The 60,948-nt window shown below is 37.8% G+C and overlaps 2 protein-coding genes and 2 long non-coding RNA genes across 6 annotated transcripts; 1 reads left to right on the top strand and 3 right to left on the bottom strand.

Annotated features, from left to right (window-relative positions):
- Positions 1-3,251: 3,251 nt before the first annotated feature.
- Positions 3,252-12,401, bottom strand: LOC121903287 (natterin-3-like). 3 transcript variants are annotated; one of them, XM_042420164.1, is made up of 3 exons: positions 12,284-12,401; positions 4,784-4,877; positions 3,252-4,491 (listed from the first exon to the last, which is right to left on the bottom strand). In XM_042420164.1, the coding sequence occupies exons 2-3, from the start codon at positions 4,875-4,877 to the stop codon at positions 3,404-3,406; spliced, it is 1,182 nt and encodes a 393-aa protein (XP_042276098.1). In that variant the 5' UTR covers positions 12,284-12,401; the 3' UTR covers positions 3,252-3,403. The 3 variants fall into 3 exon arrangements, 2 of the variants coding, with proteins under 2 accessions (XP_042276098.1, XP_042276097.1); XM_042420163.1 differs by lacking the exon at positions 12,284-12,401 and adding an exon at positions 6,379-7,741; XR_006098012.1 differs by lacking the exons at positions 3,252-4,491; positions 4,784-4,877 and adding an exon at positions 9,451-10,409.
- Positions 12,402-12,498: 97 nt separating this feature from the next.
- LOC121903288 lies at positions 12,499-14,237 on the bottom strand. The gene is made up of 3 exons (XR_006098013.1): positions 13,323-14,237; positions 13,035-13,189; positions 12,499-12,937 (listed from the first exon to the last, which is right to left on the bottom strand). It is a non-coding gene; the product is annotated as an uncharacterized LOC121903288 (long non-coding RNA).
- An 820-nt stretch (positions 14,238-15,057) lies between these two features.
- Positions 15,058-22,597, top strand: LOC121904105 (natterin-3-like). The gene is made up of 4 exons (XM_042421641.1): positions 15,058-15,470; positions 17,873-18,044; positions 18,326-18,416; positions 20,918-22,597. The coding sequence occupies exons 2-4, from the start codon at positions 18,030-18,032 to the stop codon at positions 22,009-22,011; spliced, it is 1,200 nt and encodes a 399-aa protein (XP_042277575.1). The 5' UTR covers positions 15,058-15,470; positions 17,873-18,029; the 3' UTR covers positions 22,012-22,597.
- Positions 22,598-33,460: 10,863 nt separating this feature from the next.
- Positions 33,461-36,900, bottom strand: LOC121904274. The gene is made up of 4 exons (XR_006098199.1): positions 36,879-36,900; positions 36,519-36,542; positions 35,035-35,055; positions 33,461-33,508 (listed from the first exon to the last, which is right to left on the bottom strand). It is a non-coding gene; the product is annotated as an uncharacterized LOC121904274 (long non-coding RNA).
- Between the last annotated feature and the right edge of the window lie 24,048 nt (positions 36,901-60,948).

The raw sequence follows: 60,948 nt of genomic DNA, 5'->3' as shown, positions 1-60,948 counted from the left end.
TTTCACTTATTTTTCTCGTTCTTTACGGGAAATGGAAACCTCTCAAATACACCCGTATATGTTTGAGCCTGAATCCGATCTGAAATATGCGAATGGACATCGTGAACAACACATGGAACAACCTTAGCAAAAAGCAGCAACCTCCGGGGCTAAAAAATGAAGCCAATGTGGAAGTGCCAAAAACTGCAGTTCTTTGAATGGCCACTTGAGGCTCCAAAAGCTTTTACAAAGTGGTACTAAAACAGTTTTGGTCTCAATAGCTAATTTCCTTTTTCATGACAAATGTACGAGGGATGAATATTTTTATAACACACCTGTTTAAATATTTATTAAGCTGTATAGTAATGCATAATTAAGGATGTGGCTTATTTCAGCAACCAGGCTTCATTCGGCTGCCTCAGCTCCACCTCTTTGCCCATTTTGGATTAGCCGGAAGTTAGGTGGTCAGGTACTGCCAAGACTTTCAGCTTCAAAACTGCTCTTTAGAAACCAGTGGGTGACATTATGGTGGCTACGTCCATATTTTATACAGCCTATGATACTAACAGAAAATCACAAAAAGCATGTTGTGTCCCCTTTAAGTATCCTGAGAACATGTTCTTTTGTAATATGTGAATGTGAACTATTATTGTACTAAAGACTATTAAGGAATAAGATAATATGTGTTTAGATGTTAATGTTTCAGGTCTTTGTTGTGATAACCTTTTGTCTTTTTCATGCCAAACCAGAAGCCGCGACAGTTTTGTTCAGTTTTGCTGGTAAGTGGCTGCTAAGCATTCTGGTCAATCTGAAATCAATGAATTAACGGTCATCCTGCTGTTTCAACATGAGATATACTTTGTCCTTGACCAGAAAACCTCTACCAGCAGCTCTTGAGGATGTTAAAAGAGTATTCATGCTGATAATGATAACAAGATCTTTATTGATCCTTGTTCAGGAAAAAAACACTCCTCCCTCTGCCTCTTGCTGTGAAATAACTCTTTGATGAGACTGTTAAAAGTGCTTCAAAAATAAAGTTGCCTGGTTTTAATGTCCCATATCTATCAAGCGATGGGATTGCATGATGTCCAAAGTGCTGTGATGTTCTTTCTCCATCGATGACAAGATACTGTATGTTTAGATAAGCTCAGGCTGGGAACAAAGTGATTAGATCTCCTGTAATAGTGGGTCATTGATTAAGACGGTCCTTATTGCGTAATGTTGCTGGCTGCCAAGATTAAACCAGGGGAGAAGGCGTTCAACACAGACATTGTTCTGCACGCACAGCCCTATCATTGAAAATCGCTGATGTCATGGCCATCTGTGTTTGTCCTTGAGACAGAAAGTTATTATCAATTTATTTATTTGAGTCTGAATGAGGTCTCTGTATTGAAGCAACGCTGCGTAAAGGTCATTTACATTGACAGACGCCTGCAGAACTGCACTGTCACTGCCTTCAGCTGCTCCTGCATTCAGCAGAGTGTGAATGCTTGTAATGAACTTGTCATTCAAGCAGAGCGAGAACTTTGTTATTCAGATTCAGTATATTATTCAGATGTATATAGTCAGTGTTTTTGCACAATATCTCAATGTGAACAAGCAGTGATTCATTCTGATTCGCAGTCGATGTGGTTTTATTCTCTCTGATCATCTTATTTTCACATAATAGAATTTTCTGTTGTGGCCCTGAGAGACACACTGCAACTTAGAAAACATACAAATAGACAAAACAAAAGAAAATGAGAAAAACAACCTCGACATCTTTACAACCTATGGACAACATTCACACACAACCAAATACAGAAAACACAACCAAATACAGATAATATGTTTAAGTATTTGGTTGTTTTCTCACTTTTTAAAAAAAATGCTGTGATTCTTCTTCTTCTGCTTGTGTTTTTGCATATGTTTTCTTAAGTTGCAGTGCATTGAGCCATTTCTCATTTTCTCATAGAGTTGAAGTCTGAATTAACTGTCTTATATATGATTTGCTGTGTCAGGGGAAATACGTTTGATTTGTAAATTCAGTACTATTATCCAAAGCACTTTGCATTCTCCCTCAAACACACTTAACACACAAATGGCAGAAACCTATCATACACTCGCCAAAGCATTAATGTCTTGCTCAAGGACACTTCAACATATGGGCAGCAGGAGGAGCCTGGGATGGAACTGCCAACCTTGTGATTAGTGGAGCAGCTGTACCTGCTGAGCCACAGCCGGCCCGCCGAATACGATATAAATATTAAAGTAAATATTTCCTTATGTATTCATTCTGTTGTCCTCTATGAAGTGAAACACCACAAAGTGAAGAAAACGCCTGAATAAATGGGAATTTCTGCTTTGAGAATGTGCTGTGAATGAAACATGAAATATAGCAATGTTCATAGCATCACTCATTTGAACACCAATAGAAATCTATAAATACTGTATTTTACAGCCCCAAATATATAAATAAGACTGGAACTAACATGGAGGAGCATGCTGGAGGAGGGAAAACGCATAAATGGACATATTTTAATGAGGATGATACTGATGAGACTGAAATTATACAATATTTTCAAAAAAAAAAATGGCTACCACTTATTACAAATATTTCTGAATCCCATTAAATAAAGTTAAACTAAATAATTAATGTTTTTGTTACAGTAAGTAATTACAACTTGAATCTGCTGTGAATCAGTTCCTTTTTTTTTTTAATCTGAAATTTTCCTTATTGTTTCTTATTTTAGTTATATAGTTTAGTTATTTTCCTGCACATACAAACTCCAGTGGGTTATTAAAACACAGAGTGTTTGACCGTCCTTGTTTTAATTTTAATATTATCTCATCTTTCTATTATATATGTTTGGTTTGTCAGTGGTGAAAGTAATAAATATTATATATTTTATTATATTATAATAATATTATATAAGTAATTAAATCAAATGTACCTATGTATCAAAAAGTATTTTTCAGGACATCAAATTGCTGATAATTTAGCATGCATTGTTTGTTTTGTATATAAAATGTTTATCTGCAGAGTAACCAGTGACTCCAGCTGTCAGATAAATGACGTGAAGGGAAGAATCACAGTGGAGGAAAAGTTGAAAGTCTCTCAAAATGGAAAAAAATGTACTTAAATGCCGTGCTGAGTAAATGTACTTAACTATTTTGGTGTTTGTATATGCAAACTGAAGATATTACAATATCATAAATCATAACCTTTCATCAATTTTATGTGCTGGAAAAGAGGAAAAGATATTTTTAACAGAAGTGAAGCAAAGAAAAAGTTAAAATGCCAAATGTTTTTATTATTACAAGTTTTGTTTCAGACACCAGCTGACACACGTTCATGGCATTATTTTAATCGTGATGTTTCAATATCACAAACAGAAGATGTTTTAAAAATATATTTTGGTGGGTTTTTCGGTCTGTCAGTCTTTCAGGGGCATGGCTCGGCATCAGGTACAGGTTCACAGCGGTCCACCACGGCCCGGACTTCTCCGATCTGGACGCCGTCGTACATCCCTGAGATGGACGTCCACTGGGTCTCGCCGTTGCGGTAGGTGCGGCTGAGGCGTGCCGTGTAGGGGATGTCGGCTTTGATCTTGCGTCCCTCCATGCGGACTCTGCAGGAGTGGTTTGGTGGGACTTTGAGCTCCACAGACACAGAGTGGCTGAGCGCCTCCACCATGGTGGTTCCCCTGGAGAACTGCAGCGTCTTCTCGCCACTCAGCTCAATGCCCCCAGAGCCGATGAGTGGGATTTTGGCTGTGATGCTGCCTGTGATACCCAGCATGGTGGCTCTGCCGATGTTCCAGGTGGTCTCTACCTCTGTTGTCTTTGAGATGGTGACTGTCTTCACCACCGTCTGGCACTCGTTGTTGGTGACCCCTGAGATGCGCATGGTCTCAGGAGGATACTGAAAGATGGCGACCTCATCAATGGCGTACTTGACGTCAGAGATGTGCTGTGTGTAGGCGTCTCTGTTGATGGTCAGGACCTGGTACTTCTTGTACCAATACTCATCGCCTTCCCACGGCAGGAAGAAGGCTTCAAACTGAGGAACAACCTTCCCAAGACCGTATTTGTTCTTCCCAACGTAGATGCCAACACCTGGGCAGGTCCTAACTGAATACTGGGGCACTGAACCGTAGGAACCTTCCTTCCACTCCAGGAACTCAAAGTTGTCTTTGTTGGCCAGGATCTCAAACTCAGGAGCGTAGTACTCTTGGTCTCCATAGGGGTAGCGGCAGTATGGGCCCAGGCTTGGGTTGTAGAAGCCAGCTTCGCACTTGTACTTGCAGACGTAGTCGGTGCGCTCAGTGTAGCCGTTGTAGATTGCAACGGCTCCATTGGGCAGAGAGCCACCCCATGTCAACCACTCCAGGTTGACGTTATCACCGAATATGAGGGAGGAAGGCAGATCCTCCTGCTGCTCCAGCTCAGCAGGAGTCAAAGGAACCGACACCACGTTGTTACCAGTCGAGTCAGGGACCCGGCCCTCCAGCTCTGGGTTCAGTAAGGAAGCTGGATGAAAGAGATGGACAGTTTAAAAACTAAACCAAACTGCATTTTTCATTCATTATGTATATCTTAGACATTGGTAAAGTGAACTTTGGGAAGCGTGATCCAGTAAAGGAGAGAGCTGTCAGTCATGAATTGTACAGCCTCGTTAACATTATGTCTTTTTCTCAAGAGGGAAAAGAAATCGTGTGCTGGCTTTGTGAGAGTACAATCATGAGAAAGAATAGTCTTCACTTATCTTTGTTCTGATGAAGAAAAAATATAAATTATTAAAAAAAAATGTTAAAATGTTTACCTTTTCTGTGCTCTGAGCTCTTCTTCATGATGTCCTGCAGACTGGCTGAGGACAGAGCCAGCAGGGCCGGCAGCAGCAACACTGACAGCTTCATCTGGAGATTCAACACAAAATGTTTGAACTCATTTACACATTAATGTGACATCATGTAGTCAGATATCATTTCAGGTGGAACGCCCCGGTAGCCGAATGTCTCTTCACTAATAACTGTCAAATAAAGGCAAAAATTAATGAAAAAAACCTTTCACCCTCTTAAAGACATCTGACAATTGACAGGCAGCATCCACACTTTAAGACATTAAAGTGGGTTTGTCCTTAATTTTCTTTGGGCCAAAACTCTAAGCTGGAGAAAAACACAATACTGTTCAAACTAAATCAACATTTAAGGGGCCCGAATCGTTGGGACACAATTATATATTTTTTCAATTACTATTATTATCTCTGTCTTTCTATATTTCTACATGTTACATGTATCTCCAACCAATTATCTGTGTGGTACATTACAATGTACATCAGTACACATCACTCTGAAAGTGTGGGTAAATACAAAAAATAAAAGTCATACTCTCTGTACCCATTTGGAATTTAAAGGACCAGTGTGTGGGATTTAGTGGCATCTAGTGGTGAGGTTGTAGATTGCAATCAACTGAACATTCCTCCCCTCCCCTGCGTGTAGGAGAACCCACGGTAGCTGCAAAAGTCGTGAAAAATGCAAAAGGTCCTCTCTAGAGCCAGTGTTTGTCCGTTCTGGGCTACTGTAGAAGCATGAAGGTGCAACATGATGGGCTCTGCAGAAGAGGTCCCACTCCCTATCTAGATATAAAGGGCTAATTTAAGGTAACAAAAACACAATGATTCGTATTTTCATGGGATTATACACTACTTAAAACATATTTATGAATATTATATTACATTTCTGCCATGTTCGTTGTGCTAAATGCCACTAAATCCTACACACCGCACCTTTAAGGGAAAACAATCTAACATGGATTCATCTATCAGAATGAAATTGATGGTATTTTGTGAGAAAAAGGTGTCAAGATTACTTCAGTGATTACCTCAGTGAGAGAATAAAACTGTTGTTATAATAATATTATAAAACACAGGATGCTGTCATATCTGGAGGACCTGCATAACTCAGATCCTAGATATATAGAACATTTAATGACAATAATGTCAGTAAGTATACAGTATTTTTTTCCTCAAACAAATTACTCCTCATTTTACCTAACAAAAATAAATAAATAGATAAAATAAAATAGATAATTTTTACGTAGTTTTTATTGTCATTCAACATTACATATTGTCTGTTTAGTTGTTTATGTTGATTTAGGATAATTTAATTTATCATTGATTATTATTAATCTGAATAGATTATTAGATGATATACATTTTTCAAATAACCACATTAATAGAGACAATTACATACTACATTTTCCCCACATTTGATATGGCCAGATCTTTACTTTACACATACAACATATATATTATTAAACTATATAGGAATAGCCCCGTAACAATTAATACAATTTGATTATTATAGATTATGGCCTGTTTATCAAGTTTATCAATGATTTTCCTGAACATGCACTCACCGTTACGGTCGCTCCCCACTGAATCCACATCCAGTCACCTCCAGGTTTATATATACTGGTTTATGACTGAATCATAAAACAGGCTGTACACTTTCACTCAGATCTGACATTGACCAATGAACAGAAACTGGTGCAGTGGGTTTGTTAACAGCTGAGGAGGACTCGTGCTTTTCTTGTCAGTGTCACTCTCAGACTACAGACTTTTCAATTCAGGAAGAGAATTTTCCCTTAAAACATACTTTTTAGTTTAGTCAGGTTGTCTATTTCTCTCTGTCACCAAGACACTTCCAAAAATGTATTAATGGATTTCCATTAAATTTACTGCATGGATTGATCTTAAGCCAACATTTGAAAATGAGACTTAGACAGTAATTGTGTATTGATAGAAATCATAGATCCAGATCCAGATCTTTTTTTTTTAACCAAAACTATTAAATTTAAAGACATGATTCTATTCCATTACAGTAATTTAGCAGATGCTTTTCTCCAAATAGACTTACAATAAGTACATTCAACCTTAGTAGGTGCATCCCTTCCAAACAAACAACTAAGAGTGGCAGCTTTAATCAATATTATTATATTAACAATGGATCACATGATATGTGAAAGGTGTTGCTGGTGGTGATGAACCCAGAGAGAATGATCACCTGACTCTCACCCTTCACCTCTGCAGAGTATTATAATGTTTCTCAACTCATTGTTTTGGATTTCTGGTCCGCAACTTTATTGTTTTGGTCCACTCTCACTGCTCTAATTGCATAATTATTGGCTGCAGCAAGCAGCTGTTTTTTGGCAAAAAGCTCTAAAAATCAACTGCACTGTAACTGCTCAGCACCAAATGGTAGTAAGACAAAGTTAGAGACGTGCTGGTGAACATGGTGGTGCATCTAAGCTAAAGAGTAAAATATTTTTCTTGGGAGATAGTAGAGACCAGAAGAGCTAAAAAAAGGAGTGAATATTGGACTTCTATTCATCAGGTGATCACAAACATCACTCTTAATGAATGATAATGTTGCTCCATAACTGCTGGATATGGAAATAAGTCACAGTTTGTCATGTCAACTTTATAAGATGCTGATATGTAAGTATTATGTTCACAGCTAGTTGCCACTGCCCCCAAGAGGCAGAAACAGTTAATGCTGGTTTAAGTTAATGAGATGTTAATATGCATTGGGGTGTAGTTTGAAAAGGTAGGCGTGCAGTGACTCTGATGTCCAGGCCTCAGCGGTGTGTTCACCAAAAAGAGCCCTGATCCAGATAAGCGACCACAGGGTTCTGGTGGTGACTGGGTGGTCAATCTCCCAGAGCCAGAGAAGCACAACGGTGTGTAGGGTTTAACTGTGGCTGAGAGGTGGGATGGAGCATTCTGTGCCCTGTAACCTAGCACCAGAGTCTTGAATTGGAGTTGCAGTCGTCTAGAAGATAACAAGCACCTGGATGAACACCTGGGCCGCCTCACCAGTGAAGAAGGTTAGGATCCTCCTGATGTTGTACAGGAGGAATCTACAGGAGCTACTGCTGCCAAGTTTGGCAAAAATAACAGTGTATCATCCAGGTTCACACCCAGGTCACCACAATACATTTTTCCTTGAAAGATCACAAGCTCAGTCTTCTCCATGTTGAGCTTTAGGAGTTTCATTGACATAAACTCCAAGATATCTGCCAAGAAAACAGAGATGCGTGCCTTGACCTGAATGTCAGATGGGGGGAATTACATGAATAGTTGGGTATCGTCAGCATAGTGGTGGTAGGAGAAACCATGCAAGTATATATAATATTTAGAAATGCATGTTTATGTATGCAAGAAATCATTTTATATGCAATTTTAGAAGCAAGGAACTATTTTTCATGATGTTTTTAATAACTTTAAAGGCCAGATTGCTCTTGTGTACAATGCAGTTCATTTTTAAGGCAAATTGATGCTTTCCATGTCCGCGTGACTGCGAGGGCCTATGTGACGTAAATGTCGTCATCTGCCCATGTCTGCGGAGGTCCGTCTGGACCCCTCTGTGGATGTCTGCATGTAGCCCAAAATTTGTGACTGTGTGGACTGTATGTATTGCAAGTGCACCAACTGCGCATGTGCCAGAGAGCAAACAGGACTGCCTGTCTTATCCACTGTATGTTGCCTGATATCACACAGAATTGTCAACTCGTTACACCGTTTCCATCTTAGGTCTGACATTGCCTCCACGGTAACCGATTCCCATGGGGGAGGGGGATTCAATTCGATCACCACTATTTATTTTATCACCACTAAAAGCTCTGGCTGGTGGTGACGTGGTGGGTGACGTACTGCAACTTGGACAGTGCTTGGTTTTGGCTAGTCAGTTTTCAACATAGGGGCCAGGTCACAATTTTTACAGCTAAACAGTACACTAAAATATATTTCTGAAAACATTTGAGGCAAGAAATAGATAATGCAGTAACAGAATCTTGAATCATATTTGATCAGCACTACTTAGCTTTAATCCTCTTTGGTTCTGGCACATAGCTTGACAATACTTGACAACAGCCTAACAACAGTACTAGTCCTGCCTGTGGCGCTGATTGGTTAATCATTAATCCCACTGCTGCGCTCACTAGATCGATCACTTTTTTGGCTGAGAAACCACTGTTTCATGTCATGATGCCAGACCAACATCATGGCAGTCGGTCAAATCGACTCTGTGGAGTGGGCGGATTCAAACGTCTGGACCCAGGCAAGTATGTATGTACTGTATTCCTATTGTCATTAAGCTGGCACTTTCTTTTTTGACTTTTTTCTTGTTATTCAGCAATGTACAGGAACTCCTCAGCTGCATTCAGACTGAAAATATCTTTAATATACAGTTATGCGACAATATTTATTTCATTGTATTTTCATGTGAAGACTGCATTTTCTTTCTTCCTGAGTAGCTGTGTATCTTAACTGTTGATTCACCACTCCAACATATTGAAAGCTGCTTTTCTCTTTGAAATAACAAACAATCTGCTGGTTTACACATGTAAATGATCTACCAACCCAACATCCTGTCAAGAAATATTTGGATTTCATTTGATGTCAGTCAGCAACGGAAAGAGTAAATCACATTGGTTGCTGGTTTGGTTTATTGACAGCAGTAATACATTTATAAAAATACAACATAATTGAAAAGTCCCAGGCTTATTTACATTTTTTTCTGTTGTGTATTTAATCACATAAGGTGCAAAACTGATGCTGCACTGCTCTCTTGAAGCCAACTGCTGCTGTTGAGCTGCCAGCAGTTTAGAGCTGTGGATTGCAGTAAAGAAGTTTGGTTTTATTGATCAACAACAATGTGGGGATGTGTGTCAGTTTTATGAATGTGGAGTTTGAATGGACTTAACAAAATACAGGTGAAGAAAAAGAAAGAGTTGAAGAAGCTCTGTTGTAATTTACAACAACCTTGCTGTTGTGTTCATACTGTTCTCACAACCCATTATGAAACGACTCCAGATAATTCCAGGATAAGATTCTGGATTATTAACGTGTAAAGAAAACAGACTGATAAGGCAGCGACTGAGGCAAAGTGCACCATCATGTTAATGACCTGCAGTGTTTCCAGTTCTCATTGTTGTGCTTGTCAAATATCATCTTCCAATCAACAACTAACACCACAAAAAATAATTTTGCAGAACAAACTATTTGGTTCATGCTGCAAAGTTTTGTTTTTCATCATCATCATCATGCTTCACATTTAATAATACAAGCTTGTACCTTAACAACTCTAACCTTATGCTCTTTCTTTATCTCTTGATCCTTCTCTAGCTTGCTCTCTCAAAAAACTATCTGCTATGCTCTTATATGTTACTTAATGTACCTGCAAGCTTTGTGGCCTTGAGTCAGATGGAGCGTGGAAGTGTTAAGGCACTTATTCTCGAAGGCTTCTCCTTGTCACTTTGAACAAAAGCGTCAGCCAAATGAATGACAGTAAATGTAACCTTGAAGGAATACTCCACCGACAACCTTTGAGTATCAAATCCTCCCCATCTGAAGGCTTGAAAGATGACCTCTTCAGAGAAGATGGCAGCTGTGGTGATTCACAAAAGTTAGTTGATTTCAAATCAAAACAAAAATATCAAAATGTCCATTGAAACTCAAATTATTCTTGCAGCATAATGATGAAGACCCACTGGAAGCAAACAAATTTTGCAACATCACGTCTGCCATTTCTTGTTCATCGAAAGCTAGCAAGTAGCTTGCTTGTTAGCAAACACTGTAAATAAGCCAACTAACACTTTACATGATGCATCTCGCGTTTTCTGGCAAATCACTACACATCTTCCCAGCAAAACATTTGCATAAAATTTAGGAGCCAACTTTGTTTTGTATTGCACCACAGTCAGGTTTTGGACCATAATCCAATTCTCCACTGTCTGTACATATAATAATGATGTTCCAGACATATTTTTGCCAAACTATGGCTACACACACACCATGCTAGTGTCAAACAGGAAATGTATTGCTAACTTTTAGCTGTTTACCTTCATCGCACCCAACTGTGTTAGCTTATGCTGCTCAAGAACAAGACCTGCAAATAGCTAACTGTGCTATACGGACTTAAGGAAGATGTTTATTTAGTCATATTTTGATAACAACAACAAAGAAGAAAAGAATGTTAAGAATGTACTGAGTGAACACGGAAAAGCGAGGTGCTGGTAGGTGTAATTTTACACTGTGGATAGTGGCAGGAGCCAGCTGACTGAGGGAATCCCAGAAATAGCAGCTCTGATTTCAGGAACTAGAAGTCAGAATCTCAAACAGGGAGAAACGATACTCTTGTCTTGCTGAGGGGTAGCAGCAGTAATGATCCATGTTTGGTGTGTAGAAGATCAAACACATATTTGCAGACATATTCATTGTACATGTAAGAGGACTAACTTGTTGTAGCGACCTCAGTGAAAAATATATAGTCCCCCATGTTTCATGAAGTTTATAGATTTATAAACAAAGTTCGGGAACAGAGAACACGCCAAGTCTTCTCCCCTCGTCTCAGTTGCAAGTCCCTCCCACCCTAACCCCTCTATTTTCATCAACCATTCTCTCTCCTCCGTTTTAACAAAGGAACAGGAGGCTCTATCCAGGCGATGGACAAACAATAATGCCAGATATTTTATGGTAGCCTGTGGTCTTTCAGCAGTAAAATAATAAGCTGACATTTAGAGACAACACAGTGGCAATTTGAGAAAAAAAATCCCCCTGGAAGCAGACTGATGGCCAGTAAAGTCATTATGCTCTTTTACAACTCCATGGTAGAGTCAGACATCACATTCTCTATTATTACTTGGTTTGGTAATCTCTAAACAGGTGCCAAGAACAGGTTGCAATACTCAAAGTGGACTGCAAGATCACTTAACTGTCCCACATTTTCCGTAAGAGAACAGTTTTTCAAAAGTCATTTTGTAGTGACGTGCAGTGTTATGGATAAACATACTCTGTTTCCTCTCTATTATTATTACAATAACATTAAAGTTGGAGTCGTAGTTGAAAATGAAAAAGTTTCTTTTTTTTTTTTTGGGCGCTGTTAAAGGTTTCTTTTCAGCAGTGATGACTGCAAACACAGCAGCAAAAAAGGCCCATATTTAGTGTTAAGATTACATTATTAATTATGAAATACTCCTCCACTTATATATTGAAGATACGTTTAATTTATATCATCAAAAAATGACATCCTTGGCCTTAAAATCTTAACATATTACGCTCACTACTGTGCTGCTGTGTAATGACTTGGGGTCTATTCATATTGTTTTCCCATTCTGCCACAATGTGTAGTGCTTTTAGTGCCATCTACTGGATTCATTTGATATTTCTGTTCAGGATTATTTCATTGGACATTTATTGGGGCTTACTGGAGCTGTCTCTCTGTTATTTTTTCCCCCGAGTCTATCACTAAGTAATACTCACATGCCCACACTGTAACAGTTTTTGATCCCTGTAATCATCTTCCTATCCATACTGGCAGAGAGGAGATCCCTTCTTAATGGTGCAGCAGCACCACCTTGTGGTGAAATCCTGGGAGAACACCTGAATGAACAGGATAAATTACTATAGTTTCATTGTGCAATCAATGGGGAGGAGGTAAATAGAACAGCATAGAATTAATAACATAGGTAGTTTGATGATTTATTTGAGTAAATGAAATTACTGTACCACACACTTACTTTACATCAAAAGAGGTTCACACTCACATTTATAGATAAAACAAGTCTGATAAGCCTTGTACAATGAATCAAGTAAAGTTCATTTGTTTAGCCCATTACATGTCTCAAACACCCCATGATCTTAAACTTCATGGAGATAAGGAAAAACATTGGTAGGAGAAAAAAAAGGAAGAAATCTCAGAAGGGCAATTCAAAGAAGGTCTGTCTGTCTGCCTCTACTGGATTGCATGTGGCACCTCATACAGAGTGACAGCAGACATCTTCGCCATACTGAGAGGCACAAAATTATTCATTTCCGGAGGAGGTGGGGGCAGCTTTACTCGCCTGGCTGGCCATGAGGCTTTCCGCTGTGCGGCTGGTGCCATAGATGGGTGCCACATCAGAATACTCCCACCTGCTGAACCACAAAAAAGTGCTACATAAACTGCAAGCTCTTCCATTCAGTGGTAGTCCAGGGTGTGTGTGACAGCAAAGGGAAATTTCTGGACACTTACATTGGCAACCAGGGTCAGTCCATGATGCCCTTCTCCTCCAGAGATCTCTGATGTACAAGGAGTCCCTCTATCCACCAGCTGGCTTCTTTCTACTTGGAGAGAGGGGTACCCATGCCTGCAGCATCCTGCCTCCCTTGTGATACCATACTGCCAGCCTGTAGCCGGTAAGAATACACAGAGTAAATTGTTTATTACATTTGTTACTTTGCATTTGCATTCCTGAATTTCCCTTGGGATCAATAAAGTTTCTTTCGATCTATTTGAAACACTACATAGATTTTATGTTACCTATATTTTAATCATCAGGCCAAGTTGAAGCACACTTTAAAAAGCACCATGCCAAGGACAGGAACGTCATTGAGCCATCTTCTTGAGGGCTTTGGAGATTTGGCCTCTATTTGCCCCCCCAGTAATATCAGCATGCTGCATCCTCCACAACCTCTGTCTGTCAACATCCCGGAGGAGGAGGAGGAACATCACGAGGAGGATGAAGAAGATTGGGAGAACATTCCTGATGATGATCAGGAGCTCTCAGGAAATAATCTCCATGCCAGACTTGCTGCACATGTGTCTGCCCCTGGAGAGCTGTCTGCATGTCTGAGGGAGCATGATAATAACTAAGGGGGTAAACCCCGAGGTTACATGTCCGGTGAACACTGTGACATGAAAATGTTATTGTTACAATTGTTATTATAATCATCATTAGATTAGTTAAATTGTTATTGTTATTGTTTTATTGGTGAATAATTAAAAGTGATTGTGCATATGGTTATTAACTATTTTGTTTTTTAAATACGCACCTCATAGAATGGCAATGACAACGGAAAAAAACCGCCTCTGTTAATCATAGTTAGAAAGAAGCATGAAAAATTTGATGGCTGTCTACAAGTAGTACAAGTATTCTAACTATGTAACAGATGTCATTTTGAGAAGGTGACATTGTTCTGATCACCATTATAAGCTTTGGTGTCTCACCTTAAGTCTCAATAACCTGCATGTTACCACTTTATGTATAACTGTTTATTTATCTTCCATACAGACTGAAACTCAACTTCTAAAATTATTATTATATTCATGTAAGAAAAGTACAACAAACAAACAATAATCAGGAGTTGAAACATTAAATCTAAATTATATATATGTTATAATTTATTTACAAGCCTCTCAAAGAGAGACAAGTATCTCTCAGCCCTTTCAGAGGCTGCTTCTTCCCTTTCTGCCTGCTCCTTCAAGAACTCCAGGAGCTCCTCACTGACCCTGGCCCTCTTTCTTCTTCTTTGGGAGATGCAGAGGACAGGTAGTTGACAACACCACCTGTAATAGCAATCCTGTTTGCTGCAACTACCAGAATTGGACTTATTGAGTGCAGCATCCATCAGACTATACCAGTGCCAGGTGGCAGCAGTCACCCCACCCGCTTCCACCCCTTTCCCTGTCAGAAGATCCCTAAGTTCCTAAAAAATAACATATTAATGAATGAATGCTGTGAAAACTTTTGTTGAACATATTTACAGTCCCAAAATGTTTGCACAGTTTGAATGGCCTCAGAAATGTCTATTATGTGTTTATTCCAACGCTATCCTGCGGAAATTCACCTCATGTCAAATTATTATATAACAGTTATTTAAAGACGTCTTGCAAAAATGAGGGAAGCTGAAACACTGATGTGTACTACCAATATTTGTGTCCAGCCTGACGTTTTTGTACTGATGAATTCCACATTTATGAAATAACAAAAGTTACACTTAGTGTTTAATGAGTTATTTGTCCTTGTCCATTGCATCTGTGTAATAAGTTTTCTCCATTAGTCAATAGTTGCATATTAACTTGGCAAACCTTGCTTAAATCATGTCTCAGGCATGTCCTACCACGTCATTGCTGAGAAGCAGATACAATAGTAGGTTAATTTGTATTTTCCCTTCAGGTTGTTTCACTTTCTTTATGGCCTATTTGGCTGTAATAGCCAGGTCAGACTTTTTTCCAGGAGGACTCTGGACAAAGCAAAAAAAAAAAAAGTTGTTTTCCGTGCCATGCTTGACTACCAAAATGAATGCTGGGATATTTGTGTTGACAAGTTCACACAAGTTACTAACCAATGCATCAGTAGTAAAATGAGCATGTCAAGAACACTTCTGGGAATTTTAACCGTTCTTGGTGAAATGTGAGCTTTTGTATTAGAACAGTACTTGGGCTGCGACTGATGACGTTTCACAAGGACACAAGTACAGACAAGATGCAGATTGAGAACCATAGTCTCACTCAATCCTCACCTCCAAAATCATTTGCGATTGCTCCTGGTTCTGTTGCTTTACTTCATGTCCTGCACCACATGTCACATGACTATGAATGAAAGGCTCACTGAGCATGAATTTTAGACCTTCCTTGTTTAGTTGTTAAAGGGTTTGATGTGAAGAATGTTTGTTTGCTATGATCAGGGTAAGTCAACCAGAGTAGCGTAAGGTGGTGACTTTGCCATCCTGGGAAAAATGTCACTTACAGGACCACGTTGGTTAGCCCTGGGCAGCTAACTTAGCATGGCATGTGTGCAGGGCAGCTAGCTACAGTATGATTTGCTTAGCTAACGTTTGCCTCTGAATGGGACCTCTCAAGTCATCGGTTTAGTGCAACGTAACATTCCCAATCATTCGGCTAAAACTGCTCAACCTACCGCTTTCTCCACTATCCATAAAATTCTGCAGCGGTGAACAGAGTAGGCTGTAGTGCCAAGCAAGCTGCTGAATATCTGTCCAGGTAAAGTTACCCAAACAGACCAGACAGACACATTACAGCACAAAGCATCAAGGGAAAAGTTTTAATGTCACCTCTGGTCAACAAAAAGATATAAAAGGAGTCCTTTGTACGAAATACTATGAATATAGTGAACAAACAGCACTAGAATATGCCCAAGTTGGGGCATCCCATTAAACTGTATACTTTATCTGTTGCATATACAGTATATTGCTGTTCTGCTCATGTTTGACCTTGTGTGTGTCTTTGTTGTTATTAATTATTATCATCATTGTTGATTATTGTTGTTGTTGTGATTAAAAACCAAAGACAAATTTCTTGCCATATTGGGACATTCAAGTTCTGTTCTATTATATATTTTTTATGATTTTATGTAATCACTTGAAAATCAAGAGCAATTCTGACAATCCGAGGCAAGAAGAACATTTTGAGGGCATTCTCTCTAAACAAGACTGAGTATGCTAACATACATGTGAAATTTTGACCTGGTTATGGCACTAGATGAAAAGTCAGAGGATCACCAACTTTATATTTCATCCTGAAGGAGACATGAATGTGTGTACCAAATTTCATGTTAATTCATCAAATAGACCTTTTACTCAAAACTACAAATGTCATCATCATGTTGACCATAGAGGGTAGGATAAATTGTTTGGGAGCCATTTGTTCACTCCATTTTGTAAATGTTGAGATATTACTGTAGACCAGAAAGCATCAAAATGCAAGTGACACCATATTATATCATATCACAATAATTTCTTTGATAGGGCTGTACTAGAAGGTGTTACTGATCTCTGTATCTTTGTCCTAATGGTAACAGCTCTTTTTCACCACAGAGAGGACGTGATGCATCATTGATCAGTGCCGGCCCTTTGCTCTGTCAGTGAGATCACCAATGTCAGTATGATTCATCCTCAGGAGATCATTTATGTCTGAACAAAATTTCATGGCAATCCATCTAATAGTTGCTGACAGTGGTGAATCACCTGACTGACCAACAATGCCATCTCTCAAGCCATGCTGCAAGCATTGCTGATATTATTAATGTACATAACTTTGGTGATCTCCTGAATTTTCATCTGGTGCTATCATCAGGGAGGAAATTAAGCAATATTACACGAGAGGGTGTGCTTTACCGTCATTGTTGGCATGACAGTGATGAGGTCCGAAAAAAAGGCAGAAGTTCCGTAAGCATCACTGACCTTTGTTGATCTTTGTTGATGTTCAACCATTCTCTGCCTCACGTTCAAGTGATTAAACACACAGAGCTCAGCACAGACAGATTATCTTCATCTTTTTTTTTATTCATCCGTTACTTAACCAGGAAGTCTGGGATGTATAATTTCCTTCTCAAGGGAGACCTGTCACACAGTTACATAAAAACACATATTTTTACTTTTAATTAATTAATTCATTTTAATTCCAACAATCATCTAACACAACAAAACAGAACCGGAGAAGCATGAAAAAGATTACATTTGATTGTTTACATTCCTTGTGAAGCATTTTTTAATGTGCTTGAAGAGCTTGAAGGGCAGTGTTTCAAGATTAAATTTATCTTGAAAGTCCCTCCAAGTCCAGGCTTCATAGAAAGAAACTGCAGTTATACCAAGTTCAGAGCAGACTGTAGGGACACTGAAAATCACCCATTTAGATGATCTGGTCTGATAGCCATTAGAAATGGGGGAAAACATTTCTGCTTGACTAACACTTGTAAATGTTTTACTTCTGTTTGATTAATAAGTCATTCTTCTTCTTTTTTTTGTTCCCTACTCTCCTTCCTCCTTTCAAGTGTCTTCTGAAACTTGCCAGGCTGTCATTGTAAAGGCAAAGTCTTGCCTGGTAAAATGAAGGTTAAATTAAAAATAATAATAATAATAAATGTAAAACAATGACTTGCAAGTCTCCAAAACTCCAGAGCATTTGGTTTTCTGCATCATCCTCTATAATTTTTTTCACTTTATATATATATATATATATATATACTGGTTTTAACTGACTGGTTTCTGAAAGCATGTAAGTAAGAAATATGGTTTCCTTTATTAAGTTATTAAGTTATATATATATAATAATTTCCCTTTACTCACCAGACCACATCCATCTTATGATATCTACTCTCACACCAGTGGACCAGTTAATGTTTACTGGTCAATTGCAGTGCCAAAAAGTGAAACTGTTTGTCCAATGACTCAACCATGAAGCAGCTACAGTATATAAACCTGGAGGTGACTGGAGGTGGATCAGCTGATGGACACTATGATGGTGAATACTTTTTATTGTATTTTGTGTTGTTATTAGTCAAATTGTGAATCTGTATCACTGAAAATTATGAATGCTGCTCTGAGTTTTCTTTCTGATATCAACTTATAATTTCCCTAAATTTTAATCATTATTTTAGTTCTTCTTTCTCCTCCAAAAATAAATTTACCATGTTCAGAGAGTCCAGGTTTGAGATAATGAATTATTCACCAAGCTTGTATTTAAAGGTTGTTTAACACTGTATCATAACCTACCAGTGATTAAGTTCTATGTTTAACCTCCAGATGAAGCTGTCAGTGTTGTTCCTGCTGGCTCTGCAGACTCCGTCTTCAGCCAATCCTCTGGACATCAAGAACACCACAGAGCACAGCAATGGTAAATGGAGTTTTTTGTGATTATTGCAGCCAGAAATGCTTGATTTTACAATGGCTTTTCCCAAAAATGTGCAGTGTTTTTTGGTAAAGGTAAAATTGTGGGAATTGGGAAAAATTACTAGCAAAGGAAAATAAGGTGATTTCTGTTTTTCTTCTACTAATGAAGAGTCACAGGAACAACTATATTTCAGCGCTAATTTTAAAATGTATTTTCTGAACATGAGAACCATGGGCTCAAAGTTATATAAAAAAGAAAACACTGTACCATGTTACATATATAAGCCTTTATTAAATAAACTTTCACCTTAACATTAGCACCAAGGAAAATCAGTCAATAGTGTCATTAAAATAAATCTATTAACATAAAAATATAGATTGACTTCCTAAATTCCCATTTGTATGTTTAAGATAGATTATTTCCATCTTTGCTGAACAACATCAACTTGTTTTCTTCTGACTAAATTAATGCAAACCTCACCTGGGAATTGTGTTGCTCGGTCTATGGTCATTTTTGTTGGCAAGTGAGATTTGTCCATCTTCCACCAGAATGCACATCTGAATCCTTGATAAATGCGCTGTGATGACGTAACTTACCACAACATGAAATGTGACAATTGGTCCAAATCACAAGCGGTCTGTTGATTTGGCCATTTCATGCAGAAAAGTTGCAATTGCTGTAATTGTTTGTAAAATTACAAGCTCTCTCAAATATTGTAGAGATTTCTTGAACTGGTGTAAAACTGCAGTTTCTTGGAGGGACTTCTAATCCTTAATTAGATTCTATGCACTTGCATGGTTTTAGCAGTTTATTTGGGACGGTTGAATTTTGTTAATTACTGCGAGCACAAAATCGCAATTTCCTGGAGGGATTGATTAAATGCCTTATAGAGCAATAAATCATATGGAAACCCCTTCAGAAGGGTTTACAGTGTTGGTGTTGCAGCTCTGCTCTTGGTTTTTAGAGGACCACTTCAATCATGCCACAAACAAAACTTGATTTCCCATTTAACTAATATTAATTATAATAGTTATTTAACAATAACTATCAAATCATCATTGGCGGCTGATGATTATTTACCTTGGTTTGGCTACAGGCATTAAGGACTAGGGATGTGCAGAGAGCCCAGTATTTGTATTTGTATCTATATTTGTTGAGGCAGCAAAATTATTTGTATTTGTGTTTGTATTTAAATAAAAGTGTAAAAAAGTGTAAAAACACAGTTTTTGTTTTTATTACGCTTTTAATTTTAGGATAATAAAGTGTTAAAATAAGTGTTTATGAATAAACTATCTTAAAAAGGAGGTCCCCGCACTGGGTCTCAAACTTGAGTTTCTCAGATTCCCGACTGCGCTACTGACATTAAACCAAGTGCATCGCAAATGTGCAGCCAGACCTCTACTTATCTATACACCCATAGCACAGAGACAGCACACCGTGTAATGTGTAGGGAGGAACTTCAAAGGCAATTCTTGCTTTGCACTTTTCATTTATTGCCTATTTTTTACAACCTAACTTTATGGAAAGGAGAAGGGGAACAACAGGTTACGGAGAGTCCCTTGAGACCACTTTGCGTGTGTCAGTAGCTCAGCTTTATCTCCAGGGAACACCCCCAACTCTGGGAGTGATGTTCAAATAAGGAAATGTGCATGTTTTTTTTTCTTCCTGAAAACAAATAATTTCAAAATATTTCTAAGAAATAAATGTTTGTAAAAAACCCACTATTTGTGCTTTGCCGAATATCGTATTTGGATTCAGGCACACCTCTACTAAGGACTTCTGCTTACATACTATATGTTCTTGCTTTCTGCACTAAGCTTTGACTCTAACTATAGATGACTGTTACATTTACTCAACAATTGAATCAGAAAAGCAAACACACTCCATCCAACAGCTTGGCTACTTAAAAGATAAGGCTTTCTCTCTTATTGTCAACAAATCTCATGTTTTTAGCCAAACTGAGTATGTGCAGGAACATGGTTCTGTTTACAGCTTCACTACACTGTAAATTTCTCAAAGAACTTCAGTACAAAGTCAAAAGGTTATGATATAACTCTTCATAATGCACCCATTGCAGCGGTGTGGCTCATTGACATGTTTTTAACAACGGAGGTCTACGGCACGGAGGAATAAGATACAAGATATGTGTTTAAAATATTCTATAAAAATATCTTACCATGTTAAGAAATTCTTGGAACTGTAACCACACAAAGAACTAAACATTTAAACCTTGGCTTATGACCTAGCGTACCAACAAATTTTATTGAATTTAGTTTACAGTTTTGTTAAAAGTATTGACCTGGACACATAAACTTTTCCAGATGAATGGAGACATTAAGTACTAACTAGAAGAATATTTTACTTCTGATTCTAATGAATTGATGTGTTTTAAAGTGCTCTCATCCTGGAATGTGCATGAAGAATCCTCATTTTAAAGGTAAACGTCCTGATCCTTGTATTAAAGAAAACATTGTTTTTGTCTCTTTTCCCTTCCTTTCATCCAGTCTCCTTAATGAATCCACATCTAGATGGCGGGCCTGAAATCGCAGCTAATGGATCGATGCCAAGAGATCTGCCGCTGCTTAGTGTTGCTAAGTTAACGCAGAGGAGGCGGGTTCAGTCGTCCTCCATCACTGCTGACGTCGGCACCACCCTGGAATGGGTGACGTGGAACAACTATCTCCCCAACAATGCCATCTCAATCTACAATGGATATTTTGATCGCATTGACTATGTCTGCAAATACATGTGTAACGCTGGCTTTTATAACCCCAGCATGGGCCCTTATTGCCACTATCCCAGTGCAGAAAAAGAATATTCTGGTTCCCCCTTTGAGATCCTGGTGAACAAAGACAATTTTGAGATCCTGGAGTGGAAGGATGATTCGTACGGATCAGTGCCCCAAAATTCAGTCAGAACCTGTCCCGGGGAGGACACATATGTAGGGAAGAACAAATATGGACTTGGGAAGGTGGTTACTCAGGATAAAGCTTTCTACCTGCCTTGGAAGGGGTATGAGTATTGGTACAACTACTACCAGGTCCTGACCATCAATCAGAATGTAATCAGCCAGCAGATCTACGATGTCAGGTACAACACTGATGAGTCTAAGATCTTAAAGTATCCCCCAGAGATCATGCGCAAAACAACCATTAGCAACTATGAGTGCCACCCAGTGGTGAAAACAGATACCCTCTCAAAGACACATCAGGTGGAGTACAGGTGGGACATCACCTCTTCCATCACATTTGGTGTTAAAACTAGCATCAAGGCCGGTATTCCCTTATTATTCTCTGTAGGCATTGAGTTCAGCACCGAGGAGACATTCCAGTTCTCCTGGGAAAACACGGTGACGGAGGCCGTCACTGATTCTGTCTCTGTGGGGCTCACTGCTCCACCAAACCACGCCTGTATGGTTAATATGGTGCAGTATAAGTACAAAGCTGACATCCCATTCACAGCACGCCTCAGACGCACATATAGTAATGGAGAGATCCGCACGATGTCCATCATAGGGACGTACGACAGCATTCAGATTGGAGAAGTCCAGGCCGTGGTGGACCGATGTGAACCTCTAAACTCCACACCTTGTCCATGAAAGTCAATTCAGTGCTATTTTTAAATTACTTTCTGAATATGAGAACCATGGGCTCAAAGTTATATAAAAAAGAAAATACTGTATTTGAGTTCCATTTATAAGCCTTTATTAAATAAACTTTCACCTCAACATTAGCACCAAATAAACTCAGTCAACAATGCCATTAAAATGAGCTCATTAACATAAAAATACAGTTTAATTTCCAAAGAGGTAGATTATGTCCATCTCTGCTGTCTGAGAACTTGTATTTTTCTTAATGCAAACCTCATTTGGGAACATTTGGGAATTGTTTTACATGGTCTTTGGCATCATTCTTGTTGGCAGGTGACATTTGTTCAACTTCCACCAGAATGCACACTGCTGATCCTTGCTGAATGTACTGTAATGACATAAATTACCACGACATGAAATGCGACAGTTTTTCACATCTAGATCTCGTTCCTTGTTGAGTTTGTATACACTTATTGTAAACCACTTTGGACTCAAGTAAAATGAATGAATATAATATGAATATAAATATATGCCTTTTTATTTCATGCCTTAATGATAAATGGATTTGTACATAATAAAATCACATGGCATTTTAAAGTCCCCCTCCATTAAAAAGGTGTTTTGCTTATTGTTACTCCACTTGGATGTTGTTCTCTTTTCTGTGCAGAATGAATGCATGAGCAGTTTGTTTTCACATTCATCTGCTGAAGGAGGAAAGTTTCTCTGTGCTCACCTTAAATCTTATATTAGTTTAACACATGCACTGTATGTCTGAACATGATTATGTGACATCACAAAGAAAATCGTGGTCCAGTATGCAACTTACACAAGTGTGATGTGGAAACTTGCAGCCTACAGTGCACAAACACTGACAATGGACTTTACAGTGATGGAGGAAATATCTTGTGTCCAGCAGTTAGACTTTTGAATTGAGAAATTTTTAAATAAGTTGTGTTTCAATTCAATACTACATGCTAATTGTATACAGTGTAATCTTCTTTATAAATTGCTTTGTTGTTATAATACAAAAAAACTGCATACTTCAATGATTTCAACCATAAATAAAACTGCAATCAAACAGTAATCTTTGGTAAATTCATTGGATTATCCAATCCATCCACAAGAACTCCCCATCAAAGTACAGATTTCTGGATATAAAACACAGAAAAATTATGTAAAATTACATTCAAATTACCCTCCTTTAACACCCATTAACGGTATCTTGAGAGCTTTAAGCTTTTATTTTATGTGATTATTCAATCTATTTACAGTAGATCCCTGGTAAATGTCTGGTTTCATACTGTACAAAAAATAAGATCATGTGATAATAGTTTACAGAAACATAATTTTAATAATCATTACTTTACATAAACATTATTTGATAGTATTTAAAAGCAACTATCAAATATATCTACATACATTTCCCCATTAATGTATGAGGTTAACTTTATATAAACATTATTTAACAGTAATTACAAGCAGCTCTCCAATATATTTACAGGCTTTTCCCATTAATATATAGGGTTTACTTTATATAAACATTATGTGACAGTAATTGTAAGCAACTCCCCAATATATCTACAGATATTTCACATTAATATATGGAGTTCTGAATGTACAAAAACCAGGAGGTCTATGTAAAAGTACCTTTATATCAACTTTGACACTGAATAAATATATACATTTTTCTACTCACATTTTACAATATTGTGCAATCCATTCAATACAGATCCCCATTTGAGATGTATGAGATTTCAAGATGTTTAATAACCAGAATATATCATAAAATTACCTTTTACTGCTTGCTTTACAAAGTAATTGTGTAGACATCGCCCAAGCCTAGTATACAGGTACATTTTCTGTTTCAGATATGAAAGTTTACTATAGAATAAAGCTTATTTGGGTATTAAAAATTACTACAAAATTAGTTTCACATTCATTGTATATGAATATGTATATTGTACAGCCTGAGTCTCTGTCTGCAACACATGACTACTTTGGTATATTTACTCACCAAATGGAAAATCTACCTGCATTTGGCGCTTGCACAATGAAACACAGTATTCTATCTGATGATTACTTTTTTCTGCTGTGGATTGTGTAGACTAATACATCCATTCATTTAGAACATTGAAATTATTCAAACATCAAGCATCATCAAGGAAAAATACCATGTTGTTTGCCTGATCTTGAGGGATTGCATTTGTCACACAGTTGATTAAAGAGAAAGAGACCATTGTGCTGTGGTTGAGTTACATTGACTTTGAACTAGTGAGGGACTGCGAACAGAACAGTGAGTCATGCGACTTGAGTCCCTAAACTCTGACAAATATTTATTGAACTTTCCTTGGCCATGGAAATAGGGGGTAAATTAAAAAACAGGAGCTAAATTCCTTCCAGAAACAAACAAATAAGCTAATACATAATCAGTATTAACATACAGATGTGATCTGCATGCTAAAAAAAGCTTGAACAGATTGAAAGCCACTCACTTCCTTTCAGAATTCCAATGATGGCTATGATCCTCTCATGAATATCATACATTAATTTGGAAAAGTCTGTGGACAGTTGCTTGTAATTACTTTCAAATAATGTTTATATGAAGTAATGATTATTGAAATTATGTTTTTGTGTGCCATTTTCACATGATCCTATTTTATGTACAGTATAAAACCATTATTTACCAGGAATTTACTGTAAACAGATGAGACAATCACATGCAATGAAAGCCTAAAGCTCTCAAGATACCTTTAACGGGTGTTCAAGGAGGATAATTTGAATATAATTTTACGTAATTTTTTTGTGTTTTACATCTGGAAATCTGTGTTTTGATTGGGCGGCAATATTTTATAGCGAAAGGCTCGAAGGGGCCTCGACGGGTGCCCCGAGAGCCTGTAAGGCTCGAGGAGGAGGAGGAGGAGGAAGAGGAGGAGGAGGAGGAGGAGGAGGAGGAGGTGTTGTTGTTGTTGTTGTTGTTGTTGTTGTTTCTTCGGCCTTCTGTACACTTACATGCAAGTGATTTGACTTTCAAGGGTATTTAGTAGCTGTTGTTAATTGAAACTCACTGTAGTCCTCACTGTTAGTAGTCAGTTACACAATAGTGTGTTGAGTAGTATGTCATCCATTTTGCAGTTTACGATAACAATCTGTAAATATGCCACTTGTGAAAATTCTGCTAAAAGCAGTGTAAATTAACAGTAACTTGTGTATTACTGTTAATTTGAGCTTTTCACAAGTGGCATACTTACAGATTTGTACCATAAAGAGCAAAATGTACAACTCAACACACAAATATGTAACCTACTACTAACAGTGAGGACTACAGTGAGTTTCAATTAACAACAACTACTGAATACTCTCTAAAGTCAAATCACTTGCATGTAAGTCTACAGTCTATTGGCAGAAACAAATGTTTGTGTAATGTTTGTGTGGTACATGTGTATTTTTCTGTAAAAGGAGAATAACAGTTTTAAGCTGTGTTTATAAAAATCACACAATATATCACATTGTGATATCAGTCCAACAAAGTTTGATATTTTGAGGTCATTGAGTGGGACTGATTTAAAGAGAACTTGTTAACAGCTGCAAAGCACAAACCAGTGAAAGAATGTAAATGACTGATTAGTGCTTTAATTCAAGAATGACTAAACATAAATCATTGTTCAGTGAAAGTATATGAAGAAGATACTGTAAAACTAAATATTCATCCCAGTTAGTGTCTATCTGTAAAGTTGAATCAGACGATGATCCAGCTGAGCTGTGAAGCTTCTGATCGCTGTCTGTTTCTCACTGAGTTACAGTTTTTAGTGGTTCACATATTTCATTTTTTGTCATATTAAAATGAGACTGTCTGAACAGCCGAGCTTCATTCTGGACTAACGGACCTGATCGAAGGTCTGTGAGTCCGCAATTTTTTTTATTTTTTTTAATCCAGAATAATAAAGTCTGACTGAACTCACCAGGTGCTGCAGTCGCCATAATGTCACTCTGCTGGAAACATCGTAGACTGATTCAGCTGGAGGGGAGAGAAGAAGAAATAAAACTCATGTTTTCTAAAACATGCTCCAACAGCAATAATGACCTAATAAGTGTTAAGGTGACATACTGTATGTCTGTAGACAAACTGTGGATAATTACTTACTGATAAAACTGAACTCGGAGAAAGACTTTCGTTTCTTTTGAAGATGATCAATCTAAATGTCAGTAAATGTAATTTTAATGGGAGTTATTTAACTTCCTGATTCTGTTTTAGCCTCTGAAATGAATTACCGTTAACATGAATGCATATCGGTCTGAAATAAAACAAATTAAACCTTAAACGTTGTCACGTAGACACGACTTTAGATGATTTTTCAGATTGAACAGTGACTGAAACGATCCTTTGACCAACAGTTTTTTCTTGTGTCCTCGTCTGTCTGTCAGTTTTAAGTGTGAGTGAGCAGAAAACTTTGCAGCTCAGTTAATGAAGTTATTGTGATAATTTATCACTACAGTACAAAGATCCTCACAGACACTCACCTGAGGATGATTAGTTTCAGTCACTGATGTCAGTTTGTGTCTCTTCTGCTTTTCTTTGAGTTTCCTCAGTGAAATTATTCATCAGCAGAAACACTTCCCACAGGTTTCAGAATATGCTCAGATTCATTTCTAGAAAAGAAAAAAAATTAAACTAAAATATTGAGCAGTCAGCCTTTATGTCAATGATGACTTTATGTGATCATTGTTCTCTGTATCTTTATCGACAACATGAAATAATCATCTCATGATATTCAAAGCTCTGCTGTTGAAACCTCCAAGCTACCTCACATCTCTTCCCTCATTTAAAGCTTACAGTTCACAAATCAAGTGTCTCATGTCTACTGGTATCAGGTCTTATTAACCTTTTAAATGTAATGACCTGCAAACTGCCCTCAAACTAGATTCTTTCATCCCCCTAGAGATGTTAAAGCTTCATTTTCTGATGTTTTAATGACTCTTGTGATTGTTTTTTTATTAATTCAGTTTTGTCACTTCATTGGTTGGTTGTCCAGCTGTAGATGTGATGTTGTTCTTCTAAGCTGGTTGTGTTGCTGTTTGACTATGCATGTTTCTTGTTCTCAGGTCTTTCTTGAAAAGGAGATTTTGACCTCTTGAGACAACTAAAGAGCTTTAATCAATGAACCTGCATAGCAACAAAAAATATGTTGATTTTAATCAATCATGGAGAGAATAGCTGAGAATGTCAAGTATTTGGAAAAAATACAAAATGGCCTGCACTTCACAGTACAATTTATTTTATCAATGCAAAAGCAAGCAAGCGGTAAGCGGTAACAAGTGAATAACTGTAAGTCAAAAATTAAAAATTCAATAATTAGGAGTGGGTGATATAATGATATATACCATTTGATGATATAAATGTGTTAATCATCAGAGATGTTCTCATGTTGTTTATACTTTTAATCATCTCTGTGTGTATTGTAGATAATGTTGCAAATCGCTGAGCAGGATTGATTTATATTGATGCTGTATATTTATATGATGTTTGCATCAATGTCACCTGACCTTAATTTGTACTCAAACTTCTGGATCAGCCAAATAGAGAATGCCTGTCAGGTGATTTTTAGCCATTAACAGTTTTCCAATTGATCTTCTTGAAACTTTGCTATATGATATATATCAATATCACAATATAAAAATCACATATACTGTGAGAGATAATTTTATCCTTATCACCCACTCCTATCAAACATAATCACATGATTACATACTGAATATTAAAAATCAATGTCTTAAAGCTGCAGTGCGAGACTTTTATCTCCCCCTTCTGGCAGTGAGAGTAATTACATCAACACTGTCAACACGTTCTTATGTCATAGGCTCCACCGTAGCTTACTCTGCTACTGTTGCAGCTGTAACACGGTGGATAAATTGTTTTTAGCATCACACAACCTGAAATGATTCACTTCACTATCAGAATTTGATCTATTTTGTCCAATAAGACTTTGAAAGTCTAGAAGAGCCACATGATTAAATTATTTTATCGCCTTCAAGTTAGCAAAGGGATTTAAAAACTGTATACTGTGAACTACAGATAGATTTATCTGGTGGGGTTTAGGCTTAATCAGCATTGTGTGAATTTGTTTGGCAAGGGCTTGAATGTAACAGACATTCATTTATATGTAAAAGTTCCGCACTGCAGGTTTAAATCTGGATAAATGATAAATGGTAATGAAATAAAATGTCACACAAAAAGTCTTAAAAACAAAAAATTAAAACTTGTTGAAATATGGGGTAAATATTGATCAAATGTTCTCAGAAATTGATTCATCAAACCACAATGTATTACTGAATAAATGCTTGTCAAAATGTCAAAATGCATCGATGACTAATGAAAACTGATATTTTACTTCTTAACATACTATAAGTCACCATCATCCTGTGATTAACCGTAAAATTATCAGGACTTAGTGACGTGAATAAAATGTTTAAATCCGTCATTATCAAGACACAGTAACAGTTCCGGGCAAGTCATGGAAAAAGGACAAAAATGATCCAAGAAGGCATGAAAAAAGCCAAACTCATAGATGGAGAAATAGTAAAAAGAGTGAAATGATAAGTTTCAGTCTTTCTGCTATTTTCACTAATTACTACATTTTTGAATCTTAAAAAGTGTGTCATTTGGTTGAAGTCACCCACTTCAAAGCTTTGATTGAATGTTGAATGACTGAATGTTTTCTAATGCCAGGAACAATTAGCATTTCACTTTTGACTCTCTGTTTACATGTTAATGCTGGTTAATATTTTATCTTTGACTGTCCTTTTTCCAGACTTTGTAAGAACCCTCAGAATCTTTCAATTTCACTTTCTCTTTGGGGAAACTGGTACTCACGTTGTATTATTTTTGGCCCCATATTCATACAAAATGAAGTGATTATTACTCAATAACTCGATCACAAAAAGGTAACATTTAGACATAAAATGTAAAGATAAATGTGAATAAAAATGTGAATTACACACATGATTGTATTTCAATGATTATCAGCATCGGTTATATATGAATCACACTTTAAAATCAAATGAAATAATTTTAAATGCATTTCTTTCTTTCTTTGCCCCCCTTTTTGTTGTGTGTCTTCATTCACAATTGTTTTGTTGGTCCAGCTCTGAGCTCCTCACACACACACACACTAGAGAGGGGCCTCTCACAAGCAGACCAAACTTAGAAAGTTATTGATACAGATAAGGAATACAGTGTAAATATGAGTATATTTAAGCATTTTAGCATCAGCATTTGTCTAATGACGCATCCAACCCCGCCAAATCAGCAAACTCATAACTGTTGGTGACCTTTGTGACCTCTTTCCCTCCTTCCTCTCCTCTTCTATTCTAACTGAAAAAAAAACAAAAAGAGTAAAAATCAGCTCGTCTTGTTCCTATTTTGCTGTTATTTTTACTTATTCCTTCAAGATTTCTTCAACTCATCTTGATACCTCAGTTTACATTCTGCATTTTTTTTTATCTCTTTGCAGTTTTTCTCTCCTTTACTTCCTGACTGAACAGGTCCTCAGGACAATAGGTCACCAGTCTGAGTCATTCCCACAAGCAGTAATAGAACAAATTTGACCTTTTAATATGGACTTGTAGTTAAATATTCCTCTTATCCTACAAACTCAAATCAGTAAGATAATCTTGTTCAAGTCCGTCCAACACTAATTTTCCACACAGACACATAGTGTGGGCATGTAACAGATAATTTGGCCTCCACGAATCTCTCCATTTCTTGGATAGAAAACTTTTTAAAAAATTGAGACTCCCTGTAATATTTTTCTTAGTTTAAGAGGAGATTAAGGATTACTAATTGGTTTCTGGGTTGGTCATTGAACTTTATTGCATGTCTGTGCCCTGCACCCCCAAAACTTGTAGTTTCAGATTAGTTTTTGGTCTGACGTTTCCAGGGTTCTCTCTGATTTATTTTGTTTTAGGTCAGACTGTAATTTATTTCCTTCTCCTGATATTTTAGCTTGAGATGGAAGTTTCTCTTTAGAAGAAATGGCTTTTGGCAAATTGTCAATTTACCAATTTGTTTTCCATTTCTCTTTAAATTATACTGTTCATTTTGCCAGTCTGTCATTTGTGCTTCAGGTTTTCATTCCTTTGAGTCAAAAGTTCCTAAAGTTCAAATTTCAGCTGATTTCTTGTTCTTGTTTTACTCCAGTTCATAATTTTTCCTGATTCTGATTATATTAAATATTCGTAATTTCTGGTGGTTTCTTTGGTAATTTACCCATTTCCTTAATATCTGATGATTAGGAATTGAGTGAGCTCATAACTGTTAGCAAACCTGTCTCCTTAAAAAGGCCAACTCATTCACTTTGTCAAATATGTTTGTTTGGATGTAGGAAGTGTAATGCCACCTGGATTATGTTGTTTTTTTGTTTTTTTTTTATCAACAATGAAGAGTTCATATTGATCTTATCTCCACAATGTTCAATATTAACATTTTTTTTTTGCTTCTGGTTAGCTAAATATTGAGCTTTTATTTAGCTTTGTATTTTAAGATGAATAACATTTAATTGTAATGAAATGTGCTATATAAGAAAAACTCTTATAAGATGTCTTGTCTTGCCTCAAGCATGATTAATATTTCTGTGGTTATGTTTGGGCAGCTGAATGACTGAAGTGTTGGAGATGATGTGTAGACTTTTTCAATACTTCACCAAAACCAATATTGTAATATTCTGAACATAATCTCCAGTTTTAAAGTCTTGCAATTTGTTTGTTTAACCGTCCATTTCTAGGTTATTTCTCTACAGGACGTAACACTTAAATTGGAAAAAAAAAAGATGCAGGTGAACATAATCCAGGCTGCAATTCCAGGTTAAACACATTTGGCAAAGCAAATTAGACGTAATATTGGTGTATTGTGTGGGAGACAGGGATGCTCTTAGTTATTTGTTTGTGTTGCATTTAAGCTGCAACTGCAGTTTGAGCATTTGCAGGTCCAGGTTGCGGTTTCTTCTTCATTCTCCCGCCACCTGGCTCACTGCCACCTTCAGAAAAAAAAAGACAGAGAGTAGACACAGTTTGGTCAGTTTCAAACTTGCAATATTTAGTCTGGTTGAATGGGTTTTTCTCCTTTTTTCCTCTTCCTACAGTTGGTTTGGGCAGATCTTTACATTTCACTTTGTTGAATATGACTTGTTGTTGTCCCTATAAGAGAAGTTTTCTGCAGGTACTTGGTATCACAGTTTCATCTCATATCATATGAAGAACTTCATTCATGGTTCTGATGATGTTGCTCGTAATTAACAACCCGCCTCTCTCACATGAACACAAAAAACCCAGAGTTGACTGAGCTAGTTGATAGCCAGCTTTGTGATACTGGTTATCCAGATGGCCAATGTTAGGCTCAGTGAAGCCAGCTCACCCAAAGACAGCCAGACTAGGTTAAACTTGCTTTGCAGTACAGCCCTCTGAACACAGCAATCATACTCAGACCAGAACAACTGAACAAAGACCCTTTGACATGCCCCTGTAGCCAGGTTCTTTCTACAAAGTACATTTCATTCTCGATATTCGGGCAGATAGGAGCTTGTCGTTTACGTTCTCACTCTCGCCTCAGATCTCTATTTTCAGGGCGGTGCAATGACCCGCGAAAGTAGCACTATACCATGTCTGTTTCTGGCACTTTTTAATTAATTTGAATTAATCAGCATTAAAAATAACCCAAAATGTTTAATGTGTTTAAAACAGGAACGTTTTTAAAGCAGCCTGCATTTTTCTATAAAAGATCATGAGGGATTCTTACAGTATCTGTTGTCCACAGCTGCTTTATACTTTATGAAAAGCTTCTCCTTCACTTCATTAAATCCCTGAAACATCTGAGGGCGGCAGGACTGATATGTTGATAAATCTGCTGCCTTTGATTTGAAAAGTGCTGTGCCGGAGCACAGTGCCATTACACACTGTATAATAGTAAACTGTGCTTACCTTAATTCAATTTAATTTGAAAATTTGCAAATGACACCAGGCTGCTACAAAATAATCACACACACCTCTGCATACATCAGACTGGTTGGCTGTAACTCAGTACTCTTTTTATGTGTGAGACAGCAGATTACTGGGCCTCATCAACCCTGTGCACCACTGACAAGTCACAATGGGATCTAATCGCCAAAGACTCCTGACATATTTCTTCAACTTTCACTATTGTGGACACTATCACAAATGAATTTAATTTAATTTAAAAAAATCACTCTTTAAAGGGTCTATATATGGGATTTAGAATGTTAATATAGCAGCAAACAACCATTTGCTATGTAAAGATATAGTGGAGTAATGTTGTCCTGAGCAGAGAATGAAGTCACACTCCCTCTGTGTGTGTCGTAATCCGAGCTTCTCTGCCTCGTGTGCCTGTTAGTGCATGTGAATCCCTCCATGTCCTCCCACATCCATTTTCAATATGGTGGCCAGGTCACAAACGCATATTACAGCTAAACAGTACACTGAAATATGTTTCTGAAATAATTTGACGTGAGAAACAAGCAGTGCAGTAACAGAATCTTGATTCAGATTTGATCAGCACTGCCTAGTTTGCAACTTTGGTCTGAGTTTGATGAGTTGTTGCGTTTTTTTCCCCCCCAATTTTATTGAGTACACAATGTGCATATTTGTTTTGGTCTGAGATGCTGGTGCTATAGTGTGACATCTAGTGGGGCTGAATGTTGTATATTGCACCTTTAAGTCTCTCTCTCAATTCAGTCTCTCCTGACCTATTATTTTTATCATCATAATTAACTGTAAAAAAATAAATCCCCAGCATCTGCCTTTGGCTGAAGATTAATGAGGTGTGTAATGTAGGGTCATGTGGTTCTATCATCAACAAACACAAGATCAGGTATCACAGCCATGCAGATCATACAAAACACATTTCACTATCTCCTAACATGAATACTTTATAGTCACTATTCAACTGTGTGAATAACATCAATCTCTGGATGTGACAAAACTTCCTGCAGCTGCTAAGTTAACAGGTCAAAAGTATTACACAGTCAGAGTTGCTGACCCCATAGAGTGCAACAATTGAACTAAACTGAGGTAAAATAATCTCACTATCTACATAGCTTCACGGCACAAAACTCCTCAAGACAGGAATACAACTGAGAAAGGCCAATAAGGTAAAAAAGAAATCCTTACTTACCAATGACCGACTTAACAATCTCTTGCAGATTGTAGTGAGAAGACCCCCACCATGGATTGTGGATGGATGTTGTCTTCATCACTGGCAGGGAAATGAGAGTTCCTTTAATTAGGACTTGGAGACAATCTGTCAGCCAGCAATAACTGATAAACTCACATTTGATCCCCCATCTTTAAATGACATCAGATGTAACTCCTACTGTTACATATAAAACACTTTGAATTCAGATCTTATTAAACAGTTCTAATTCAGTTAAGTTTGACTGACTCTGAGGAGGCAGTAATCCATAGCTGCTGCTGCGCTTCAGAGGTTCAAATGAATGGATGCCTGTACAAAACAATAAAAAAGAAATTCATTAATTTATTACCATAATAGAAGATTAGAGATGATGCACAAATGTGTATAACTAAAACTTGTAATTAAAAATGATCTAATTTAATATATATATGTAAATATAAATAGCTAAACACTGTACTTCTTTGATTTTACAATAAATCTGTTCTAAGTTTTTTCTGACCTTGTTCCTGTATCATGTGCTTTGTGTAAAGCACAGCAGGAGCATCACATGAGCAGAACTACACTACAAAACTCAAATTCCTTTTTTTTTTGCAATGAATGATTAAACCACGACTGGACCAAAAGGAAATTGCAATACAAGCAGATGCTGCTTCCCATAATAACATAAATAAACAATAGGGCTGTAGTCTGCTGGTTGACTGGTCAATTTAGTTGGTCGATATGCTCTCGTCCGACTAAATTCTCATTGGTCGAATAATCTCCGTGTTACTTTCATAAGGAGAAAAGTGCTACATCAACAGCCTTCCAGTATTAATCCATTATTTCCTGCGGCGGGAGGGACAGACCAACAAATTACCTGTGAAAACAACGGGGGTGATTCAAAACACCCCCGTTGTTTTCACAACTTTGAACTCGCCCAACCTAATGGAGACTGCTGGGTCTAACTGTACTCAACGTTTACTGAATGTATCGAACGTTTACTGAATCTGTGTTTCTCCATAATGACACAACGAGAACCCCTGCCAGGCAAAAAAAAAAATTTTAATATCGATTTTGAAGGAGAAACTTGACTCCTTCAGAGCAAAGTTGTGATTCTTTTTTGATTAATTCAGCAGATATTTTGTGGTAGATGAATACAGTTAAACAACACAAGTGGTTTGTGTGACACACTGCTATGAAATATGATCATCAGTTATATTTGGTGTTGTAAAGATTAATCTTGGCAGGATCAGGGTCATGTGGGGCCAGAATCTATTCCAGTTTATGTTGGGTGAGTGGTGGGTACACCTGGACAGGTCACCAGTCTATCCGCCAATTTAGAGTCACCAAAACACTGACTAGACACAGGGCTGCTGTTTTCTGCTCCAGCAGAAAATGGCTCATCCTTCAAGACTTTGCCAGATCGTTCATTCTACCACATGGTATCAACGTCAGGCCAAGCTGTAGTTTGCAGAGCTACATGCTAGTTTGCATTTGCATATTATGAGTCTCTCTGTGCACTGGGTTACACTCTGGTCTGCCAACGTTGCCTATCACGAGCAACTTCATCTTTTTCATCGCCTGCTGGTTTTGGATCCTCCACTCATGGCCTGCCAAGCTACGCTAAGAACCCCATTCTCCATCCTGCTGACTACACAGATCCCCTCACCTGCTCCGCCTGCCACTCTCTGCCCTGCTCCTACACTGGACTGTGGTGATATCAACCAACTGCTTGCAATACACCCTTTACTAAACCATTCCTGTCTGAGTCTGTGTCCTGCATTTTGGATCCTAAATTGAGTAATCATAACATAATATACACAAGAATAATTCTGTCCCAGTCCAGTTTAACTCACCTTTGAGTATCTTGAGTGGCTCTGTAGAGATACAGAAAATGTACAGAATCATTCATTCAGTCACATGTAATCAGTAATAATTCTGCTCATGACAACGACCATTCAAAGGTCTCATGATTGTTGGTGTCCACAAGCAGCATTAACATTTTCACAGCCTCAATAGACTGATACAAGTATTATCTACTCTGCCTGAACTGAGACCATTATACTTGTATCTGTATCAGTATCTGAAGGCCACACCTCAGTACCTGTGATGTCTGGACTGATTTAACAATAAATACAAGGAGAAGAAGAGAAACTTGACTCCTTCAGAGCAAAGTTTTGATTCTTTTTTGATTAATTCATCAGATATTTTGAGGTAAATGAATACAGAGAAGCAACACAAGTGGTTTGTGTGACACACTGCTATGAAATATGATCATCAGTTATATTGGGTGATGTAAAGATTAGATCCAGAGTAAGACAGAGGAGGTCTGGGTCAACCTAACTTCAGATGATATTTCTGGACAACTCAGCTCAGTGCTGTGGTGATATGAGGTGGACAGAGAAAAGTCTGATTGTGCTCAATCAATTATTTGATGAAAATGAGCTTAAGTCTTTCTCTCAGCTGCAAAACCAGTTTGCACTGCCCTTCAGTGACTTCTATACATACTTACATATGAGGCATCTCACACCTACAGTACTTATTCTAAACGGCAGCGAATAGCAAACCAGAAATGAAAATGAACAACTACAAGCCTGAATTCACAGTCATAAGCTCCCTACACAGAATGTAAATGAATTTTTACTTAAAGATTCCCTCCAGGCATGTTTTAGGACATATAAAAATACTCTGGTTTGAATAATAATTTGTGCCTGATATGGTTTTTCTACAAAAATGTTAATTTATCTCATTAAATCCTTAAAACAACATCTCTTCCTTCTCCCTCATTAAAAATCCAGAATCTCTGAATATATAAATATTGTTGATTTCTAAAGTTTTCCTGCTGGACACCAGATGTCTCCTCCTTCACTGTAAAGTTCATTCTCAGTGTTTGTGCACTGGAGGCTTCAAGTTTCCACATCACACTTGTGTAATTTGCATACTGGAACCTGATTGGCTACAAACTAGTTGTGATGTCATAAATCCTGCTCGTAGGTTCACGTGTTAAACTGAGATTTAAGGTGAACTCAGAGAAACTTTCCTCCTTCAGCAGATGAATGTGAAAACAAACTCTGCACATACATCATTCTGCACAGAGAAGAGAACAACATCCAACTGAAGGAACAAGAAGAAAAACATGTTTTTGAGTGAAGGAGGACTTTAAAGAATAAAAGTCTAGACTTGGTGTGGCAGATGGACATGAAAACAAGAATAATCTTACTGTATCTGATCAATTAAACAGATACAAAACACAGTTGTACCCTTTGTAAAATACAAAATACTGTAATTGTAGATGTTAATATACAAAAGAGTAATTCTGTCTCAGTCCAGTTTTACTCACCTCTCATGTTGGCCCAGACTGGCTCTGTAGAGATACAGAAAATATACAGAATCATTCATTCAGTCACATGTAATCAGTAATAATTCTGCTCATGACAACGACCATTCAAAGGTCTCATGATTGTTGGTGTCCACAAGCAGCATTAACATTTTCACAGCCTCAATAGACTGATACAAGTATTATCTACTCTGCCTGAACTGAGACCATTATATTTGTATCTGTATCAGTATCTGAAGGCCACACCTCAGTACCTGTGATGTCTGGACTCATTTAACAATAAATACAAGGAGAGAAAGAGAAACTTGACTCCTTCAGAGCAAAGTTTTGATTCTGTCCCAGTCCCAGTCCAGTTTTACTCACCTTTGAGCATCTTGAGTGGCTCTGTAGAGATACAGAAAATGTACAGAATCATTCATTCAGTCACATGTATTCAGTAATAATTCTGCTCATGACAACGACCATTCAAATGTCTCATGATTGTTGGTGTCCACAAGCAGCATTAAGTGCTGTGTTGACATGGATTAGTAATAATCAGGAGACTGGATGGGTCCAGATAGAGAAGAGCTCAACCCAGAGATATCTCTGTCTGTTTGACCTTTTCTGAACAAAAAGTCTTGGAGCAAACTTAAAGTAAAGATTGAATGGATTAGACACACATTGAGGGTCTGGGACACAGTTAGGGAGAAACTGGGAGGGCAGGTTTCTTTGTCCAGAGTCATGTTAGCAGCTGCTAACAGAGACTTCCTCCCATCCATGTGGGATGCTGCTTTCAGGAGGTGGACAGAGAAAAGTCTGATTGGAATCAGTCAATATTTGATGGAAATGAGTTGAAGTCTTTCTCTCAGCTGCAAAACCACTTTGCACTGCCCTCCAGTGACTTCTATACATACTTACTATATAATAGGAGGGTTCCAGGAGTTAAGCTATTGTGATGGGCATCGGTCAGGATGTGTATGAAGGAGACCATGAAAACTTGAATTCACTCTCAAGATATGTATTTGATAATGTGGATTGTAGAAGTGTATGGGGAAAAGCAAGGGGGGAAGAAAACACAGATGGGTCTATATCAATTCTGCCGCCCCGTGTAGAAGTGAAAAAATGAATAACAGTGAGGGATGTGTTTAAATAGGAGTGCACAGGTGAAATGAATCAAGATAATGAAGTGTGAACCAGCCAATCAATTAGTGAGAAGGAAAAGGGACAGCAGGAAGTCAGGTGATGGAAAAGGAAGTGGAAAAAATGAGGCAAAATTAGTGAATCTTTACAACAGTTGCCCCCGAATTTCTATAAGAAATACGGTAAAGACCAAACCAAGTTAAGGGTTTTCAGGGAGGCCAGGAAGTGGGATTAGATGAGCTAAGGGTCTGACATAGGGCTTGTCTTTGACTACAGCTCTGGTTTGTCCTCTTGCCATTTGTGTCGTGTTTGGAGTAATGGTAGATAGGATTTGGTGAAGTGTTTCCAGAAATGATCAGACAGTATTTAGGCATGACGCCAACGTCTCCAATTGAGGAGCTCAGAATCAGGGTAAGACACTAGAGGGAGTGATGCATCATGTCGTCCCATGATCAGAAGGTTAGGGGTGACTGGATCAACATCTGCAATGTCTGAAGATACATAGCCGAGGGGCTTTGAGTTAAGAATACCTTCAATTTCAATCAACACTGTCCTCAGAACCTCCTCAGTAACCATTTGTGTACCAATGGTTGTCTTCAGAGCATTCTTCACTGAGCGAATTTTCCGCTCCCAGACACCACCAAATTGGGGAGCATGTGGTGGATTGAAACGGAAATTAATCTTCCTTGTTGCCAGTACTGACTGGAGAGTGGGAGAGAGATTATTGAAGGCTTCTTGCAATTCTTTCTTCCCTCCCTTGAAGTTTGTTTCCTGATCACATAAGATCTCAAATGGTGTTCCTCTCCTGGAAGTGAATCGTTGAAACGCCATGAGAAAGTAGTTGGAGTCCATGTTATTAAGGAAGTCAAGATGTGCACATCGAGTAGTGAGGCATTTGACTATTATGCCCCACCTCTTCTCATATCTGCGCCCAATCTTGACATTGTATGGTCCAAAACAATCTATTCCAGTGGAGTAGAAGGGAGGTTTAAGTAACCTGAGACGAGCAGCAGGCAGATCAACCATCCTTGGGATGATTGGTCTTGCTCTCCATTTTTGATATGAAACACAGTTGTGCTGATGTCTACGTACTGCCTCGCGTCCCCTCAAGATCCAAAATTTCCTCCTTATTTCAGCAAAGATCCTTTCCAAGCCAGCGTGATGCAATCTTTCACCATAATCTTGAATGATTAATTGTGTCACCTTGTGAGTAGGATCCAATATGATTGGATGAATTGACTCAGATTCCAGTTGGCTTTGCTGCAGTTGTCCTCCTACTCGACTGAGTCCCGAAGTACTGCACAGTGTTGGGACTAAGCAGAGTAAGCAACTGTGTGTTGGAAGTGATTTGTGTGATTTGAGACAGGCCATATCCTCCCCAAAGTTGTCATTTTGTGCCTTTAGGAGGATTTCTTGTTCAGTATTCAGAAAGTTTTGAAACTGTCAGGATTTGCAAACAGCAACAGTGGTGTTAACACTGTAGAAGACAGATTGTTTCAATTCCATTTGGTCATCAACAGATACAACAGGTTCAAGTTTAGGCCAAGTATCTGGAGGTTCACATAAGAATGCTGGGCCATTGATCCATCTATTTGGGATGAGGATATCTGACAGGGATAGGGCTCTTGTAACATCATCAGCAGGGTTATTTTCTGAATTGATGTATCTCCAATCTTGACTGGCTGTGAGGCTTTGGGTTTCTGATACTCTTGCTCCTACAAAGACTGTGAAGCGACAAGACTCTGATTGAAGCCAGTGGAGCACAGTTGTAGAGTCAGTCCAAAGTATAGTGGTTCTGATTGGTAGAGTGAAATCTGTCCTGATTAGGTCACAGAGGTATGCACCAGTTAGTGCAGCACATAACTCCAGTGTGGGTACTGATAGCTGTTGCTTGGGTGAAACACATGAGCGAGCTAGAACAAAACTTAGTTTGATGTGACCTTTGACATCTTTCGATCTGACATATGCAACAGCACCATATGCATGTTCAGACGCGTCACAAAAGATATGGATGTCTCGGACAGTGGTAGGATGGTCCATCTCTTTGGAGGTATAGCAGCGTGGGATTGTGATTTGAGGAAGATAATGAAGCTCCTTTTTCCAAGAATTCCAAGCTGTAAGAAGGTCTTGTGAAAGGAGAGGATCATCCCATTCTCGTTCTTTTCTCCAGAGTTGTTGAACCAGAACCTTTGCCCGAGTTGTGAAAGGTAGAAGGTAACCTAATGGATCATACAACCGAGCAAGGACTCCGTAGATGTAATGCATTGTTACAGTATGTGCTTCCAGGGTCCTGTATTTGTACCTGAGAAGGTCAGTCTTGCAGTTCCACAGCAGTCCCAGTGTGCACTCTTGAGGATCAGCCCAAGCTTCAGAGAGCCAAAGCTCACAACTGTCCGATTTTGCATCAGATGGTAAGTGGTTAATCACAGCAGGATCATTGCTTACCCACTGACGGAGGTCAAAGCCCTTACTAAAAGAGTAGCTCTCAATTTGTCAAGGAGTGTTTGAGCTGCCACTGATGAAGGCAAGCTTTGCAAGCAATTGTCCACATAGAAGCACTTGGTAACCGAATGCTGTACATCATGGTCAGATTGGTTCTCTTTCACATGTTTTTGCAGTGCATAAATTGCACAACAAGGACTACAAGTGATACCAAAGGGAAGGACTTGCCACTGGTACATGGAAGGAGGAATATCTTTGTTCAGATCACGCCATAGAAATCGAAGAAGAGGCTGGTCATGAGGGAGGAGACAGATTTGGTGAAACATGCCTTTAATGTCACCACTTATTGCAACAGCATGTTCCCTGAAGCGAAGCAAAACTTCAAGGAGTGATGGCCTGAGGTTTGGTCCTGGTAACAAATACTTGTTGAGACATAGTTCTTGAAAAGTGAATGAACAGTCAAACACTATGCGATCTTTGTTGTTATGTGTTACCATATGATGCGGAATGTACCAAGACTCTTTGGTGCTGTGAACCTCTTCGGGGGTCAGCTTGGACTCATAGCCAGCCTGCTCCAGTTTTGAAATCTGCTCACTGTATGAGAGGGCTCTTTCTGGATCCTTTGATAACTTTGATTCAGTATATTCATACGCAGGCATGACATTACTGCAGACTGAGGAATGTTCAAGAGAGGGGAATTTGCCAGTAGCATAATGGTTAACACCATTGACCTGAACTCTTTCTGTAGCTTGTTCAAGAAGTTCCATAGCTTGTTGGCCTTGCCTTGATCTGATTACTGCTTTCTCACTGTATACAGGAAGGGTGTCAAGTGTCCAAAGCCTCTCCAATTGCAGTATGCACAAGTTGCTCCAGATCTGAGAAGGGGCTCTGCAGATTGCATGGATTTGCTGACTTTATTTGCTCCATGTAAAATTGTTGTCAAAGCAGGTGTGGACTTATGAGGGTATCTGTGCTGATTGGAAGGCAAGGTGGAAATCTCCTTTCTGTGTTGATATCGAGCTTCAGTTTGCAACCATGACGAGAACATAGGCAAATCATATCTCATTACACCTTGGTTCCTGTAGATATGACACTTAAAGCGACTGGAGTGCTCTGCAGGCAGTTTTTCGAGGATACGATCTACATGAGAGCCACAGAGAAGGTCTGAACATCCTTGATCTTCCATAGTTTCAAGTAGACCTACAAGTGCTTGTACACGAAGGGCAAAGTTATCAAGTGCCTGACCATCACCTGCTCTGATGTGAGGGAGATCCATGATGTTCCTGAGCTCTTTCAACACAGGTTGTCTGGGTTGCCCATAACGGTCATCAAGAGCTTTAATTGCTTGCGTGTATGGATCAGCAGCATAGGAGAAAGCAAGAGCTAGTCTTTTGGCTTGGTCCACTTTTAAGTAATCAGGGAGAACATGGTATTTGAAATGCTCTGTTTCATTAGAGTCAAGAAGGTTAGTAAGTGCCATTCGAAGCATCCTGTACTGCATTTCATCTTCTCTGGTGAGATTTGGAAAAGAAGGACCCTCTAACTTGTAGATTTGTGTTCTGCCAGCAGGGAGTGCCAAGTGTCTCTGCTCTTGGTGAGATGAAGAGGACTGGAGTACTAAAGGAGAAGACTGCCTCTGCTGAGTAGAAAAGGAAACTAGAGGCTGACCAGGATTTACTACTTGATGGATTCAGAGGCTGAACACATGGACTTCGCAGTGCTGCAGGAAAACTGGAAGGTATGTCTCTTGGTGAAAGAATTGGCCTTGGTAGACCATTTGAAGGAACTGCAGTATCCAGGATCGAAAAGTTAGGCATGTGGGGCATAGTTGAGGAAACTGCAACAGGATGATGGGTGACCTCTGGTGGACAGTAAGGAGTGTGTTGAGGTGGTTCCACATGTGGATACTGAATTTGATGTTCTGTTTGAGAACATGGAGGCATGTCACACACTGACTCTGATTTGGATGAATGTCTTGAGGAGGAATGAGGGGTTGATCTGTCCAATTGACGCTGAATATCCTTCATTGTTGTCAAGATTTCTTTCATGATTGTGAATTGATCAATCGGCACAGTATCATCCAATCCAGTTAGGTCCTCTCTTTTGCTGCTATCCACATGTCCTTGTTCCCTTTGTTCGTCATCCTGTAACCCATGTGTGTCTGTTATCTGGTGTGTGCATATTCTGTCCGTTTGACATGCAGCACCTTTTGATCCATCTCCAGAATATTGGACCTCATAGTCTCTCAGATGTGTTGGAGGTTGGGTTTCACAGCCTGAACGTCAAGGATTGTCTTCTAATTTCTCAGAATCCATAACAATTGTCACGATCCGGCTCGAAGGACCATATATAATAGGAGGGTTCCAGGAGTTAAACTATCGTGATAGGCATCGGTCAGGATGCGTATGAAGGAGACCATGAAAACTTGAATTCACTCTCAAGATATGTATTTGATAATGTGGATTGTAGAGGTGTATGGGGAAAAACAAGGGGGGAAGGAAACAAACATGGGTCTATATCAATTCTGCTACCCCGTGTAGAAGTGAAAAAATGAATAACAGTGTGGGATCTGTTTAAATAGGAGTGCACAGGTGAAATGAATCAAGATAATGAAGTGTGAACCAGCCAACCAATTAGTGAGAAGGAAAAGGGACGGCAGAAAGTCAGGTGATGGAAAAGGAAGTGGAAAAAATGAGGCAAAATTAGTGAATCTTTACAACACTTACATATGAGGCATCACACACCTACAATACTTATTCTAAATGGCAGCGAACAGCAAACCAAAAATGAAAATGAACAACTACAAGCCTGAATTCACACTCATAAGCTCCCTACACAGAATGTAAATTAATTTTTACTTTAAGATTCCCTCCAGACATGTTTTAGGACATATAAAAATACTCTGGTTTGAATAATAATTTGTGTCTGATGTGGTTTTTCTACAAAAAGGTTAATTTACCTCATTAAATCTTTAAAACAACATCTCCTCCTTCTCCCTCATTAATAATCCAGAATCTCTGAGTATGTAAATATTGTTGATTTCTAAAGTTTTCTGCTCCGGTGAACAGTTAACCTGCACCGGAGCAGGTTAACTGTTCAGCATAAGTTACCATGATGATGTACCCCGGTAAGAAGTGAACCACTGTCGTAGGACTGAAAACCCAGAGTTAAACCTGAAGTTACCTCGCTAACCCCAAATCCTGCTTCGCAGTACAGGCCTCTGCTTGACACCAAATGTCTCCTACTTCACTGTAAAATTCATTCTCAGTGTTTGTGCACTGGGGCTTCAAGTTTCCACATCACACTTGTGTAAGTTGCATACTGGACCATGATTAGCTACAAACTAGTTGTGATGTCACAAATCCTGCTCGTAGTTTCACATGTTAAACTGAGATTTCAGGTGAACTCAGAGAAACTTTCCTCCTTCGGCAGATGAATGTGAAAACAAACTCTGCACATACATCATTCTGCACAGAGAAGAGAACAACATCCAACTGAAGGAACAAGAAGAAAAACATGTTTTTGAGTGGAGGAGGACTTTAAAGAATAAAAGTTTGTATTGCAGATGGACATGAAAACAAGAATAATCTTACTGTATCTGATCAATTAAACAGATAAAAAACACAGTTGTACTTTCTGTAAAATACAAAACACCGTCATTATTGATGTTAATATACACAAGAGTAATTCTGTCTCAGTCCAGTTTTACTCACCACAGACGCTGAACGCACGTGTCTCTGTAGAAATACAGAAAATCATTCATTCAATCACATGTAATCAGTAATAATTCTGGTCATGACAACGACCATTCAAATGTCTCATGATTGTTGGTGTCCACAACCAGGATTAACATTTGTTTTCATAACATTAACTTCTGTTTACTGCCCCAGCAGTGACTCATGAGTCACAAATGTGTCCCACATGTGCTTCTTGTGGTCTGTAGATAATCTGACATACAGTGTCCAGAGTGATAAGTGCAGCAGAGTAAAAGAAGACAATAAAAATAACACTTTAAAAAGGGACCATGCACCTGCAGTACTTATTCTAAATAGCAGTGTACAGCAGACCAAAAATGAAAATGAACAACTACAAGCCTCATAAGCTCCCTACACAGAATGTGAATGCCTTGTTGAAATGTGCTATATTAATAAACTTACCATGCCTTACTTTGAACAATGAATAAAGCTTGAAAAAAATCTGCTTTGAATAATAGTTTGTGTCTCATATGATTTTCTACAAAAAAGTTAATTTATCTCATTAAATCCTTAAAACATCATCTCCTCCATCTCTCTCATTAAAAATCCAGAATCTCTGAATATGTAAATATTGTTGATTTGTAAAGTGTTCCTGAGGCCTGTACTACGAAGCAAGTTCAAAATATCCAGGATATCTAACACTAGTTGTCCAGATAACCAGTACTAAAAAGCTGGTTATCAACCTGCTCAGTCAACTCTGGGTTTTCCAGCTATGAACACGTTCATGTGAAAGAGGCAGGGTTTTTAATTACGAGCGACATCATCAGAACCATGAATGAAGTACTGCATGATATGAGATGAAACGGTGACACCAAGTACTTGTGGGAAACTTCTGTTTAAGAAACAGCAAAAAGTCATATTCAACAAAGTGCAATGTAAATGACAGTCTGTTATCACACAACAGAATAAGAAGATGTAGAAACACTAGAAATAATTTCCACATATTAAAAGTAGGCTACAGCTTAAGTAGGAATTAGCATGTAGGAATTATTATATATGACTTAAGTACAGAGATTTTTTTGCTAACCATCTGAATATGTCACATAAAAAAAGAAACTTAAAAGTAATGTCAGACTGTTTCTGCTACTGAAGCAAAGAGTGGAAAAGTAGTTAATGACTGATGAGTCTATCTGACTGACATGTTGCATTTATGATCATAGAGCCAATTAACAGTGTGTGGATTATTTTTCTGATAAAAGACAACATTTCATTTTTATTTCCAATTATCATCACACAGTTGTCTCATGTTATTCTGAGCTGCAGTGATGGTATCAGATTGTAAAATCATCCACGCTGTCAGCTTCACTCCAGGGATGAAATCGACTTTGCACAATTAAAATGCAGCTAAAATCACCATTATGTGATTAGTGTCGTAAACGATCTCTCTGTTTGTTAGAAGCTCTGTTTTGAAACCAGAGTGGAAATAGAAAGTCTGGAACAATAAAATGTTTCCACTGACCTATAATAATATATATTGCTCTTTTTACTTGTCACTTCATTGTAAACTCAGGACTTTAGTCCATGTCAAGATCTTGAAGGAATGATAACTCTTTTTCTCCCAGTGATCTGATTGGTCAGTGGTCGGAGTGTTGACAGGTTGTGATCCGATCCTCTGAAGCTAACCTGCACCGGAGCAGGTTAACTGTTCAGCATAAGTTACCATGATGATGTACCCCGGTAAGAAGTGAACCACTGTCGTAGGACTGAAAACCCAGAGTTAAACCTGAAGTTACCTCGCTAACCCCAAATCCTGCTTCGTAGTACAGGCCTCTGCTTGACACCAAATGTCTCCTACTTCACTGTAAAATTCATTCTCAGTGTTTGTGCACTGGAGGCTTCAAGTTTCCACATCACACTTGTGTAAGTTGCATACTGGACCATGATTAGCTACAAACTAGTTGTGATGTCACAAATCCTGCTCGTAGTTTCACATGTTAAACTGAGATTTCAGGTGAACTCAGAGAAACTTTCCTCCTTCGGCAGATGAATGTGAAAACAAACTCTGCACATACATCATTCTGCACAGAGAAGAGAACAACATCCAACTGAAGGAACAAGAAGAAAAACATGTTTTTGAGTGGAGGAGGACTTTAAAGAATAAAAGTTTGTATTGCAGATGGACATGAAAACAAGAATAATCTTACTGTATCTGATCAATTAAACAGATAAAAAACACAGTTGTACTTTCTGTAAAATACAAAACACCGTCATTATTGATGTTAATATACACAAGAGTAATTCTGTCTCAGTCCAGTTTTACTCACCACAGCCGCTGAACCCACGTAGCTCTGTAGAAATACAGAAAATCATTCATTCAATCACATGTAATCAGTAATAATTCTGCTCATGACAACGACCATTCAAATGTCTCATGATTGTTGGTGTCCACAACCAGGATTAACATTTGTTTTCATAACATTAACTTCTGTTTACTGCCCCAGCAGTGACTCATGAGTCACAAATGTGTCCCACATGTGCTTCTTGTGGTCTGTAGATAATCTGACATACAGTGTCCAGAGTGATAAGTGCAGCAGAGTAAAAGAAGACAATAAAAATAACACTTTAAAAAGGGACCATGCACCTGCAGTACTTATTCTAAATAGCAGTGTACAGCAGACCAAAAATGAAAATGAACAACTACAAGCCTCATAAGCTCCCTACACAGAATGTGAATGCCTTGTTGAAATGTGCTATATTAATAAACTTACCATGCCTTACTTTGAACAATGAATAAAGCTTGAAAAAAATCTGCTTTGAATAATAGTTTGTGTCTCATATGATTTTCTACAAAAAAGTTAATTTATCTCATTAAATCCTTAAAACATCATCTCCTCCATCTCTCTCATTAAAAATCCAGAATCTCTGAATATGTAAATATTGTTGATTTGTAAAGTGTTCCTGAGGCCTGTACTACGAAGCAAGTTCAAAATATCCAGGATATCTAACACTGGTTGTCCAGATAACCAGTACTAAAAAGCTGGTTATCAACCTGCTCAGTCAACTCTGGGTTTTCCAGCTATGAACACGTTCATGTGAAAGAGGCAGGGTTTTTAATTACGAGCGACATCATCAGAACCATGAATGAAGTACTGCATGATATGAGATGAAACGGTGACACCAAGTACTTGTGGGAAACTTCTGTTTAAGAAACAGCAAAAAGTCATATTCAACAAAGTGCAATGTAAATGACAGTCTGTTATCACACAACAGAATAAGAAGATGTAGAAACACTAGAAATAATTTCCACATATTAAAAGTAGGCTACAGCTTAAGTAGGAATTAGCATGTAGGAATTATTATATATGACTTAAGTACAGAGATTTTTTTGCTAACCATCTGAATATGTCACATAAAAAAAGAAACTTAAAAGTAATGTCAGACTGTTTCTGCTACTGAAGCAAAGAGTGGAAAAGTAGTTAATGACTGATGAGTCTATCTGACTGACATGTTGCATTTATGATCATAGAGCCAATTAACAGTGTGTGGATTATTTTTCTGATAAAAGACAACATTTCATTTTTATTTCCAATTATCATCACACAGTTGTCTCATGTTATTCTGAGCTGCAGTGATGGTATCAGAGTGTAAAATCATCCACGCTGTCAGCTTCACTCCAGGGATGAAATCGACTTTGCACAATTAAAATGCAGCTAAAATCACCATTATGTGATTAGTGTCGTAAACGATCTCTCTGTTTGTTAGAAGCTCTGTTTTGAAACCAGAGTGGAAATAGAAAGTCTGGAACAATAAAATGTTTCCACTGACCTATAATAATATATATTGCTCTTTTTACTTGTCACTTCATTGTAAACTCAGGACTTTAGTCCATGTCAAGATCTTGAAGGAATGATAACTCTTTTTCTCCCAGTGATCTGATTGGTCAGTGGTCGGAGTGTTGACAGGTTGTGATCCGATCCTCTGAAGCTAACCTGCACCGGAGCAGGTTAACTGTTCAGCATAAGTTACCATGATGATGTACCCCGGTAAGAAGTGAACCACTGTCGTAGGACTGAAAACCCAGAGTTAAACCTGAAGTTACCTCGCTAACCCCAAATCCTGCTTCGTAGTACAGGCCTCTGCTTGACACCAAATGTCTCCTACTTCACTGTAAAATTCATTCTCAGTGTTTGTGCACTGGAGGCTTCAAGTTTCCACATCACACTTGTGTAAGTTGCATACTGGACCATGATTAGCTACAAACTAGTTGTGATGTCACAAATCCTGCTCGTAGTTTCACATGTTAAACTGAGATTTCAGGTGAACTCAGAGAAACTTTCCTCCTTCGGCAGATGAATGTGAAAACAAACTCTGCACATACATCATTCTGCACAGAGAAGAGAACAACATCCAACTGAAGGAACAAGAAGAAAAACATGTTTTTGAGTGGAGGAGGACTTTAAAGAATAAAAGTTTGTATTGCAGATGGACATGAAAACAAGAATAATCTTACTGTATCTGATCAATTAAACAGATAAAAAACACAGTTGTACTTTCTGTAAAATACAAAACACCGTCATTATTGATGTTAATATACACAAGAGTAATTCTGTCTCAGTCCAGTTTTACTCACCACAGCCGCTGAACCCACGTGGCTCTGTAGAAATACAGAAAATCATTCATTCAATCACATGTAATCAGTAATAATTCTGCTCATGACAACGACCATTCAAATGTCTCATGATTGTTGGTGTCCACAACCAGGATTAACATTTGTTTACATAACATTAACTTCTGTTTACTGCCCCAGCAGTGACTCATGAGTCACAAATGTGTCCCACATGTGCTTCTTGTGGTCTGTAGATAATCTGACATACAGTGTCCAGAGTGATAAGTGCAGCAGAGTAAAAGAAGACAATAAAAATAACACTTTAAAAAGGGACCATGCACCTGCAGTACTTATTCTAAATAGCAGTGTACAGCAGACCAAAAATGAAAATGAACAACTACAAGCCTCATAAGCTCCCTACACAGAATGTGAATGCCTTGTTGAAATGTGCTATATTAATAAACTTACCATGCCTTACTTTGAACAATGAATAAAGCTTGAAAAAAATCTGCTTTGAATAATAGTTTGTGTCTCATGTGATTTTCTACAAAAAAGTTAATTTATCTCATTAAATCCTTAAAACATCATCTCCTCCATCTCTCTCATTAAAAATCCAGAATCTCTGAATATGTAAATATTGTTGATTTGTAAAGTGTTCCTGAGGCCTGTACTACGAAGCAAGTTCAAAATATCCAGGATATCTAACACTGGTTGTCCAGATAACCAGTACTAAAAAGCTGGTTATCAACCTGCTCAGTCAACTCTGGGTTTTCCAGCTATGAACACGTTCATGTGAAAGAGGCAGGGTTTTTAATTACGAGCGACATCATCAGAACCATGAATGAAGTACTGCATGATATGAGATGAAACGGTGACACCAAGTACTTGTGGGAAACTTCTGTTTAAGAAACAGCAAAAAGTCATATTCAACAAAGTGCAATGTAAATGACAGTCTGTTATCACACAACAGAATAAGAAGATGTAGAAACACTAGAAATAATTTCCACATATTAAAAGTAGGCTACAGCTTAAGTAGGAATTAGCATGTAGGAATTATTATATATGACTTAAGTACAGAGATTTTTTTGCTAACCATCTGAATATGTCACATAAAAAAAGAAACTTAAAAGTAATGTCAGACTGTTTCTGCTACTGAAGCAAAGAGTGGAAAAGTAGTTAATGACTGATGAGTCTATCTGACTGACATGTTGCATTTATGATCATAGAGCCAATTAACAGTGTGTGGATTATTTTTCTGATAAAAGACAACATTTCATTTTTATTTCCAATTATCATCACACAGTTGTCTCATGTTATTCTGAGCTGCAGTGATGGTATCAGAGTGTAAAATCATCCACGCTGTCAGCTTCACTCCAGGGATGAAATCGACTTTGCACAATTAAAATGCAGCTAAAATCACCATTATGTGATTAGTGTCGTAAACGATCTCTCTGTTTGTTAGAAGCTCTGTTTTGAAACCAGAGTGGAAATAGAAAGTCTGGAACAATAAAATGTTTCCACTGACCTATAATAATATATATTGCTCTTTTTACTTGTCACTTCATTGTAAACTCAGGACTTTAGTCCATGTCAAGATCTTGAAGGAATGATAACTCTTTTTCTCCCAGTGATCTGATTGGTCAGTGGTCGGAGTGTTGACAGGTTGTGATCCGATCCTCTGAAGCTAACCTGCACCGGAGCAGGTTAACTGTTCAGCATAAGTTACCATGATGATGTACCCCGGTAAGAAGTGAACCACTGTCGTAGGACTGAAAACCCAGAGTTAAACCTGAAGTTACCTCGCTAACCCCAAATCCTGCTTCGTAGTACAGGCCTCTGCTTGACACCAAATGTCTCCTACTTCACTGTAAAATTCATTCTCAGTGTTTGTGCACTGGAGGCTTCAAGTTTCCACATCACACTTGTGTAAGTTGCATACTGGACCATGATTAGCTACAAACTAGTTGTGATGTCACAAATCCTGCTCGTAGTTTCACATGTTAAACTGAGATTTCAGGTGAACTCAGAGAAACTTTCCTCCTTCGGCAGATGAATGTGAAAACAAACTCTGCACATACATCATTCTGCACAGAGAAGAGAACAACATCCAACTGAAGGAACAAGAAGAAAAACATGTTTTTGAGTGGAGGAGGACTTTAAAGAATAAAAGTTTGTATTGCAGATGGACATGAAAACAAGAATAATCTTACTGTATCTGATCAATTAAACAGATAAAAAACACAGTTGTACTTTCTGTAAAATACAAAACACCGTCATTATTGATGTTAATATACACAAGAGTAATTCTGTCTCAGTCCAGTTTTACTCACCACAGCCGCTGAACCCACGTAGCTCTGTAGAAATACAGAAAATCATTCATTCAATCACATGTAATCAGTAATAATTCTGCTCATGACAACGACCATTCAAATGTCTCATGATTGTTGGTGTCCACAACCAGGATTAACATTTGTTTACATAACATTAACTTCTGTTTACTGCCCCAGCAGTGACTCATGAGTCACAAATGTGTCCCACATGTGCTTCTTGTGGTCTGTAGATAATCTGACATACAGTGTCCAGAGTGATAAGTGCAGCAGAGTAAAAGAAGACAATAAAAATAACACTTTAAAAAGGGACCATGCACCTGCAGTACTTATTCTAAATAGCAGTGTACAGCAGACCAAAAATGAAAATGAACAACTACAAGCCTCATAAGCTCCCTACACAGAATGTGAATGCCTTGTTGAAATGTGCTATATTAATAAACTTACCATGCCTTACTTTGAACAATGAATAAAGCTTGAAAAAAATCTGCTTTGAATAATAGTTTGTGTCTCATATGATTTTCTACAAAAAAGTTAATTTATCTCATTAAATCCTTAAAACATCATCTCCTCCATCTCTCTCATTAAAAATCCAGAATCTCTGAATATGTAAATATTGTTGATTTGTAAAGTGTTCCTGAGGCCTGTACTACGAAGCAAGTTCAAAATATCCAGGATATCTAACACTGGTTGTCCAGATAACCAGTACTAAAAAGCTGGTTATCAACCTGCTCAGTCAACTCTGGGTTTTCCAGCTATGAACACGTTCATGTGAAAGAGGCAGGGTTTTTAATTACGAGCGACATCATCAGAACCATGAATGAAGTACTGCATGATATGAGATGAAACGGTGACACCAAGTACTTGTGGGAAACTTCTGTTTAAGAAACAGCAAAAAGTCATATTCAACAAAGTGCAATGTAAATGACAGTCTGTTATCACACAACAGAATAAGAAGATGTAGAAACACTAGAAATAATTTCCACATATTAAAAGTAGGCTGCAGCTTAAGTAGGAATTAGCATGTAGGAATTATTATATATGACTTAAGTACAGAGATTTTTTTGCTAACCATCTGAATATGTCACATAAAAAAAGAAACTTAAAAGTAATGTCAAACTGTTTCTGCTACTGAAGCAAAGAGTGGAAAAGTAGTTAATGACTGATGAGTCTATCTGACTGACATGTTGCATTTATGATCATAGAGCCAATTAACAGTGTGTGGATTATTTTTCTGATAAAAGACAACATTTCATTTTTATTTCCAATTATCATCACACAGTTGTCTCATGTTATTCTGAGCTGCAGTGATGGAATCAGAGTGTAAAATCATCCACGCTGTCAGCTTCACTCCAGGGATGAAATCGACTTTGCACAATTAAAATGCAGCTAAAATCACCATTATGTGATTAGTGTCGTAAACGATCTCTCTGTTTGTTAGAAGCTCTGTTTTGAAACCAGAGTGGAAATAGAAAGTCTGGAACAATAAAATGTTTCCACTGACCTATAATAATATATATTGCTCTTTTTACTTGTCACTTCATTGTAAACTCAGGACTTTTGTCCATGTCAAGATCTTGAAGGAATGATAACTCTTTTTCTCCCAGTGATCTGATTGGTCAGTGGTCGGAGTGTTGACAGGTTGTGATCCGATCCTCTGAAGCTAACCTGCACCGGAGCAGGTTAACTGTTCAGCATAAGTTACCATGATGATGTACCCCAGTAAGAAGTGAACCACTGTCGTAGGACTGAAAACCCAGAGTTAAACCTGAAGTTACCTCGCTAACCCCAAATCCTGCTTCGTAGTACAGGCCTCTGCTTGACACCAAATGTCTCCTACTTCACTGTAAAATTCATTCTCAGTGTTTGTGCACTGGAGGCTTCAAGTTTCCACATCACACTTGTGTAAGTTGCATACTGGACCATGATTAGCTACAAACTAGTTGTGATGTCACAAATCCTGCTCGTAGTTTCACATGTTAAACTGAGATTTCAGGTGAACTCAGAGAAACTTTCCTCCTTCGGCAGATGAATGTGAAAACAAACTCTGCACATACATCATTCTGCACAGAGAAGAGAACAACATCCAACTGAAGGAACAAGAAGAAAAACATGTTTTTGAGTGGAGGAGGACTTTAAAGAATAAAAGTTTGTATTGCAGATGGACATGAAAACAAGAATAATCTTACTGTATCTGATCAATTAAACAGATAAAAAACACAGTTGTACTTTCTGTAAAATACAAAACACCGTCATTATTGATGTTAATATACACAAGAGTAATTCTGTCTCAGTCCAGTTTTACTCACCACAGCCGCTGAACCCACGTAGCTCTGTAGAAATACAGAAAATCATTCATTCAATCACATGTAATCAGTAATAATTCTGCTCATGACAACGACCATTCAAATGTCTCATGATTGTTGGTGTCCACAACCAGGATTAACATTTGTTTACATAACATTAACTTCTGTTTACTGCCCCAGCAGTGACTCATGAGTCACAAATGTGTCCCACATGTGCTTCTTGTGGTCTGTAGATAATCTGACATACAGTGTCCAGAGTGATAAGTGCAGCAGAGTAAAAGAAGACAATAAAAATAACACTTTAAAAAGGGACCATGCACCTGCAGTACTTATTCTAAATAGCAGTGTACAGCAGACCAAAAATGAAAATGAACAACTACAAGCCTCATAAGCTCCCTACACAGAATGTGAATGCCTTGTTGAAATGTGCTATATTAATAAACTTACCATGCCTTACTTTGAACAATGAATAAAGCTTGAAAAAAATCTGCTTTGAATAATAGTTTGTGTCTCATATGATTTTCTACAAAAAAGTTAATTTATCTCATTAAATCCTTAAAACATCATCTCCTCCATCTCTCTCATTAAAAATCCAGAATCTCTGAATATGTAAATATTGTTGATTTGTAAAGTGTTCCTGAGGCCTGTACTACGAAGCAAGTTCAAAATATCCAGGATATCTAACACTGGTTGTCCAGATAACCAGTACTAAAAAGCTGGTTATCAACCTGCTCAGTCAACTCTGGGTTTTCCAGCTATGAACACGTTCATGTGAAAGAGGCAGGGTTTTTAATTACGAGCGACATCATCAGAACCATGAATGAAGTACTGCATGATATGAGATGAAACGGTGACACCAAGTACTTGTGGGAAACTTCTGTTTAAGAAACAGCAAAAAGTCATATTCAACAAAGTGCAATGTAAATGACAGTCTGTTATCACACAACAGAATAAGAAGATGTAGAAACACTAGAAATAATTTCCACATATTAAAAGTAGGCTACAGCTTAAGTAGGAATTAGCATGTAGGAATTATTATATATGACTTAAGTACAGAGATTTTTTTGCTAACCATCTGAATATGTCACATAAAAAAAGAAACTTAAAAGTAATGTCAGACTGTTTCTGCTACTGAAGCAAAGAGTGGAAAAGTAGTTAATGACTGATGAGTCTATCTGACTGACATGTTGCATTTATGATCATAGAGCCAATTAACAGTGTGTGGATTATTTTTCTGATAAAAGACAACATTTCATTTTTATTTCCAATTATCATCACACAGTTGTCTCATGTTATTCTGAGCTGCAGTGATGGTATCAGAGTGTAAAATCATCCACGCTGTCAGCTTCACTCCAGGGATGAAATCGACTTTGCACAATTAAAATGCAGCTAAAATCACCATTATGTGATTAGTGTCGTAAACGATCTCTCTGTTTGTTAGAAGCTCTGTTTTGAAACCAGAGTGGAAATAGAAAGTCTGGAACAATAAAATGTTTCCACTGACCTATAATAATATATATTGCTCTTTTTACTTGTCACTTCATTGTAAACTCAGGACTTTAGTCCATGTCAAGATCTTGAAGGAATGATAACTCTTTTTCTCCCAGTGATCTGATTGGTCAGTGGTCGGAGTGTTGACAGGTTGTGATCCGATCCTCTGAAGCTAACCTGCACCGGAGCAGGTTAACTGTTCAGCATAAGTTACCATGATGATGTACCCCGGTAAGAAGTGAACCACTGTCGTAGGACTGAAAACCCAGAGTTAAACCTGAAGTTACCTCGCTAACCCCAAATCCTGCTTCGTAGTACAGGCCTCTGCTTGACACCAAATGTCTCCTACTTCACTGTAAAATTCATTCTCAGTGTTTGTGCACTGGAGGCTTCAAGTTTCCACATCACACTTGTGTAAGTTGCATACTGGACCATGATTAGCTACAAACTAGTTGTGATGTCACAAATCCTGCTCGTAGTTTCACATGTTAAACTGAGATTTCAGGTGAACTCAGAGAAACTTTCCTCCTTCGGCAGATGAATGTGAAAACAAACTCTGCACATACATCATTCTGCACAGAGAAGAGAACAACATCCAACTGAAGGAACAAGAAGAAAAACATGTTTTTGAGTGGAGGAGGACTTTAAAGAATAAAAGTTTGTATTGCAGATGGACATGAAAACAAGAATAATCTTACTGTATCTGATCAATTAAACAGATAAAAAACACAGTTGTACTTTCTGTAAAATACAAAACACCGTCATTATTGATGTTAATATACACAAGAGTAATTCTGTCTCAGTCCAGTTTTACTCACCACAGCCGCTGAACCCACGTAGCTCTGTAGAAATACAGAAAATCATTCATTCAATCACATGTAATCAGTAATAATTCTGCTCATGACAACGACCATTCAAATGTCTCATGATTGTTGGTGTCCACAACCAGGATTAACATTTGTTTACATAACATTAACTTCTGTTTACTGCCCCAGCAGTGACTCATGAGTCACAAATGTGTCCCACATGTGCTTCTTGTGGTCTGTAGATAATCTGACATACAGTGTCCAGAGTGATAAGTGCAGCAGAGTAAAAGAAGACAATAAAAATAACACTTTAAAAAGGGACCATGCACCTGCAGTACTTATTCTAAATAGCAGTGTACAGCAGACCAAAAATGAAAATGAACAACTACAAGCCTCATAAGCTCCCTACACAGAATGTGAATGCCTTGTTGAAATGTGCTATATTAATAAACTTACCATGCCTTACTTTGAACAATGAATAAAGCTTGAAAAAAATCTGCTTTGAATAATAGTTTGTGTCTCATATGATTTTCTACAAAAAAGTTAATTTATCTCATTAAATCCTTAAAACATCATCTCCTCCATCTCTCTCATTAAAAATCCAGAATCTCTGAATATGTAAATATTGTTGATTTGTAAAGTGTTCCTGAGGCCTGTACTACGAAGCAAGTTCAAAATATCCAGGATATCTAACACTGGTTGTCCAGATAACCAGTACTAAAAAGCTGGTTATCAACCTGCTCAGTCAACTCTGGGTTTTCCAGCTATGAACACGTTCATGTGAAAGAGGCAGGGTTTTTAATTACGAGCGACATCATCAGAACCATGAATGAAGTACTGCATGATATGAGATGAAACGGTGACACCAAGTACTTGTGGGAAACTTCTGTTTAAGAAACAGCAAAAAGTCATATTCAACAAAGTGCAATGTAAATGACAGTCTGTTATCACACAACAGAATAAGAAGATGTAGAAACACTAGAAATAATTTCCACATATTAAAAGTAGGCTGCAGCTTAAGTAGGAATTAGCATGTAGGAATTATTATATATGACTTAAGTACAGAGATTTTTTTGCTAACCATCTGAATATGTCACATAAAAAAAGAAACTTAAAAGTAATGTCAGACTGTTTCTGCTACTGAAGCAAAGAGTGGAAAAGTAGTTAATGACTGATGAGTCTATCTGACTGACATGTTGCATTTATGATCATAGAGCCAATTAACAGTGTGTGGATTATTTTTCTGATAAAAGACAACATTTCATTTTTATTTCCAATTATCATCACACAGTTGTCTCATGTTATTCTGAGCTGCAGTGATGGTATCAGAGTGTAAAATCATCCACGCTGTCAGCTTCACTCCAGGGATGAAATCGACTTTGCACAATTAAAATGCAGCTAAAATCACCATTATGTGATTAGTGTCGTAAACGATCTCTCTGTTTGTTAGAAGCTCTGTTTTGAAACCAGAGTGGAAATAGAAAGTCTGGAACAATAAAATGTTTCCACTGACCTATAATAATATATATTGCTCTTTTTACTTGTCACTTCATTGTAAACTCAGGACTTTAGTCCATGTCAAGATCTTGAAGGAATGATAACTCTTTTTCTCCCAGTGATCTGATTGGTCAGTGGTCGGAGTGTTGACAGGTTGTGATCCGATCCTCTGAAGCTAACCTGCACCGGAGCAGGTTAACTGTTCAGCATAAGTTACCATGATGATGTACCCCGGTAAGAAGTGAACCACTGTCGTAGGACTGAAAACCCAGAGTTAAACCTGAAGTTACCTCGCTAACCCCAAATCCTGCTTCGTAGTACAGGCCTCTGCTTGACACCAAATGTCTCCTACTTCACTGTAAAATTCATTCTCAGTGTTTGTGCACTGGAGGCTTCAAGTTTCCACATCACACTTGTGTAAGTTGCATACTGGACCATGATTAGCTACAAACTAGTTGTGATGTCACAAATCCTGCTCGTAGTTTCACATGTTAAACTGAGATTTCAGGTGAACTCAGAGAAACTTTCCTCCTTCGGCAGATGAATGTGAAAACAAACTCTGCACATACATCATTCTGCACAGAGAAGAGAACAACATCCAACTGAAGGAACAAGAAGAAAAACATGTTTTTGAGTGGAGGAGGACTTTAAAGAATAAAAGTTTGTATTGCAGATGGACATGAAAACAAGAATAATCTTACTGTATCTGATCAATTAAACAGATAAAAAACACAGTTGTACTTTCTGTAAAATACAAAACACCGTCATTATTGATGTTAATATACACAAGAGTAATTCTGTCTCAGTCCAGTTTTACTCACCACAGCCGCTGAACCCACGTAGCTCTGTAGAAATACAGAAAATCATTCATTCAATCACATGTAATCAGTAATAATTCTGCTCATGACAACGACCATTCAAATGTCTCATGATTGTTGGTGTCCACAACCAGGATTAACATTTGTTTACATAACATTAACTTCTGTTTACTGCCCCAGCAGTGACTCATGAGTCACAAATGTGTCCCACATGTGCTTCTTGTGGTCTGTAGATAATCTGACATACAGTGTCCAGAGTGATAAGTGCAGCAGAGTAAAAGAAGACAATAAAAATAACACTTTAAAAAGGGACCATGCACCTGCAGTACTTATTCTAAATAGCAGTGTACAGCAGACCAAAAATGAAAATGAACAACTACAAGCCTCATAAGCTCCCTACACAGAATGTGAATGCCTTGTTGAAATGTGCTATATTAATAAACTTACCATGCCTTACTTTGAACAATGAATAAAGCTTGAAAAAAATCTGCTTTGAATAATAGTTTGTGTCTCATATGATTTTCTACAAAAAAGTTAATTTATCTCATTAAATCCTTAAAACATCATCTCCTCCATCTCTCTCATTAAAAATCCAGAATCTCTGAATATGTAAATATTGTTGATTTGTAAAGTGTTCCTGAGGCCTGTACTACGAAGCAAGTTCAAAATATCCAGGATATCTAACACTGGTTGTCCAGATAACCAGTACTAAAAAGCTGGTTATCAACCTGCTCAGTCAACTCTGGGTTTTCCAGCTATGAACACGTTCATGTGAAAGAGGCAGGGTTTTTAATTACGAGCGACATCATCAGAACCATGAATGAAGTACTGCATGATATGAGATGAAACGGTGACACCAAGTACTTGTGGGAAACTTCTGTTTAAGAAACAGCAAAAAGTCATATTCAACAAAGTGCAATGTAAATGACAGTCTGTTATCACACAACAGAATAAGAAGATGTAGAAACACTAGAAATAATTTCCACATATTAAAAGTAGGCTACAGCTTAAGTAGGAATTAGCATGTAGGAATTATTATATATGACTTAAGTACAGAGATTTTTTTGCTAACCATCTGAATATGTCACATAAAAAAAGAAACTTAAAAGTAATGTCAGACTGTTTCTGCTACTGAAGCAAAGAGTGGAAAAGTAGTTAATGACTGATGAGTCTATCTGACTGACATGTTGCATTTATGATCATAGAGCCAATTAACAGTGTGTGGATTATTTTTCTGATAAAAGACAACATTTCATTTTTATTTCCAATTATCATCACACAGTTGTCTCATGTTATTCTGAGCTGCAGTGATGGTATCAGAGTGTAAAATCATCCACGCTGTCAGCTTCACTCCAGGGATGAAATCGACTTTGCACAATTAAAATGCAGCTAAAATCACCATTATGTGATTAGTGTCGTAAACGATCTCTCTGTTTGTTAGAAGCTCTGTTTTGAAACCAGAGTGGAAATAGAAAGTCTGGAACAATAAAATGTTTCCACTGACCTATAATAATATATATTGCTCTTTTTACTTGTCACTTCATTGTAAACTCAGGACTTTAGTCCATGTCAAGATCTTGAAGGAATGATAACTCTTTTTCTCCCAGTGATCTGATTGGTCAGTGGTCGGAGTGTTGACAGGTTGTGATCCGATCCTCTGAAGCTAACCTGCACCGGAGCAGGTTAACTGTTCAGCATAAGTTACCATGATGATGTACCCCGGTAAGAAGTGAACCACTGTCGTAGGACTGAAAACCCAGAGTTAAACCTGAAGTTACCTCGCTAACCCCAAATCCTGCTTCGTAGTACAGGCCTCTGCTTGACACCAAATGTCTCCTACTTCACTGTAAAATTCATTCTCAGTGTTTGTGCACTGGAGGCTTCAAGTTTCCACATCACACTTGTGTAAGTTGCATACTGGACCATGATTAGCTACAAACTAGTTGTGATGTCACAAATCCTGCTCGTAGTTTCACATGTTAAACTGAGATTTCAGGTGAACTCAGAGAAACTTTCCTCCTTCGGCAGATGAATGTGAAAACAAACTCTGCACATACATCATTCTGCACAGAGAAGAGAACAACATCCAACTGAAGGAACAAGAAGAAAAACATGTTTTTGAGTGGAGGAGGACTTTAAAGAATAAAAGTTTGTATTGCAGATGGACATGAAAACAAGAATAATCTTACTGTATCTGATCAATTAAACAGATAAAAAACACAGTTGTACTTTCTGTAAAATACAAAACACCGTCATTATTGATGTTAATATACACAAGAGTAATTCTGTCTCAGTCCAGTTTTACTCACCACAGCCGCTGAACCCACGTAGCTCTGTAGAAATACAGAAAATCATTCATTCAATCACATGTAATCAGTAATAATTCTGCTCATGACAACGACCATTCAAATGTCTCATGATTGTTGGTGTCCACAACCAGGATTAACATTTGTTTACATAACATTAACTTCTGTTTACTGCCCCAGCAGTGACTCATGAGTCACAAATGTGTCCCACATGTGCTTCTTGTGGTCTGTAGATAATCTGACATACAGTGTCCAGAGTGATAAGTGCAGCAGAGTAAAAGAAGACAATAAAAATAACACTTTAAAAAGGGACCATGCACCTGCAGTACTTATTCTAAATAGCAGTGTACAGCAGACCAAAAATGAAAATGAACAACTACAAGCCTCATAAGCTCCCTACACAGAATGTGAATGCCTTGTTGAAATGTGCTATATTAATAAACTTACCATGCCTTACTTTGAACAATGAATAAAGCTTGAAAAAAATCTGCTTTGAATAATAGTTTGTGTCTCATATGATTTTCTACAAAAAAGTTAATTTATCTCATTAAATCCTTAAAACATCATCTCCTCCATCTCTCTCATTAAAAATCCAGAATCTCTGAATATGTAAATATTGTTGATTTGTAAAGTGTTCCTGAGGCCTGTACTACGAAGCAAGTTCAAAATATCCAGGATATCTAACACTGGTTGTCCAGATAACCAGTACTAAAAAGCTGGTTATCAACCTGCTCAGTCAACTCTGGGTTTTCCAGCTATGAACACGTTCATGTGAAAGAGGCAGGGTTTTTAATTACGAGCGACATCATCAGAACCATGAATGAAGTACTGCATGATATGAGATGAAACGGTGACACCAAGTACTTGTGGGAAACTTCTGTTTAAGAAACAGCAAAAAGTCATATTCAACAAAGTGCAATGTAAATGACAGTCTGTTATCACACAACAGAATAAGAAGATGTAGAAACACTAGAAATAATTTCCACATATTAAAAGTAGGCTACAGCTTAAGTAGGAATT

This window comes from Thunnus maccoyii, chromosome 9 (assembly GCF_910596095.1).
Source record: "Thunnus maccoyii chromosome 9, fThuMac1.1, whole genome shotgun sequence".
Taxonomy (NCBI): domain Eukaryota; kingdom Metazoa; phylum Chordata; class Actinopteri; order Scombriformes; family Scombridae; genus Thunnus; species Thunnus maccoyii.
The sequence above is the reverse complement of the archived record's forward strand: the minus strand, read 5'-3'. Positions and strand labels throughout refer to the sequence as shown.

Coding starts and splice junctions, on each gene's coding strand:
- LOC121904105 (XM_042421641.1), top strand. Junction 18,417..20,917: donor CACCACAGAGCACAGCAATG/GTAAATGGAGTT, acceptor CCTTTCATCCAG/TCTCCTTAATGAATCCACAT.
- LOC121903287 (XM_042420163.1), bottom strand. CDS start 6,408: ATGTGGATTCAGTGGGGAGCGACCGTAACG. Junction 4,878..6,378: donor AGTGGGGAGCGACCGTAACG/GTGAGTGCATGT, acceptor TTGAATCTCCAG/ATGAAGCTGTCAGTGTTGCT. Junction 4,492..4,783: donor GAGCTCAGAGCACAGAAAAG/GTAAACATTTTA, acceptor TCTTTCATCCAG/CTTCCTTACTGAACCCAGAG.